Genomic DNA, 72,089 nt, shown 5'->3' on the forward strand with positions numbered 1-72,089 from the left:
CGGCCAGCGATGCAGGTTCAAGAACCACAGTTTTAAGAAACATGGGCCCAAAGGATCTCTGTAAAGGTCTTGACATAAGGAGTCTTGCAGGGTCTTTTCCAGCGCTGACCAAGCAGCTCCCCCAGCAGACAAGGGAGCAGACAAGACACTGGAGCCCCGTTGTCGGGTGGCTGCGGCTGGTGGCGGTGAGCTGCACGGACAGCTGCGCTGTGGGCCAGGAGCCTCTAGATGGCAGTGCTCAGCCAGAAACAGAGCCCCAGGTAGGTCTGGGGCCCTGCCCAGGGGGAAGGCACAGGGCCGCCCCCCACAACCTTCCCCCAACTGGTTCGCAGAGGGTGGGCCAGGCAAGGAGCCTTGGGAACACACACGTGTGCAACTGAGGCAGGAATGAATGCTCATTTGGGGCTTTGACATTATCAATAATGATAGTAGCTCACATCAGCTGCCAGGCAGTGTTCTAGCCAAATTAAGATCATGCTGTGTGTATTTCCCACTATATTATGAGCATTTCCTCATTTCTTAAAATAGTGTTCAAAAGCATGCTTTATAAAGGCTTCATAATTTTCTACCTAATTTAACTAATAAGATGCATTTAATCAGTGACCTATCACTAGGTTTTTAATGTCATTTCTTTGTGTCTTCTATTCCACATAATACTATACTTGATACTGTTGCCTAAGAAGGAGTTGCCACAATTCTGATTATTTCCCTCTTGGGGTAGATGTTTAGAAGTGGAATTACAGGATCAAAATCTAGGGCCATTTGTAAAGATCTTGATATAAACGGCAAATTTATTTTTGGAATATTGGAAGTTTGCCCTCAGGAGCAGCATGTATGAACGTACATCAGCCTGGATGTCCTCAGCACTGAGTAGTATCCACTTATCTTTCCAAAACTGTATCCAAGGGAATTCCCTGGCAGTCCAGTGGTTAGGACACCATGGTCTCACTGCTAAGGGTCTGGGTTTGATCCCTGGTCAGGGAACTAAAATTCTACAAGCCAAACAGCATGGCCAGGGGCAAGGGGGAGAAAACTGTACCCAAAGCACAGTGTTGATTGGTCATTTGTATTTCTGCCTCTGAATTCTCTGTTCATATCTTTTCATTTTTCCTTTCTGGTGTATTACTTGTCCCATTTTCCTTTCAATTTTGTTTATATTGGTGATGAACAAAAGTTTAAATTTATGCTATAATCAGTCTTTTATTTTTAATAAAAATATTGCCCATTTTTATGTTTGTAAGGTTAAATATTCACAAATATTTTCACAAATGTTTTACATTTAACTTTCTAAACTTATTAAATATTAACTATTTATTCAAATATTTTTATTTTTTTAATATTTATTTATTTGACTGTACCAGGTCTTGGTTGCAGCATGTAGTTTCCTGACCAGGGAATGAATGTGGACCCTCTACATTGGGAACATGGAGTCTTAGCCACTGGAGCGCCAAGGAAGTCCCTCAAATGTTTTTAATATTTATTACTTTTTTTTTTTTTGGCTGCACTGGGTCTTAGTTGTGGCATGTGGATCTAGTTCCCTGTTGCTGTGGTCATTCAGTCGCTCAGTCGTGTGTGACATTTTGCAACCAATGGACTGCAGCACGCCAGGCTTCATTGTCCATCACCAACTCCCGGAGCTTGCTCAAACTCAAATCCAATGAGTCGGTGATGCCATCCAACCATCTCATCCTCTGTTGTCCCCTTCTCCTCCTGCCTTCAACTTTCCCAGCATCGGGGTCTTTTCTAATGAGTCAGCTCTTCGCATCAGCTGACCAAAGTATTGGAGCTTCAGCTTCAGCATCAGTCCTTCCAATGAGTATTCAGGATTGACTTCCTTTAGGATTGATTGGTTTGATCTCCTTGCAGTCCAAGGGATTCTCAAGAGTCCTCTCCAACACCACAGTTCACAAGGGTCAATTCTTTGGCATTCAGCTTTATGATTCAACTCTCATATCCATGGGCTTCCCTTGTGGGTCAGCTGATAAAGAATCCACCTGCAATGCCAGAGACCTGGGTTTGATCTCTGGGTTGGGAAGATTCCCTGGAGAAGGGAAAGGCTAGCCACTCTAGTATTCTGGCCTGGAGAATTCCATGGATGATATACTCCATGGGGTCACAAAGAGTCAGACACGACTGAGCAACTTTCACTTTTCTCACATCCATAAATGACTACTGGACTACTAGACCCTGACCAGGGATCAAACTTGGGCCCCTTCATTGGGAGCTCAGAGTCTTAGCCACTGGACCACCAGCAAAGTTTCTCTGTTTAACTTTTTAATGTCTCAATATACCTGGGAGCATGAAATGTTGCGCTAACAATTTTCCCCCCAAATATTCAGCTTTCCCCATACCACTTATTGACTAACCCATCCCTTCCATCATTTGTGCTATTTTCTGATAGAATATCATGTATATTTTCTGGAGTATCTATCCTGTTTCATTGTTCATGCCAACACCTAACTTTTAATTATTACCATTTTATATGTTTTAAAGTCTTTTATTTCCAAATTTCCTTAGCTAATCTCAGCTGGGAATTCTTTCAGCTGAACTAAAATACTTCTGATCCATTCCCAAAAATCCCTTTGGACTTTTAATAAAACTATAAATTCAACTTTGAATGGTAAATTCAAAATTAATTTGGAAGGAGTTCCCTGATGGCCTAATGATTAGGATTTAGGGCATTCACTGCTCTGGCCCAGGTTCAATCCCTGGGTACTGGGATCTCACATGTCAAAAAAAAAGTTAACTTGGAAAGATTCAACACTGAACTGTGAAGACAATATGGGGAAATGGGTGCTTGCAGACACTGCTGGAGGCCGTACAAACTGGTCTTTCAGAAAGAGGATTTGAGTGTCTCCCAAATGGCACCCCACTCCAGTATCCTTGCCTGGAGAATCCCATGGACAGAGGAGCCTGGTGGGCTACAGTCCATGGGGTCGCAAAGAGTCGGACACGACTGAGCGACTTCACTTTCTTTATCAAACTCTTAAAAGTATCTGTGCTTTGACCCAGATCTTCTATGTCTTGGCCTCTAGAAATTTCACACATATGCACAAAACGTTCACTGCAGCACTTTCTGCAATAGACTACAGGAGATAAACTAAATGATATCCTAGAGATTGGTTAATAAATTATGGTTAATAAACTCTGAAATACTACTAGCAGCAGGCTGGTCTGCACATACAGAGAAGGAGGTTCTTGATTTAAAGTGAAGAGAAGAAAAGCAAACTGCTAAACAAATGCCTACAGTAGAATTCCATTTATTATTTTTTATAATAATATAAATATATAAAAATACATAATGATAGGAAATAGTCTAGAGCAGGGGTCAGCCTTCTGTCAAGCACTAGACAGTAAACATTTTGGGCTTTGTGAACCACAAGGTCACAACTATTCAACTCTGCAAATGTAGCCCTAGACTGAATGTATGTATGTAAACAAACAAGTGCAAATAAAACTTTATTCACAAAACCAGGAAGGGGACAGAATTCGGCCCTCAGATTCTAGGCTATGGTTTGCCGACTCGTGGTTCAGAAAGATAGGTACCAAAATGATGTTAAAAATTATTGCTTCTGTGGTAAAAGTGGGAGGAGGTGGAGGGGAATTCTTAGAGGAAAAGAGGATTGTGAGATCTGACCACAGATTCCTCAGGCCCAAATCCTGACTCCAAGGTTGCTGGGCCTATTCATCAGCACCTACTCAGCATCAGGAATCCCCAGGACAAATCCTGCCCTGGGGGTTTGAGGGAGCAAGGAGGCTATTAGCCCTATTATGGGCAAGGACCCTTCCATATTATATTTATCCACTCTACCATATTAAATAAACTAAATGGCAAATGCTATTATAAGAACTTTATGATGTTAACTCATTAATATCTGTATTAATTTTTGCAGAAACTAACACCTGTGGCTGGTGATTTGTTCTGTAAATGATATTGATAATAACATTCAGGTAACAAAAGGAAGGTGGCCCAGTGATAAAATATCCGCCTGCCAGTGCAGAAGACTTGGGTTCCATTCCTGGAAGACCCCCTGAAGGAGGGAAGATCCTCTGGAGTAGGAAATGGCAACCCACTCCAGTATTCTTGCCTGGAGAATTCCATGGGTAGAAGAGCCTGGCAGGCTGCGTCCATGAGGCTGCAAAGAGTCGGACACAATTTAGTGACTGAGCACACACACACACACACACACAACAAAAGACATATTAATACGCCTCTGGTCAATAATGTGTTAAGTCATCAAATTTACTTAAGCTTAGTAACAGCAACTCATCTACGCAGTAGATGAGGAAACTGAGGCATAGAACAGTTAAGTGGGTTTGCTCAAGGTCACACAGCTCATCAGTGATGGAGCCAGGTTATTCAAATCCAAGCAGCCTGTGTCCAGAGATTGCACATCAGCATTTCTTTTTTTTTTTAGTCCTGCTGTGTTGTTCTGTTTCTTTAAATAGTGTGCCAGCCATTCTAATAAAGAATTCCATTTTTATGCTAAAGAAAAGGCATGATTGAGGGGGATAGAATCTATTCTCTCTCTTTATGCTGAGACCATGAAACATCATTTAACTGGAGTGAATAAAAAATTAAACACTTAAAATGATACCAAATGACACATTCCCGACTGGATCACAAGTTTCAGCGAAACGAAATTTGATCCAGTAAAGTCACAGAGAGAGAGAGAGTCTGGATTTTAGAGAGATGAAATTCCAAGTTTGAGTCCCAGCTGGGGATCCTCAGACAAGTCACTCAACCTCTCTGAGCACCAGCTTCTCCACCGATCAACGGGCACACAGGCATGCCTCAGGGGTTGAGTAGACTTACAATGGAATATGCGCATGTAAAGTACCCTAGATGGCATCACTGACTCGATAGACAGGAGTCTGAGCAAGCTCCGGGAGTTGGTGATGGACAGGGAAGCCTGGCATGCTACAATCCATGGGGTCACAAAGAGTCAGACACAACTAAGCTACTGAATTGAACTGAACTGAGAGTACCCAAGAGACAGAGGAGAAACAGGGTTATCAGCACCACTGGCCGTCCATCTCCCTGAGGGCATAGCACAAATTCCTGCAGGATTGGCGGACTTCCTGTTTGTTTTGGCACGTCCTCCCACAGGCCGAGAAGCCCAAGCCTGCTCTGCCCACAGCCACGGGTCTGTCTCCTGCCAAAAGCTAATGGAAGGATTACAGCCACAACTGGAGTCTAGGAAGGACTTCAGAGGAAAAGCCCTGGAGGGCAGACCCGAGGCACCTTCAGTACCCTGGTGCAGCCTGGGGATGGGAAGGAGTTTGGGGGTGTCAGGTGGTCAGGGAACAGTAACTAAACCCTGAGAATAACTAACTGCAAGTTACGGTTCATAGATTTCTGAGTATACCAAGCCAGGATCTCAAATCCTGGGCCAGTGAGAGGGCCCATTTTAGAGGTGGGCAAGGTGAGGCCCAGGCTTCTGATAGCTCAGTTGATAAAGAAGCTGCCTGCAATGCAGGAGACCCCTGTTTGATTCCTGCGTTGGGAAGATCTGCTGGCGAAGAGATGGGCTACCCACTCCAGTATTCTTGGGCTTCCCTTGTGGCTCAGCTGGTAAAGAATCTGCCTGCAATGTGGGAAACCTGGGTTCAATACCTGGGTTGGGAAGATACCCTGGAGAAGGGAAAGGCTACCCATTCCATTATCCTGGACTGGAGAATTCCATGGACTGTATAGTCCATGGGGTTGCAAAAAGTCAGACACGACTGAGTGACTTTCACACACGAGGTGAGGCCCAGTAGGCAGTTCCTGAAGGAGCCCGGAAAGGCATCCATCCGTTCTCCCAGAGGCCCTGACTCAAGGGAGACCACAGCCAGCCCCACCCACAAAAGGTGCTCAGTTGGGCCAACAGTGTGTGTTGAACTTAAGCTTCCTTAACCAGCTGTGCCCTCTACAATTCACCTTCGCCCTGGGGATGTCGGCATCACTCACGGATCTGATCTGAATGGACCACCCCCAACAAACAGGACTTCATGGAACTTTCACAGTCAGTCTAGGCTCCTGTTACCCAGTTTGACAGTGAAGGCCTAGACCAAGCAGCAAATTCAATAGAATTATTTAGGGGGTGAGGTCCGGAATGGTCCAGCAATGGGGTTGGGGCACCGGGAGGTGGTGCAGGGTGGGAGGGCATGGAGAGGTCCTTAGGGGAATGGAAAAGGACGGTGGCATCTGGCGACAGACTCTGCGGACTCAAACCCTGTTGCCAGGATTGCTGGGCCCATTCGTCAAGCACCCACTCAGCACCGGGAATCACCTGGACAAGCCCTGCCCTAGGAGGACTGTCCCTTTAAGGCTCGGGTGGGCTGGCCCAGCCGTCTCCATGGAGCTGAGCCTAGGCTGTTTCTCAATGTCTTCCCCACTCCAGGCCCAGACAGGAAGTGAGTCCCCACAGGAGAATGAGGGGCGATCAGCCTTAGCGGGATACTCAAGGGAGCCGAGGTCCCACCCCACCCCGTGGGGGTGAGGCCTTTGCGGGGTGCCTGGCTTTGCTGGCGCAGGAACACGGTTTCAGCATCTGTTTGCATCAGTGAATGCTGCGTGCTGAGGGCAGTTCTCAAACCCAATCCAAGTTCAGTTAACTGACCAGGTCATTCAGGTCACACTGGCATCTTTCAATCCCCGACCAGGCCCCCAACCCCAGGAGGTAGTTAACCAGTGTCACCCCTACTTTGCATGAGGAAACTGAGGCTCAAGTCAAAAAACCTATCCAAGCTCCCAATTCTCTGGAATTTGAACCCAAGCTCTACCTCGACAGGGAATGCTCACAAGCATATCTTCTAGACAGGGCAGAGGTAGACAGATACGTGTTCAGATCCTGGTTTGGGCACCCCCTTAGCCTTTCAGTGCCTCTGTCTTCTCATCTGTAAAATGGGCATCCCTTCAGCCCATCAGAATGCGTTTACCCGATGTCCACTCAGTGACAGGCCCAAGTAGCGTGAACACAAGTGGCCTCCAGGAAATGCAGGAGTTTCCCACGAAAAAGTAAAGCCATAAATAAAATCAGGATACGATAAGAAACAAGGAGCAAAGAGCATGACTTAGCAAGGGGGAGGTCCATTAGAGGACATGGAAGACGAACCCCAAAAATAACGGGAGGGCTTTCTCAGAGGGGGCGAACCCCTCAGCACTGGCACCTGCTGAGGACCCAGCATGGTGCGGGGGGGCAGGGGGTGGACAACAGACCAGCCCCAGGCCCTGGTCCTCCCCAGCGTGTTAGGACCACCCCCACACACAGGGCCTGGAAGTAACTCTCACGGCCTCCAATCCCCCGACCCCCGCTGGCCGTGAGCCTGTGCCCGCGCTGACCCCGCTGGCCGCCTACTGGAGCCAGGACATCTGGAAGAGAGCCCATGGTGTGGGGTTACTGGCAGCCACCAGGCGAGCCGATTTAAACCGGGTTTCATTGAGCGGCTTCGTCTTCCAACATCAGGGTCCCACGATGAGGGGGGTCTCCGGCGGCCCCACTGGACCCACCAGCCGCGCTCCGCTCCTCGTGGGCTGAAGCCGAGAGAATCAGCCCCCGGGCACAGCTGGCCCTTTCCCTTCCGGGCGGACCCATGGTCCTGGTGCCGCTCGCTGCCGACCGGAGACCCCCTGCTCCCCTAGAGACACCTCCTGCGGCCTGGGGGGCCTCAGTGCCCCGCTTTCACTACTTAACACCCTCAGATCGGCTGCCTCCTCTCCTCTCCTCTGGAGAAATGGATCCAGTCTTTCCTGCAGCCCCAGGGCCAGGATGAACTCAGTGCTCACCCGGAGGCGGGTACCCTTCCGTGTGAGACATCACCTCTCTCATCCTCGCAAACACCCTTCTTTACAGATGGGGAGAGGGAGGCACGGTGGCCAACGCTTGCCGGGTGGATGGTGGACTGTCCCCACAGGGCTCCACACCCTCTGAGCACAGCAGGGCACAGTCACAAAGTCAGACAACCAAGCCTCACTCTCATCCAGAAAACTGACCTGATAGACCCGCCCCACGAGCTCGTAGGCATTCTCTCTTCATGACAATGTTCATTACTAAATACAAGGTACACATCTGGACAGGTTGGCAAAGGAAGAGTTCCATTATTTTATCTGTAAATAGTGCAGTTCAGTGTTTTTTAACTCTTTCTGTATAGTTTTTCAGGAATACATTTATCAAGATCAAACCAGTTCAGTTCTAGAGGAAATCAACCCTGAATATTTATTGGAAGGACTGATGCTGAAGCTGAAGCTCCAATCCTTTGGCCACCTGATTCGAAGAGTTGACTCATTGGAAAAGACCCTGATGCGAGCAAAGACTGAAGGCAGGAGGATAAGGGGGTGACAGAGGATGAGATGGTTGGGTGGCATCACCGACTCAATGGACATGAGTTTTGGACAAACTCCAGGATATAATCAAGGACAGGGAAGCCTGGTGTGCTGCAGTCCATGGGGTCACAGAGCCAGACACTGCTTAGCAATTGAATAAATGTACCTCACCCCAGCCTTATCTTTTGGAGAAGGCAATGGCACCCCACTCCACTACCCTCGCCTGGAAAATCCCATGGACGGAGGAGCCTGGTAGGCTGTAGTCCATGGGATCGCGAAGAGTCAGACATGACTGAGCGACTTCACTTTCACTTTTCACTTTCATGCATTGGAGAAGGCAATGGCAACCCACTCCAGTGTTCTTGCCTGGAGAATCCCAGGACGGGGGAGCCTGGTGGGCTGCCATCTATGGGGTCGCACAGAGTCGAACACAACTGAAGCGATTTAGCAGTCGCAGCAGCCTTATCTTCTGCTCCTTTTAACAGGATTCCAAGCTGAATGATCGCAATGGTTGGTGTGCCCCAGGACCAAGGTCCTTCGGTTCCTGCCATGTCCATCAGCCTGTCTTAGCCCATCTTCCCTCACAGTTCCAAGAAGCCAGAGAACCCCAGGCTCAACTCCATACAGGACATCCAAGAGGAGACAGCTCACGAGGGCTTGTCACCTGAGCCTTTCCATACCATTTTCCCATGTGTATGTATTATCAATGAAAAATTTTAAAAATAAACAGGGGTAATAGGTAGTAGGACTCAGATTTTACCTTTTAAACGTAGAAACTCTGTCCTCTCCCCAGACCTTTGGAATCAATGTATATGGGTGGGGAGTCCAGGAATCTGTATTTTAAACCTCTCCCAAGGTGACACAGCCCTGCCAGGAGGGCTGTCTCCCAGAGTAGGGCTTCTGGTAAGCTCTGATTCACAGGGCCCTGGGACCTTGTGGGTGCAAATTTCCTCCTGCCAAGCCCGGTGAAACAGCCTGCCTCAGAGGAAGGCACTCGTCATGTCCAGACCTCCTGAAAGCTCAAGGGACCGAAGGTGGCTGGGCAAGCAGCCAAGGGGAGGAACAGGGTCATCTGACAGCACCAGCTGACCTCAGCCTCAGGCTGAGAAGCCCCGTGCCACTGGCTCAATTAGCAATCTGGAAAGGGCCCAAGCAACACGCCTCTGCATTCTCCTCAGAACGCACCGGAGGTGCTTCTCACTTGAGGAGCTTCAGAGATGCCCGTGCCTGGGTCCCACCGCAAGGAGTCTCATCTGGTCTGCCTGGGGTACGTCCCAACACGCTGCTTCTATTGTGCAGGCTGGGTGAGAACCACAGGACTGGAGGGAGAAGAAACAGGGAGAGGAGCTGGAACCACTACAGAACCCAGGAAGAGATCCTTCTCCCACGCCGCAAGGGGATTTTTATCCAGCCACGTCGGCTCACACTGAACAGCCCTTGGGTCGCTTCCCGCGTGCCAGCTGTGGTGCAGGCCTCTTCACCTCACCCTGACCAAGGCATCCTCTTAACCACTGCACACTGGTTTCTGTCAGACTATGAAGGCCCATCATGGAAAAGAGGGACTTTTCATGAAAACCTGGAAAACCTCGAGTCACCTTTTATTTACTCATTCATTCAAGAACATGTCCAAGTTCTACACTTTGTGCCAGGCACTGACATGCACATAGCCCGGGTTTTCAAACTGGGTGTGAAATCGTGGTAGTTCACATACAGCATCCTGTTTAGGGAAATACCCATGTGTGTGTGTCTCCACACTAGGTCTTGATGAGAAAGGTTATTTCTTACCGCTGATCACGGTCCAAAATGCTTGAGAAACACTTGAGAAGAAGCCCCAAATAGCCCGAGAACCTCACAGTAGTTACAAATGTCTACAGATTCACCTGGAAACACACACTGCTTTTGTGGCCATGAGGCTCACCACGGAGAGATGGATGAGAAAAGCCATCAACCTCCTCCATGGTTTGGTAAACGTCCCCCCCGCCTCCACCCCAGAAATTTCAGCCCAGCACCACTGCCACCCCTAAACACCAATGGTCCGAGACCCTTTTCTCAAATGCCAAACATACAGAGGCACCTACCTTGGTGGACTTACGGAGGATATCTGGATCCTAAGTCCCTCAGGCCCCAAAAGGGGATGAGAGGAGCCCAGACACAGCAGTGGTGGCAAGCGGCCCCAGCGCCCCCAAACCCCTCTTCCCAGTCCAGCTGCACACCTGCTGAGCCCGCCTCACAGCTGCAGGCAAAGCCCAGGGCTCTCAAGTTTCCCATGGCAGCTCTGAGCACACACCACCACACTGGCAGCAGGACTGTCTCAGTTCTCCCGAGTGCGGCACTGGCACCAGGGCCTGTACCCGAACACGCAGACCTCATGCCCACCAGCACCCCTCCCCCGGGCTCCGAAGGCCTGGCTCCCCAACCCGAGGATTAAGAACTCATAAAGGAAGGTCACTTGGACTTGCTGGCTGTGGCATCCCAGCAGGCATTCTACTTCAGTCTGAAAAGACCCTCACAAACACGTGGACTAGCTTTTGCCCTAAAACTATTACTTTACAGACTGCAGGCTTCACCCTGTTCTGAGTACCTATGCCTCTGGTTTTAGACTAGCCCAGGATCCAGTGAGACCCATCTTCAAGCCTGGAGCTTCCAAGTTCCAGTCTCTCACACCCCTCAAGAGTATGACTCATGTATGGCTCAATACTTACTGCTATACCGCCACCAGTCAAGCAGCATAGTTAGTGGCCACACACACGAAGGGACTCAGAAACCTACAGAAAATCATGTGGCAGGTTACTCTCCAAAACAGCTGTTTTTAACTTTGAAGCGTGAAAGAGAAGTTGAAAGGGCCTTTACGCTGTCATTTTTTCTTTATAAAAATGCACATTTTAAAAATAAAGATACATTCCAGAGTTAAGGACTCCACTCATAGGAGGCAGATTTTAAGTGCAGATGTAAATGGTATCCATGGAATTCAAGTCACTAAGTTTCGCATCATTTTTTTTTCCATCCCATGTCACAAACGATGGAACAGAGCCCAGGCTGGTGAACTTACCCAGGCTCCCACACCTAGTAACTGGCGAAGTTGGCTTTCAAATCCACGTGATTTCAAGCAAAGATTCTTCCTTCATACAAGGGGGCAAAAGGCAAATGAAAATTGTGAGATCATTTCCGTCTGCAAGTAGTACAAATATCCAGCAGCTAAGATGGAAAAGGCACTCTTACAATCATGTTGATGGAAGTTACTAACCATTCCTACTTTGGTAGGACCTATCAACATTTTAAGTATGAATTCCTTTGAACTAGCAATTTTACCTGCAGAAATTTATCCCAGAGGAACCTAAAAAAAAACAAAAAAACTATTCACTGTTAACTATGATAAAACATGGGATCCCCATAAAGCCCCAGATGTGTACAGAATTTAGTCATAAAATATCACCATATATATATAATCTTATGCAGAAAGATCTGCATAGACTATATGCTACTGTATAGCTGGATTTTTGTAGCTTTTTAAAAAAATTAAGCATTAACTCAATACAAATAGAATGAGAGGCCATCAGAAATTTGGAGTAAAATCAGCAAAAAGCCCGTTTTACTGAGGGCCACAAAATTTGTGTTTGACTCTCAAAACCCTCTTGCGTCATGGGCTGGTGTGTGCTGGACTCCACAGAGAACACGCAGGTCCCGTCACAGGAAGTAAAGCCCTGTCAAATGCACTAATACAACACACAGAGCGACCCCTACTAAAACATCACATACCTCACCAACACTCTGGTGCAGGGTTTGGAAGCTAGACTAAAGCAGTGTAAGGCCACCAGAACTGATCAAAGTTGTAGCAGCTTCCAAGGAGAGTGCGGGGACCACAGAAACATCTGCTCAGAATAACCTCCTACATTTAACGAAACATGAAATCTTAAAGTTTCTTTTCACTTTGAAATACACCCAGATAATCTAATGGATGAAGCGGCAGGCTATACAAAATAAAGTGCAGTGAGATTCCTCTGCTAATAGTCACTACACCTCTCAGAACATTCCGGTAGTAAGTAACGGTGCCTTGCACCTCCACCACATCAAGGCTGGCTTGTGGCTCGTCCTCTCGGCTGGGTCTTGGTGACTCCCTTAATATTCAACAAGACAGGCAACTTAGCCCAGCTTTCAGTGTTGCATGGCAATCTTTAAGGCCAAAAGCCAAAGTGACCTAAGTTTAATGAGCTCTGAGAGCCCTTGGGAAAAATATCTCAGCTAGTTATTTTGTAAGCCTGAACTTCCATTTTATGTCAAAGTTACTCAGATGTGATGACCAAAAACAAAACTGCAGACAAGCCCTGGGGTTTTTTGGTTTTTTTAATTATTTATTCATTGAATGATTTAAGGTGTGTACCACTACTCCAGTTGGGTAACCCACATTGAAGAATTTGACTGCAGGTCTTTAGGTACAGCCAAATGCTTTCCATTAACTTTACTCTATAAAATACTAAACATATATAAGTTTTTAATGCTTCAGCCATGCTCAGAACACTGCAGAAGGGTAAACAACCCACTCATGCCAAGTTAACGTGACGGGAGCAGAACTCATGAGCTGTGACGTCTAAAGGAATCCGAGAATCTAGCTTAAGATGAAAAGAGGTTCTGTTCCCCCAACGTAAACTGTTAAGGTTTAAAATTCTGCCTATACTGTTCTCAGAGACTGGAGGAAAAAAAGAAAAAAATTCGTTATTAAAAAAGTATCACACACATATGCAATCTTCCATGATTTGTTTTGCATCTGAAATGGCACAAAGAAAGGCTGCAAAAAATCTAGCAGTCAGAACTAAATTTTCCTAAGAGAAATTACCTCCCTTTTAACCTCCTGGGTCTTCAGCAATGGGGTGGAGATGGGGAAGGAGTTTAACCGGTCCGGCGACAAAGCGCATTTAGAATTGAATGCAATGGAAAAAACTAACAAATGTTAAAGTTTTTCAAAAGTTTAATGGAGCCAATATATAAATTGTGTTCTGGCAGACGTGAAGACCTGCTTTCTCTTACCAAAGAAAATGGCACATGTTTTATCAAAATTTGACAATCCAGAGTAAAGGGTACTGAGATTCAGAGCACCAACTAAAACAAAAACCACCAAAAAAATTTTTTGTCACTAACTTGGAGAGAGGAACTACAACCAAGGCATAAATGGGAGATTAAATATGTGTTCCTCAGCCTCAAAAACCTTTAGGAAGGAGTTCTGACCTCTTGTGAGCAACGCTTCACACCGTCAAACCCAATTCCAGAATCTAAATTTACAAAGATAGAAAACAAAGATAACTCCAAATGCATTTCTTGGTATATTCCAAAAGGAAGTGTAAAGTATTGAGAATACACAGGCTTGTCCATTTCTGGTATAATGATAAACTGTTATAATTCTTCCTATCATATTAAAAAAAAATCCTTTTTTGCAAAAATTTAGAAATGCCTTTCATTCCTAGGTTTAGCATGGAACTGACTTTCTTTAAATAAGGGCTGTATCTATAGTGAATATAGAACTCCAGTTCACACATTTCCATTCACATCCCACCTGTCAATGAATATTATGGTGAACTTAGCAAAATTTCTTCAAAGATTATTAAATGGCTGGAGAAAATTGCAAACGTTAACAAAGTGCTGTGAGTAATTACTGGAAAAACCCTTATACTGATTTGCAATAGTCTTTAAAGGATAAAAAACAGGAAGTAACTGATACTGAACTATAAGTTTGCAAGGAAACATTGTCACTGTCCTACTTGAGATATATATATATATATATTATAATATGGTAGAATAAATTACAGTACCTGGCAGGCTGACATCAGTTCTTCATCTAAAAAAAGACTACCATTCAGTTCAAGATATTAAAAATGAAGATGAAACATGCTCTAGAACACTGTAGCTACAAGAGGTCTTATACTTACTCAAAAGAGGACTCTACTGAGAACTTTTATTTAGGTCTAACCTAACATCTAGAGGACTTCCATGCGATTCCATCTTTTCCCAGAATGAGATTCCAAACTGCACTTTCTAGGAGAGGGATTTGGAGTTGGGTTTTGCTATTTAAATTGGGATCACATTAATTATTAGCAGACAAAAGACCTTTCTCTTTCACCCATTCCAACGGAAACTGCACAAAGCAGAACATTCATGAAAAACGTAAAACAGGATATGAAAGACTACAGTGCCTAGCCTCCCCAACCACCCATCTCCCTCTCACTAATACTGAACCAAAAAGGAAGTCCGTTCTGAAGAATTCGTGACCTCTCTACTTCAGGTCACCATGAATGCAGTCAACATGTTTACATTTACCACTAGGATAGTACCCTGCTTGGGAAGTAGTACTTGTCTTAAAAATGAATTATTTTAAGCCTATAGGGTTAATTGGGGGAGGGGGGCAATTTAATAATATTGCTACTTTTAGAGCACTAACACACACAAAGTGAATCCAATAAAGTTCTGTGTATTGATTCAGTATTAAGTATTAATTGCATGACCATCATAGCACCTCTTTACATCACACAATCACCAGAATTATAGACTGCTTCAAAAACTAAAAAATAGGGCACAGTTCAATAGTAATTCAAAGTTGCACGCTGTTACTAGAGAGAAACCAGGTGCGTGGTACAGTGTTGCTGCAAAAATGGAAGCCTGGAGATCTGACGAGGAAGCCAGATCGTGTGTTTTAGACAATTTTAGAAACCTGGCAATACTGGTGAAGCAAAATTCTCAACACAGCAGGAAATGGACCCTCCCCCCACCCCAAAAAAACCATCCTATAACCAAATAAACATCTGATATTTCCTTTCCCTTTGAGAATAAATACAGTTAAGGTCACTTTTAGCCTTGAAACGGATATATGTTTGCCTATGAGGATCCTACTACACGGTATCTGATGTCCTCTGCTAGGATTATACTTTTAAGAAAGCCATTGTTACAAGAGGCATCTACTATAAATACCTAGAACTTTCTTTTTATGGCAACCACTATAGGATTCACTTGTCTTAAACAGTGAACAATGGAAGATGGCCTCATATGTTTCCTTTGCAATAATAGTAATATGTTGAGGATCAAGTGGCTTTCAAGCAGCATGGTGGGTGTGAAAAATGTTTGCAGTTTAGATCATTCTGTTGCGTTTATGGGTTGGTGAGTCTGTAATGACATCGCCACACTGGGCTGAGGTACGCTTTCTAGTTCCACCATTGTCCAAGTGGAGTGCCATTTCTTCTGATATGAAAGTGTTCAAATCGACATCATGGAGTCCATTTCTCCTTCGACTAGCATTCGATCCACTGCTTACATGTGTAGGAGAGCCTGGGGTACTCGAACGCACGCTTATACTAGCCATTGCACCACTAAGACCTAGGAAGAAGAAAAAAGGTTTTAAGAGTTGCTCGATTATTCCACCCTCTTGAAAGCAACCCACTTTTACTTTCAACGTCGTCATCGCGTCAAAGGAGGTCTGCCTATTTTCCTCACAAAGGGGTTCACCGGGGGAGCGGTTTTTTCCCTGCAGGAACGAATCGTCTGACACAGGAGATGTTCATTGGTAATACTAATCAATATTTACAATCCAGGTAATTACCAATTACTGGAAGCTTATGATACATGGCAGGCACCCTGCTAGGTGTACAAATCCATCAGGAAATCCTGCCATCTACTCTATGAGGTAAGCGCTATCTGTAACGTAAGAGTTGAGGAAGGAGGTGCTGGTTTTAAACACAATGTTTCCCTTGCCCTGTCTCTGAGCCAACAGATCCCTGTGCTGTGTGCACAGGGGAGCCCACAGGCATTTCCAGGCCTGAGTGGACTCAACTCTGACATCTCTATAAAGTGACTTTATAATTTAGCATCTAAAACAATACACTATTGAGCCTTAAAAGCGGTCCCTAACTATTAAGAATAATCCTTGGACATCAGATACAAAGTGATTCTGCCCTGGACAAATCAACCTACATGCTCACCCCAAGGTCTGGACTGTACTCGGGACACCCTAACTCAACATCATCTCTCATCCTTCAGAGAAGGGGGGAGAGCAAGGGTAGTATAAAAATTCCTGCTGCCTTGCATTCAAGATTAAGAGTTACTAAATCCAGAGCATTCCAGCACGCGTGGTTGGACACTCATTCCTTAGACCCCTGAACAGTTAAAGGAGGCAAATGTATGTTCTGCTTCTAAATGCTCGGGACACACCTGTGAAAGGCATGAGAGGGCCAGGAGACACGCCACAGCATTGGATTCAATAACCTGACTTCACTGGATTTTCCTTCTTATGAACAGCCCCCTTGGGCTATCTGAGTCTCATAATGGAGTTCTTCGTTGCTTGACTGAACTGATACGATCTAGTATAATCAACATTCACAAAGAACAGGACTCCTATCTTAACAAGTCAGCTTAGAGGTTGATTTCCTAGGGACCCATTCTAATTTACTCTGTAAATGTACTTTAAATTTGATCATTAGGGAGCAGAGAATCCTTTTTCCACTTACCATACCAAAGCGTTTAAATTCCCTTTGACACCGTTGTCACTCTACAAATAGCCCGTGAACGTCCGCCAATCTTTGGTAGCCCCCACCGCCTCCCAGGTACTCTCTGCAGCCCACACCTCCCTTTCTAAGCTGCTCTTAACTCCTTCCTGCAGGAACTAACCAGTCCTCTCACTGCCCTCCGGGCAGCAGCAGCACCCTCTCGCCTTCCGCTGGTGGCCAGGGGAAATCTGACCTCATCTCTCATGGGCTCTAAGCCTTTCCAAGGCCAGTGCCCATTAAAAATAAATAAATGCACTAATATTGGAGTACTTCCTAGGTCAGGCACTTTTTCGTTTCATCCTTGCAATAACCCTATGAGAACTGTATCCTCTCCCTTTTGCAGATGAAAAACCAAGGTTAAAAGGTTAATAAGTAAGCCACTCAAGGTCACACAGCTAGCAAGCAAAAGCCGGGACCCAAGACTCAAGCAGAATTTAAATTCCTAACTCTATCCACCTCTTCAAGTCTCAATTCTTTCAGCACGGAAGTAGCCTCAGGAACTTAGGGTCTCAGCCTACCTCGTAGCATCTCTGTGGCTCCTCTCCCGTCTGCTCTCTTCAATCCCATCCTAACACTCAATCCTTCACTCCCAGCATTAACTCATCTGCGGTTCCTAAAAACGGCCTGGTCTGCACCTGCCTTCCGACATCTGCTCCCCACTGCGTGAAGCCCAGGTCCCTCCCACCTCTGCCTCCAGTCCTGGGCAACTTGCCCAGTTCTCCTCTCTCTCCTGTGAAACTCCTGTTCTCAGCCTGCCCACTCCTTCCTCAGTGGCCTTCTCTTCTGTCTGTCTGACATCAGCCAGCTACGCGCCTTGGCCCCTGAAGCTTACCTACAGGAGTGATTTTCCACATCATTGCCACAGGAACAGACCTTTTTCCTGAGCTCAAGGGCCCATCCATATTTCTAACTGCCCGTTGGCCCTCCAAACCTAACACCTTTGGGGGAAAAACTCACACTGCTTCTTCCCTAGCTGACACAACTTTATTAAAATAAAGTAAAACAGGAAAGGAACACTCTGGGCTGATGTCACCTAGCACAGTACCACTGCTCATCTCTTCCCATAGACAGTACCTTTTCATCTGCATCTCGTGAACGTAACAGTGTCTGGCACATAACAGAAAGCTTCAAGGCCTTACCCCTCACTCTGAAATCCAAAGCTGTTGATGTTTATTCACCTCTCCAATGTCAGGAAACACACCCACGTGGCTCTCTTATTATGTCTTTGTCATGAAGATAACACTCAATTATTTCCAACTTGCTGGATTTGGTCTTTTGTCTGTTTTTAAGTTCTCCATCAAGACTAAACCCCTTGAGGGGGACAGCTGTGCCTTTTTTCCTAATCTCGCATCCTGTAACGTATTACTGAAAAGTGTCCACATACTTGAGACAACCTTTTCATACCTGTTTCATAACGCAGGAGGTTCTAAGGTAATTATGCTGCAAAATATAGGCCCTCGGCAATAAACTGGGCTATTTCAGTAATTAAACTTGGGATCCCCTGAGCATTTGAGACCCCAGAAAGAACAAACTCTGCTCCAATGACCTTCCTGTTAATGTAGGAGCCACGTGGCTGTATGTTTAACATTCAAGGCTCATAAAACGCTCCATGAGAAGTGAAGAGTCACCTCAAACAAATGCTTCAACTGCTATCCTCCATGAAAAAAGAAGAGAGATTTTAAAACATCAATTCGGTCCTTTTCAAAATTCCCCCAGTAACTTCCAGAAAACCACAATCTTTTTTCTGTTGGGTGTATGACCCTGGGCTTAGTTTGACAGCTAAAGCAGAAGTCACAATGTGCAACATTACCTATTTTATTTTCTACTCTCAGCAGTGAAAATTCTTTTCAAGGTTTAACTTACAAATCTTCCCCAAAAGAAGACTTTTCATCACAAGGGTCAAACAAAAAAATTAAGATTAACAACCAAAAATATATGTATTTTAAACAACCCAAATTTTATTTTATAAACCAATGACAGCTACTAGGAGATGCTTTAGGAAACCTTAGCTAAGCCACATAAACAATCACAGGCCTATACAAGTACAGAGAATCTAAACATGCTTCAGAACTAAAAAAAAACTAAGTTGTATGGCCCAAGGGCATACGACTTAATTTCTACCAAAACACACTTTTTCAAAAGGGCTATGGGAATATCAATTGACAAAAAGCAGTAGAACAAGCAGTATGATTAGACAGAAAAGTCTCCATTGCTTAATACAAGATAAACTTAATCATTTTAAAAACGTGTCTGCATTCCTTTTAAATGATTAGTGCAGGAGTGGGGGTAAAAAAAAAAACAATTAGGAGGATTTAATCATACTCTGAAAGCTCCCATGGGAGCAAAAACAAAAGTTACAGTCCAGGTTATAGGAATCTAGGTTACATGGCAAATTGTTAAAAGCACATAACTATAATTTTCATACCAAGGTCATGCTCAGGGTCATAAGAAAATCCTGTTTTCAGAATTAATTACATGTAATTCCAGTTTACCAGCACATAGTTAGGTCACATAGAGGCACAAAGAGCAAACGCAGAACCCAGCCAGCTTCCCTTCCTCCGACCCGCAGCCCTGGCAGTGGCCTCGAGGCAGCCTCTACCCTTTCCGCTGGCCGCCCAGCCTCCTGCAGCACCTGCGCGCCTCGCCCTGGAGGACAAGGCCGACCGTCCACTGTTTACCGCGGATCCACTCAGCGCAGCTCCAGGACCCTCGGGCAGGTCTGCGCGCCACCAGCTCTCTCATCTCGGGCAGAAGGGGGATGTGAAATCCCCACGACTTGGACCAACTGATTAACATCCTGACTGGAAGCCCTAAGAAGCTGGCATTTTTGCATTTGAAATGACTTGCACTATTCAAATGGAAACACTTCCTTTGCACAAAGTGTATTCTGAGGTTTTAGGTAAGCAATGTGTGTAAATGTCATGTTTTAAGTGCACAGGGGGGAGAAGTTCAAGCATGAAAAAGTGCATTCTACTAGGAAGACTTAGGTAATTTGAAGTAGATACCACTCCCCACCCCAATCTGTGAATTGTAATTCTGAACTTTTATTGAAGTAAAGCACACTAAATCAAACCAATTACAAAGATACATGTGTCACACCAAGAAAACATTTTCAGTTATGCTGACAGCCCAAAATGCTTTCAATTTTTCAGACAGTTTTAATGCCATGGGAAAAATGCTCACGTCGTTAAAATGAAAAAAGCAAGATACAGTACCATATATGCAGTATGAGCTCAGCTATGAAATAATTTTAATATTTATACATTGAAAAAAAAAGACTGGAAGAAAATGCACCAAACATTTAACTGCAGTTATCTCTGTAAAGTGGGACAGCAAGATACTGAGTTTTTCACTTTTTGGAAATTTTCAAATCTTCCAAGAAATCAGTATTATTAAATCAGAAAACTAGTGAAAAAAATTAAATGTTAAAACTGTTTCACAACTACCAATGGATTATTAAGGAAGTACTAGGTGAGTAAACTGGCTTTAAGGCCTGGCTACATGGACTCCTTTTTCACCTCAATGAAAAAAGTGTCCAAGAAAATTTTACTGCAAAGTCTTAAGTTTTGTATCATTAATGCCAGCAGCTTTAGTTAAGCCCCATCTCCAAGAAACTTCAGTAGCTAATATCTAAATCTTAATAAACAGAAAATGCCAACTTTTCATCAAAAATTTAATGCTATCTTAATTGCCTTGATTGTTTTTCTTCTCAGAGGCTGGTCTGAACAAAGGCTATAATTAAAAAAATTCCAGCCTTCGGAAGAGTTTCAATTAAAGAAGATTATTTTAAATAATCAATTTAAAGCAATTAAGAGATGAGATTTGCTTTTGGTGCATTAATCTCTTACATCTTAATTCCCAAGTAAGTTTTGCAAACATTTACTGTGAAGTAACTATTGACAGTTCTCTGTTATTTCAGGAAGATGCAGAATGTAACATTCAACAAGCATTTATTAGGAATCTACTGTGTTCCACACATTGTGCTAGGTGTGTGGGCAAGACGTGGAAAAGGGATTCTCAAAGACTGGATATAAATCCCCCCACAAGCCAGTTCTAATCTATTCTCTGCAACTGAAACTGCCAAGAAGCTTCTTTCATACTGTACCATCTGTTTAAAAGAACTTAACCTAAGTATTTGTGTGACTGTCAACGTTTGTTTCTATGTATTTAACTTTATCAGTGGAAGAAATAAAAAGTGATAGAAAAGGAGAGACAGGAACCAAGCATCAATACTCAAATTTCTTCTTAAATGTACAGATCTCAAGGTTACCAGGAAGACACAGGCCAATGTTGTGACAAAAATAACAAAAGCAACAGAACCTGTGCTCAAAGGAGAAAGAAAATCCAACTGGTCTATACTGCCTAAAATCACAGCTTTCCAAAATACCAGAGGAAGCAGGGAACCATTTTATGACAAATTAGGAATCTGCCTTACTTTTTTTTTTCTAGGTAACGATGTCTACGTAACCTTATATCCCTGAATACGATTTCAAATGAATGTCTTTTTCTTCTAAGGCCCTACATACACTCAGTCTCTCCAGATCCAAGAATCCAGTCAAGCACCTTAATGATTTAAGAGACTAAGGATCACCATATACGCCAGAAAGACTTTGTTAGACATGAGAGAAGCCAGATATGGAGCCTATTAACTCCTCAAGTGACGGAACTGTGCCTCAATCTGATTGCCTGGGATTACATGCCTCAAACTGACTAATAATACAATTCTATTAGGCTAGAAACTCCTTGAGATATTATGTGATTCATCTTTGTATCATCTGCTCCTATCACTAGCTTCTGAAAATCAGAATGCCTGGCTATTTACTGTGCTCAGTAAATGCTGGGCAATAGGAAAGACTACAGAATGACAATATACATTTTTAAATGACCACACCTTTCACAAAAGGATTTTAATTGCATAACACCACAGTCAGCCAGCCAAACACACACACGCACAGGGGTTTCCAGACTAAAACTGCTTGACTTCAACCCTCACTGAATACTATGTCTTCTTCTTAAACGCACGACACATTATCTCAAAACAAAACAAAACACATCAAATTAAAAAACTCCTTTCCCTTTTGGCAAGGGGAGAATTCTCCAGTATCATATCAAAGGCCAGATTGCCTGCACTTGCTAAGGCCCTTTCAGTAAACATAGTAGCCCACTGTCTTTTTTAAACTGATGTTGAAACAACATGGAAGGAACTTGAACTTGAGCAAGGAGGCATCTTAAAGCCAAATGTCAGTGACAGCAATGGTTCACCCACCAGTTACCCACTCTTTAACACCACACCCTGTGTGAACTGAATAACTTTACACAGAGTCAAATCCAGGCCCAATGGGATTAGTTCCCTGTACTGCAGTTAGTCATCAAAATGATTTCTGGAACTAAACCCAAGTGTCTCCGATTTCTATGGAACAGTCTGAACCAGGGCTAGAAACGTACAAAGACCACCTCTGAGATGATCTGAGCGAGAGCAAGGTTTTTAATAGAGTTAGCAAATGAGTGAGGTCTGACTTGCACCATAGCATCCTCTCCCATCCAGGTCTCTTCCACACCTGGGCCCCATTCTAACTCTGGATCTTTTTCATCTAATCCCCATGACGACAAACAGAACTCCTGATGACAAACAGACTATCCTTCAATCTCCATGATGACAAACAGACTATCCTTCAATCTAAGGCTTTCTAGACTCAACAGTAGCTTGGGCAAGTCAAGTCAGCTCAGAATCTTTCCACCACCAAGCTCCCAGCTTGAAACATGAAACAAGCTCAAGATTTTAGTAAGTAATAATATAAATAGGTAGTTAACACTAAACTTTAAATCATTCCTTCCTTTTGAGTAACTGCACATTTAAAAGGCCACCCTTACTAAAAGGAGAGGCAAAGTACCCTCTAAGGCCACCTGAGCTCCAGGCCTGTTTTTGGAGTACCGCCATCAGGGCGCTCACAGGACTTGGAACTAACCGGAAGTCCTCTCCTCTGGAGGCAAAGAACATTTTACCTGTGTAAAGGCTAGGTGCTGTGCTTGGCTTCTCATTCTATATATCGCCTTACAAACAAAACACGTCACCTTTTCAGAAGTGACTGCCCTGGAGAGGTTGGCCACCCTGCCCAAGGTCATCCTGGGAATGCAGCCTAGGTACAAAGCCTGACTACTCTTCCTGCTAAAACCAACCAGAAATATAGGTCACAAGCCATTCATCTTCAAGCCTATGTACCCAGATTCACTTATGGGGAAAATCCCCAGGAAGAAATACCAAACTTATGTATGTTCTAATGTGTTTAGGGAAGAAAAGTAAGCTTAGAGACCTGCCGGGGGGCAGGGGTATGAGGAACCCTAAATGTACAAATAGAGGTAACTGAATTTGGGAGCCAGACAGATCTGGAATACCTATTCAAACATTTACTGACCTGGTCTATTTTAGTCAAATAAGACTTTCATCATCAATAAGATGGCAATAACCCTGGGCAAATGTGGACAGTGCTCCCCTAGCAGGACGCTGACATGACCTAACACTCAAAGGACTGCTCTAACGGTGCCTCATCACCCTCAGCCCTGCTTCAAGTCTCAGCTGTTTGGGGTGAAGAGGTGACTGTGCAACAGTCCTGAGATACACCTGCTCTGTTCTCCATTCTCCTCACCCTCATACTGCAGTCACCCAGGAAATCTGTGAGCCTCAACTCTCTGTAAAAGTTCTCTGCTCTGTTGACTTAACAGACCTCTGAACCCTGTGTTAGGCTCAGGGCACATCTAGGCCAGGTTCTGTCACAGCCAGCAGCTCTGAGACACAGCCCTGCCCCACCACACCCCTAGTCTATGGACAAGGAGAACAGATGCCCCACTCAGGCAAGACCAGAGAACAGGGAGACTGAAGACAAGCTTCGTAGCGGAGGAGACGTTCCATCAGTCTGAAGGGGTAAACAGGCAGAAGAGAAAAAAGCTTAGAAAAAACCATGAAGGTATTCAGATGATGACACAATACGGCTAAGAAACCTGACCCAAGGTCAGATCAACTGACAAGGGCCTTACAATGTCACACTGAGTTCTAACTTCATCCTACAGACCACAGGGAAACGAACGTTATTTTTCAATGAAGCAACAGGATAGAGATCACTCCAGTGGTCCCAGGAAAGATGGACTGGAGAATGGGTCAACTCAGGACTGGGAAGCAAGAACAGGCAGGAGATGATTCCAAGAGCCCAGGGCTCCCCTCCTCCAGAAAAGCCTTCTCTGAACTTATCGCTACAGCACACTGTGGAACATTCTTTTCTGACCCCAGAACACCTTACATATGACATTAAAATGAATTATCCAAGTGTGCACTGGCCTCAACAGAAAAGGAAGCACCCTATTCAATCGTATTTTCCCTAGAGACTATACAGTATCTGCCACATACCCATTTGCTGAGTGCAGAAATGAGGGAAAAAACATGGTTTTGCTTTAGTTGGGGATACCCTGGTGGAGATGTAGGCCAGGGCATAACAGGGTATACATGTTTAAGCAGTCTGGAGAAAGAATCTAAACTGTAAGGACAAATTTTAGAAATTAAGACTAAAAATCCCTTAAAGGGATTGCAGGAGGTAGCTAACAGCTAAATCCAGGGGAATGTAACCTATTCCCCTAAGTCACTGAAAGGTCAGAGATCAAAGAAGCCTAAGGAGAAGACCAGAAAAGGAAAATTTCTAGAAGAGAAAGGATGGCTAAGAGAGAGCTAATCAGAAGACAGGCAGGGAACCACAAAATGGTCCAGATGATCTTTGGTCTATCTGCAATCTGTTTACATAAAAACAAGGTGCCAGCTATGAATCCAGTTCCCAGTAAATTTTAGATAATATTTTTTTTAAGACAAGCATGATTAAGAAAAGGAGAAATCAACATAGAAAACGCATATGCATTTCTCTGATTTCCATGAGTTTAGCATCCAGATGAGGACATATCATGTACACAGAAAATGAACATCACATGCTGCAAACAAGTGCCAAAATAAAGCACTAGATTATATTCCTTAAATTTCAGCAACCATTAGCTGACAGTTTTGATTGAAATTGTTTGATAACTATTAATGTATTGAGTTGGCCAAAAGGTTCATTTAAAGAACCTATGGCCAACCCAATGTTTTTAATTGCAACTGCATATTTAAGTCTAAGGTTATGAGGGGTATTTATCAAAGGACCTTATCATTGGACCCTGTCTAACATGATATACTCTACAATTATGTCTCGGCCATTTTTATTCAAATAAAAAACATATTTTAAGCATATACGGGAGCATTGGTGGAAATAAGAATTTAGAAGCTAATTTGAAAAAAAATACAAGAGTAACTGTCCTCTCTTGTGAGGACATGAGGTCGTCTGTGGATAAGAATAAACAAACATTACCTCCTACACGAATGTTTGCTTTGATTAGAAACTTAAAGTCGGACTCAATTCTTTTCCTACTTCCCCCGGGACCCCAAAACTTCATAAATGTAGCCTCTCCCTCCAAAGAACCCCAAGAACTTCAATCTGACCTCATACTTCATAGATCTGGCAATGAAAATTATGTGCAAAACCAAATTCTGACAAGCATGCACCCTAATTAGGATATTTCCAAATATATTTCAAAATATATGAATAGTTTTGACTTCAATTTACAAACTATTCAATAAATCAGATCATCAGGACACCAGGTTACAAAGTTAGCCACTAAGTCAATTTACAATTTAGTTAATAATGCCCTATTATTAGAAATCATTTAAATTACTCAAAATACTCAATTCAGACTAGCATTCTCAATTCATGGATGTCCTTTAAAACCAACAGAGCACAAAACTCCTTGTTTCTGTATACTCTACAAGCTGCTCTATTACTGCACTGCAACTTCACATTTTAACTACGTGAGTTCAGCGCATGAGCCCTAGGAATCCAATATATTCCGTATTGGCACTACTTCATAAGTCTATCAAAGTGGAAGGTTATTTTTTTAAATAGCTTTAAAATTAAACTTTCTAAAACCCTCACAATTCAAACACAAATCAAAATTATAAATAGTACCTTCCTAAAATTACAACATCACTAAAACTCCCAAAGTTCAGTAAAATAATAAATCACAAATTTGAACAAACTCAATTTAAGAAAACGTAATGGGAGTTGGAGAATATAGTAGTTGTGGGGGGTGGGCTCCTGGCTTGTCCTTACAATGTGTACAACTGCAGTAAAGGTTTTATAGCAAGAGTGGCATTTATGTTTCTCAAAACTGTTTCCTGTAAGAGCATAATTCAGGGAAAAAAAAAGACTCTTAAAAGAAAAATATGGAATGAATCATAAATCCACTGGATGACAAAGAAAATCAAAATGTTTAAGGAAACACAACTACATCAAATACTAACATGCACTACAATTAATCTAACAAACTGTACATGTCTAGTAATTTTTTTCCAAACTTAATGGTAGAAGATGTGAAACTCTTAATTCAAGAGAACAGATCAATCTCTATTTTGCCTGAGTTTCAAAAATTCCACTATGTTAGGAACAGCAAGCAGTCTTAAGTACTGCAACCATACATCATGGACTTTCTTGCAATAAAACGTTTTTGTGTTTTTAACTGATCATAAAGTCACAATCAGGACAGGGAAAAATAACACCACTTTTCCCAAGTCCATGTTCTGAATGGGGTTTTAGGTATAAAGAAGCAATGCTTGCCAAAAAGAAAAAGAATCTCTGTAAGCATTAAAGCTTCGATGATATAGAAGCTCTCTGTATATATCCCACTTCTTATTACCAGGTTACTTTATTTCAGATGACTTCCACTGTGGCCCAGAAATGTTAACTTTTAACAAGGCCCATGACCTAACTCACTAATGACTGCTATCTGCATAGTCACTTGCACAATCCATGTTTTCATCTTGGCTTCAACACCAAGTCTTGTTATTCTGTGGTTGTATTTTTACAGCAGTATTGAATGACCTATAGAATACCTCTCCCACTTCTATCTGGAAGCCTGTATTAGATAACAAGCAACAACAGACCTACTGACTACATTTCCCAGGCTTCTCCAGTAGGACTTAAACCCTTCAGCCAAGAAGGCCATCTGACTGCAGGTCTGGCCTGGGGAGATGGAGATGGACTTGGCCTCTGACAGTCCTTACTATCAAGCAAGGCCCTCTGGACAACAGGTGTAAGGAAAGCCAACCTAACTATTCTCACATCTGTCCTCTCCTCCTCGGGCCCATCAACACTCACCCTCTGCAGGCACACTCAATAACCTAAGCTAACGAAGGGAGTTCCCAAGAGAACTCCCCCAACAGTTACCTGCCTTACTTGCCTGTCACTGACTAGGCTCTCCAGGCAATTATAAATGCGACAGAATTCTTAAGACACAGAACTTCCTCTTTGACTCAGAAGAGTAAGAGAGTATGTACAACAGAAGTGTAAAGCAATCAATTCTAATTAATGTTGCAAAAGATGCAGTTATTATAATACCAATCAGCTCAAACTAACTTCCAAAAACAGTTTTTAGGATAGGCTGGCTAACATTCAAAAACTGCCCATGTAAGTTCTTAGCTTACATTCTATTTAAACATTTCTAGAGCAAGTAGGTACTATTATAGACAAAAAACAGTATATCTGGATCTAAACCTAAATGTGAAATTGGATCCACACACTCTTAACCATTTTTCCAAAGAAATATGTTTAAACGGCTTTACCATGCAGAGCTATGGCTTCCCGGAAGGGTTGCAAATCAGTCTCTACAGATGAGCTAGTTTCCGTTGAAGTAGCTCGGTTAGGGGACACTACAGTCAGTCTTGGGGGAGCTCTAGAATTTCGTGGCGGAGGAACCTTTCCACACAGGAAGCTGATCAAATCTTCTCTACGAATAGTTCTTCTGCGCTTTTTAACCCAAGCCAACACATCCTTATTGCGTCGTTGATAGCCAATCTGAATTCCAATATCAAAACTTCTCTGATGAGTATCCACGCTTTCTGTTAGAAAAAAAGAAAAAGATACATCATCATCAGTAGAGCCAAGGCGCCTTCCCTCCTACAGAAAACCATTTTATAAATTCACCAAAATGAGTATCATTAAGTAGGGGGCTCTGTAAGTCTATCAGTAATCTATCCCACTGAACTTCATTCATGTTTAAAATACTATACATGACATCTAATCACAACTGCCTAAATTCAGTAAACATATCACACAATCTTGGAACTTCTGTCTTGTTCTTTAAAAAAAAAAAAAAATCAGATAAAAAGAGGGACTAATTATTAGCCAAATTATTACCATTTTAATAATGCTTCCTTAAAAAGGTAACTTAATCTAAGCAACCTAGCTTATTTAACAACGCTGCTGCTGCTGCTAAGTCACTTCAGTCGCGTCTGACTCTGTGCAACCCCATAGACGGCAGCCCACCAGGTTCCTGTCCCTCAGATTCTCCCGGCAAGAACGCTGGAGTGGGCTGCCATTTCCTTCTCCAATGCATGAAAGTGAAAAGTGAAAGTGAAGTCACTCAGTCGTGTCTGACTCCTAGTGACCCCATGGACTGCAGCCTACCAGGCTCCTCCGTCCATGGATTTTCCAGGCAAGAGTACTGGAGTGGGGTGCCATTGCCTTCTCTGGTATTTAACAATGCTAACAATGGGTCAATCACTAAACGTTTATTGTAACATGTAATATAACAAACATAACAAATATAACAAAAATACATAACAAAATGTACATGAATACCTTGCACCACCGTCCCCTCAGTGCAACTGAGGAAACAGGCACTGGGTGACTACCACAGGATTCAAGAGCTGGATTTTTGGTCCAGAGTCTGTGGGTCTTAACCACTAAGCTATACTGTCTCTCAGAAAAATGAACTCTCAGGAGTTCTATCACATCCTTCAACAGATGACTGAACACTGCCACAAATCACTCAGGCTGTGCTCTCCTTGCAAGTACTGTGTCACTTCAGATATGTACTCCTACTGACAGGTTCAGCATCAAGAACTGGAAACACTAAAAGCAGGAGCAGGGCTTCCAGGTGGCACAGTGGTCAAGAATCCACCTGCCAATGCAGGAGATGCAGAAGACGTGGGTTCAGTGCCTGAGTTAGAAGATCCCCTAGAGGAGGAAATGGTAACCTGCTCCAGCATTCTTGCCTGGGAAATCCCATGGATAGAGCCAGAGGAAATTCCACGAGACAGAGGACAGGGGCCACAAAGAGCCGGACATGACTGAACACACACACACACACACACACACACACACACACAGACACACACACAGACACACAGACACATAGACACACACACACACGCCGTAGCAAATATTTTAAAAATTTAACGGAAAACTAACACTGACTGACTAGTCACCAAAACCAAGAAGCACTGTGGGAACAAAAAGCCACACTCACTTCCCTAGGGATGTTTTCATTCTGCTTACAGTTTCCAACAGTTTTCTGTAACTTCTAACCATTCCCAAAAGACCCCATCCTAAAACCCCTCAGACTGGTCTCCTTACCTCCCAGTAGATACTGCCCCCTGTACACACTAAACCCAAATTTTCAGTAACATGAGGCCTGTCCCTAGACCAAAAAAAAAAAAAAAAAACCATGATGCCTGCCCTTTAGTGGCTTTACAGCTGAAAGAAAAATACCTGGTAACTTAAGTTACTGCAATTTATTTTTAGTTGAGCTGTTATGTTAGCAGGAAAATCACTAATACATCTTTAACGACATTAGAGAAGATGGTTCCTTTCCCCAAGTACGAATTCTCATTTAACACACAGAACCATTCATTTTCCTGGCTTTGATTTTAATTCTATCTGCTACATCTAAAGTAGATGCTGAAGGATAAGCAAACCAGTGAATGAAGAGCTGTGTCCCAGAAAGTTAACAATCCAAACATCACAGAGGCTCCCAAGCTGCTTGAATTTGCATTATTAAAAAAGATGGGGACTTCCCTGGTGGTCCAGGGGGTCAATCCTCTGGGTTCCCAATGCAAGGGGCCTGGAATTCAATCCCTGGTTGGAGAACTAGACAGATCCCACATGCCACAACTAAGACCCTACACAGCCAAATAATATTAAAAATAAATAAATAAATAGCAACAGGGTAGCACAAACAGAATTTTATAATAAGGTCTATTCTTTAGCAGATGATCAGTTTTTGTTGCTAAAAAGAAAAGCGCAACAAGTTGGTCATGCGAGTACTCTGGAAAATAACAGATTCCATCACAGCTTTCTAATTTTACAGATGTAAACGCTACTCCTGAATGATTTCTCCAGTGTCTCACTACTAGTATGCCCAAGTTACAGTGTGAATCAATGTGTTCTGATTTCTCATTTTATCGTCAACAAAACAAAGCATGAACCCCATTTAAAAAGTGAATAGCATTTAAGAGGATAAATGCCTTCCCATCTCTTAATCTTAAAAAGACTTAGATGAAGCCAACCTTAGATAAAGGGTGGATAATCTCTAAGATGACCTTGTAAGGCTGCATGTAGACCCTAAGTGATTCTGAAAGAGCTGGAAGCACTTTTAAGAGAAATTAAGTTATGGAGTAAACTAACCCCACCCCATGCAACCACAAAAATGAGGGTAGCTGTCCAGTGTGATGCATCTACAAGAAACCAGGTTTCTACAAACCTGCCCTACCTAAGAGCATCGTTGTAATCAAGCTCTTAACCAGAGAAGTTTGTTTCCACAAAGAATGACCCAAGAAATTTTAATTTTTAGAGAACCAAATGGGGGTAAGCCCAGAACTGGAAGTACATAGGGAAAAAGTTGAAAGCATGAAAGGGGTACAAGAAACAAGTGTGAAGCAAGCACAGACAGTACAAAGTAAGATGAACCAGGCATGTAAATGTACACCTGACAAAACAGACAGCAAGGCTGAACTTGATACAAAACTCAAGAGCCAAAGGAAGGAACCACGTGAGGCGGCTTTAAAAAAAAGAGAACAAAAACCTGACAATCCTGGGAATACAGAGCTGTGATTTGTTTTGATTTGAACACATGAGGAAATCCCAAAAGTCAGATCTGCAAAGGGCTGATGCTTTAATCAGAGCTGAACAAAGCTGGAAAACTCAATATTCATAGTTTTAAAAGCAGTTATGCAACAAGCTGTGAACCTCTTAAAATACTGACCAATCATTTCCTCTTCAAAAGTTCGACACAAATCTCAACATCAGAACCAACCAAGAACACACTAAGCACTTTGTAAACAGACTCTTACAGACTAAGAGGTACAGGAGGAGAAAAGCAGACTGAACATGAATGTCTTCAGGTGCATGCTTTTGCTCTGTCTGGGCATAAATTTGGTCTTATACCATTACAGCATATCCTGAAAGCCAAAGCCAAACACTGCCACATAAATTAACCCAATCTCAGTCATTTCCTTAAACCAAGAATATCATGCTGACACTATAGTTCTTTAATACCATAAAAAAGGCTAAGTACTAAAGAATTCGAACTGTTGTGCTGGAGAAGACACTTTAGAGTCCCGTGGACTGCAAGAAGATCAAACCAGTCAATACTAAAGGAAATCAACCCTGAATATTCATTGGAAGGACTGATGTTGAAGCTACAAACTTGGGTCACCTAATGCAAAGAGCCGACTCACTGGAAAAGACCCCGATGCTGGGAAAGATTGAAGGCAAAAGGTGAGAAGAGGACAGCAGAGATGAGATGGTTGGATGGCATCACTGACTCAATGGACATGAATCTGCACAAACTTCAAGAATAGTGGCAGGAGAAATGAGCCTGGATTGTTGCAGTCCATGAAAGAGTCAGACATGACTTAGCAACTGAACAAATGTTAAAGAATTTTGAAGAGTTACTTGGTTGAAAATGAAACCTTCCTATCACATTCTGAACTAAGCAGAAGAGATAAAATGCTTATTGGAGAATCTTAGGAGTAACTAGACTAGATTTTTAATCACAGGTTACTTTAGGATCTAGTAAGATAATAAACACTCAAAGATGGCCTCCAGAGAGCTCTCGGCCAAAGACTGCTTTGAATACATCTGAACTTTGTCAACTAGACCACCAAGTTCTAGAAGTGCGGAGCACAGAAAGCTCTGCAACAGTCTTGTGTCCAACAGTATTTTACTGATGCCAAAGCCACTGTAGAAAACAGCCATAAGCATGAAGGTTAGGAAAAGCCCGAGGGCATCAAAATGTCAATCTAACCTTTCATCACAACACATTCATTTCCTTTCTCAAGAAACAAACTGATTCATACAAGAAACAGTAGACATCTTTGCTTCGTACTGAAAAAAAAAAAGTTTTTATATTAAGTAGCTGAAGTAATAGCTAAAGTGACAGTGGAAGAGAGGGAAGCCTGGCATGCTACGGTCCATGGGGTTGGAAAGAGTCGGACACAACTTACTGACTGAACAACAACGTAAGTAGCGAACATTGAACTCAAAGAATTTTTATCAGTCTCATTTTTCCACCACTGGCAAGGGATAGCAGGCAAAGGATCCATGATTTCTGAGACCAAGACCAAATGCAAAACTTTGTTACATGAAACAGACATAATCAGATTTCATGTATGAATTAACCAAAGCAGATATCCCAATTTCATAAACAAGGAGTTGGAACTGAGGCTCAAAGGGTCTTGCCCAAAGTTAGACAGCGAAAGCTCTTTCTACAGTAGATTTCTTCCTCAACAACAGAGAAGCCATCTTCCATTTCTTTAGGGGACCTACAAACCAGAAAATCACAGACAGAGCAAAGCGCATTTCCAAGGAATACTAACTACGAAACATTTGAACTTAGAATTAAATCTGCACTAACTAATTACTCTGCTCTAGGGGAAAAAAAAAATATATATATATATGTTTCATTAGAAATAATTTATGAGTCATGTCAAAAAAAGTTTTTCAATTGTTTTAAGGAAATAGTTTCTGTACATTCTGTAACATAGTATCCAAAATAAACAGCAACCTCTCTGTAACTTATATACTGACTTAAATCCTCGCCAACATGAATGGCAGGACTCAGGGAGGATGCAAGCAGCCCCCCACCTGCATCCAGTCTGTGTCCTCCCTCTCCTAAAGGTATTCCAAGTCTCTGGCTAGCTCTGGGGGAAGCTTCCTCCACATCTGCTCAAATGATGATACGTTTGGTTTAGTCTCAAATCTGTACAACCCCAAAACTGTGGCTATTCTACCATGTGATTTTTCAGGCCAGGATACTGGAGTGGGCTGCCGTTTCCTTCTCCAGGAGCTAACATACTGAAACTCACCTACTGACAAAGCCCAAAGGGGCAGGCCCACACATGGGAGGAGAGCGCTGCAGAGGAGGAAGGCCTGAGCCACTGGGTCCAGTCAATCCCACCCTCAGGCTTCAAGCTAGAGAGCAGCCAATCCGTGTCCAGCCTGACTTTTATCTTCTGGTCTCTGCAGCCAAAATCTTCTTTTACAGAGAAGTTACACATAAGAAACCGACTTGTCTTCTGTAAAACTTCACAGGTAAACACTAAGGGTAATGACTGAGGCTGCTTCTTAACAAGACTCTGGGTATTCAACCTTAATCCATACTAGAACGTTTTGAACACTCTCAAAGTAAAAGGAAAGTCACTCAGTCCTGTCAGATTCTTTGCAATCCCATGGACTGTCGTCTGGCAGGCTCCTCCATCAATGGGATTTTCCAGGCCAGAATACTGGAGTGGGTTGCCATTTCCTTCTCCAGGGGAGCTTCCTGACCCAGGGATCGAACCCAGGTCTCCCGCATTGCAGGCACTCTTTACCATCTGAGCCACCAGGGAAGCCCCAACAGTCTCAAAACTCAATGGTTTTCTGTAGCAGGAGAGTTACAAACCAACTCCAAGGTCAAAACAAAAGCTCAAACTTCAATATCTGCCTGCAGGTAGATTATACTTTCTCTGACCAGCTATTTAAACACCCCTCATCCACAAATTTTTAGTACGTTCTGTTCACTTTAGTTCACATACAAACCCAAGAGGGTCACACTGAAGTGAGAACAACATACTGTAGAGGATCTGGCATCAAGATGTCTGAAAACTAAGGACTTTAAAGGGCATCCTACCATTTTTCTCCCCTGTCGATCCTATTTACATTTAGCCCTTTTAGGGAAAGATGAAGACACGCCACAGAAGTTATTCCAACAGAAGGAAATTTCTTCCCTTCATGTTAAGCACAGCCCACAGCCAGAAACATTATCTGAAAAACAGGACCAACACATAGTCCGTGACCACCAACACAGTCCTCGCTTGAAGACTCACTACATGCCATACTAAGAGCTTGGTTACTAAGCTGTGGGTACTTAAACCTATTTCCAGTTGAGAAAATGAAGGCACATTATAGTGAAATAGTTTTTGTTCCATTATCTATCTCCAGGGTCATACAACCAAGTAGAAAGAACAGTCTGAACTAGAGGCATCATGGGGAAGACTCCATGATAATGATGCTCCTGGCCTTCTGCAAGTGCTGCTAGATTCACACCTTGAGGACAAACGCTGAGCAAAGAGAAAACCACAAACATCTTTAATATAAACAATATCATAAGATCTCAACATATATGGTAAAAGTCGATATGCAACTCAAGTTTCAGACAGTTTTAAAATGTGGACAGCTTAACATAAGACAAAAATCAGAAAAAACATATTGACAGCAATAACAGAGAGAGAAGGGTGAGAAGCGGTGCCGGCAAGCACTGGCTCGCAGGCGGCTGCTGCAGAGCCAGCGGAGTGCAGTGCCCACCTCCGATGACCAGGAGGCTCCACAGGACAGCTCTGTCCTTCAGATGGCCACTAGCGTCAGCCTCTACTGACATTAGAAGCAATTTCGAATTAATGAGTCAGGAGAGAGATCAAAACCAGTCAGCCAAGGAAACAGGAGGTGGATTTAAGAGGCAAACAGGCTTGACCAAGCAGTTCTCAAGTAAGCATCAACCTGGACTAAGTTAAAAACCTTAGTAACTTCACTCCCTTTTAGTTGTAGACATCAAAAATGTACTAAGCCAGGGATACAACCACACTGAATGTTTAACAAACAGCACTTCCTTTAAATGTACCAAGTCAAAGTAAAAACAACCACCAGTCATCAGAATGTTCTTCCCCAAAGACGCCCATGTCTGACCCAACTTAATATGTGAAGTGGAAGGAAGCATGCACTCCATTTCGCTGAGTTCCGTCCACACTGAGGACGCCCCAACTCTCCTCCAAGTCTCCAGTCACATGTAACCAAACCAACTGAACATTCCATGTTTCAAAACCCCACAGGCAATCAAAGGGGGCCCTCTGCTAGACTTTTACCTCATTCTGACTTCCCTAAGCACTCACTGTAGCTGTTATCAAGAAGCTAGTAAAAGTGCCAACCTCTCCCCAGGCTGGGTGAGGCAAAATGAGCCATTTTTAGCTTGTAAGATAAGTGCTTAATCATACAAAGTACAAGAGCACTGTCCATTTACAGGGATCCCTCAAAACCATCTCCCCACCTACCCCCCTCCTGGAAATTACATTTAGATATTGAATCAGAACTGTGACTAAATTTACCACTACTTACAGCTGCATGTACTGTGACACTACCTTGCTAATTTTATTGATTCTATTTAAAGTGCTCAATTATTAATACAGCTGCATTCTTTTCTCTGAAGACCACACCCTGAAAAGAAGGAAGAATGTGAGGATCTGCAGAGCTCATCCACACTTTCCTTGAATCAGCTAAACAAAGAATAATGCTGCTACACAACCAAATTCCACAAACCACAATTAACCACTCCTCAGGTAAAAGAGGATGGTAAAAGGGGATGTATTTCATTTTACAGAAATAGGATAAAAAATAAAACTAAGGCTGGACTGACAATCTAACATTTGCAATAATGCAAGAATTTCATGTTTGTTTAAAAAGGAACTCAATGTCTTTCATCAAGTTTTCTGAACAAAGAAAAACTAGTACACTGTTAAAACATTTTCAAATCAAGTAAATTAGGGATTATTTCAGAGTTCAGCTTCTGAGTCCATTCTTTTCTAAGAATTAACACTAAAGAAAACTGCCAGCTATAGTCCTAAGAAGATATATTCCAGGAGCACACCAACAGCACCAAAATCATAGAACATTCATATCTGTGTATGCCCTAGTCAAAGAGCCTGGCACATAAAAAGGACTTAAACTAAAAAGTAACTGCTAAAACTGAGTGGATACACTGTGACACCTCCACACAACAGAACACTAGTCAGGAAGGAGTGGGGAGGAGGGAGCACTGCACTGTTTGTTAATATCAACAATGTGAACTCAAAGAAGCATCTCAGAAACATTATGGCAAGTGGAAGAAGCCAGTCACAGAGGGCTCCACGCTATACAGTTCTATTTGCTAAATTAAAGAAAGGTAAAAACCATACCTACAACAATCAAATCAGTACTTGCCAGGGGCAAGGGTGAGGGGATAGATATATCCTGTTTACTAACAAAGTGGTTGTCAAATTCAACTTATACATTTTAAAAGAATGATCTTTATGTAAATTATACTCCCAGAAACTGGAATTTTCCAAGTATTATTTCAAAATTTCCTGTTTGGGTGAAACCTAGAGTAATTCCAGAGAACGTTCAAAACCCTCAAATAATAATGGATGCTAAAAGTCAAAATTTAAGCAAATCAGTTACATAAAATCAAAGTTGACCACTGGGACACCATTTAATCATTTCCCTTTTTTCAGTAAGCCTGGACTATTAGTTCATCATTCCCTGAAACTAACACTCCATTCATCACTTTATTCTTACATTCTCTAATTACCATCCCCCAAAACTGCAAGATCAACCCAGGAAATCCAAAATAAAGGACATTTTCCCCTAAAGACTACTATCTTAATTTGCTCATTCTTACACAAGAATAAAAATCTGAAAATCAAGTCTGCTCCACAGCCAGTTTCAACCTATTTTGATAATTTTGAAATGCACAAAGTTTTATTGCAATTATCAGTTTTTAGCCGTTTAAAAGCATTTAATTACATTTTTACTAAGATTAACAGTCAAATTCAGTTTCTTTTTCCACAGAAACCTTGCCAAAAATCAAAACCAAATTTCCAAATCTTCAAAAATCGAGTAATACACAAAATCTAAACCCACTGTTACTGAGAGTGCAATGGGCAAGAATATTCAGGCACGTATGGGGGAGGGGGGGCGGGATTAACTGCATAAAGGCACTACCAAAAAACACAAATCAACTCAAACTGATCAGATTTCCTACCTACAGTGAGATGTCAAATAGAAGGTAGACCTGAAAACAAATATTTGATGCAGTTGCCAGGGAATAACACCATGTTCACGTGAGCACAGATTATTCCAACTAGTTTCCAATGCACTTAAATGCAGGGCCTACAGGAAACTGCCTTCCACGAGATCCTTTTCCAAAAACAAGTGTCCCTCCCACCTCTGTCCTTGAGACAAACTCTTCTTCCCCAGATGCCCAAACAGCACGTCTGGCCGGCTGGAGTGCTGGGCCTCTCAACTTGGGCACTACTGCCATCTGGGACCTGGAATAGGGATTGGTAGGCGGTCTCACGCGCAGCAAGCCTATCAGTGATGACATTAGCGTGTCCCTTGCAGGCGTGCTCAGTCGTGTCCGACTCTCTGCGGCTCTATGGCTCCTGCCAGGGTCTTCTGTGCATGAGGATTTTCCAGGCAAGAATACTGGAGTGACTTGCCATTTCCTTCTCCAGATCTTCCTGACCCAGGAATTGAAGCCGAGTCTCCTACATCTAACCACTGAGCCATCGGGGAAGCCCCCTAAAGTACCCCAAACACCGACAAATGCGGGCGAGGGGGCCAAACGACCCCAGATGAGACCCCGTTATCTGGAGGTGACATCACACCAGCGGAATCCTCCAGTTGCAAGCTACTGACACTTAAGTGGCTGGATTCCGGGGCAGGAAACACTTCGGCGATCGAGATCGAGGCGGCCCTTGCACTCAGAGCACCCGACAGAAACCCGGACGCAGGCTACCCTCCTCCCGCCCCCAGCCAGCGGCGTGGCCGCAGGTTCTCTTTACCTTTGTAGAGGTTCGTGACGGCGGTGGCTGCGTTTTGGAAGGGAACCCACAGAGAAAGTCCTGGTTGCTGACACACCCGGTCTGAAAAACGACGAAAGGAAGAGGGAAGACAAAAAAAATAGAAACACACACAGAGAAACACACAAAGACAGAGAGAAAGAGAACAAGCGATGAAACTTGGGCGTCGATCATTCGGGAACGGCCATATTAGATTTCGCCATTTTGTTCAAGTTTCGTGATCCCGCGCGGGGTGGTGGACCCGAACAGAAGGGGGGTCGGCGGCGGGGCGGCCGGGGAAGCCGCCGGAGCTCGGGGCGGAGGGCAAGGGGGGCGCAGCCAGGGGCCGAGTCGCGGCGGAGGGAGGCGGCCCCTCAGAGTCCCCGCCCCGAGGCCGGCTGCGGCACAATAGGGCCCCGGGGCCTCCTCCCTTCGCCATTTTGTGACCGGGGGCTCCTCCCTCGCCCTCCCAGGCCCCGGGGAGGCGCCGGCGTCCCGGCCTCAGAAAGGAGCAGGGGACCCCCTAACCCGAGCCCCGCCGGGGGAGCGGCCCCTAAGCCGGGGCGCCCCCTCAACCCCGCCCCGAGCCGGGCCCCGGCCCCCCGCCCCAACCCCGAGCCCCTCCCGAGGGCCCGCCTCCCGCGGCGCCATCTTGCGGGGAGGGGGCGGCGGGGACGCGGCACGACGGCCGGAGCCCCAGACCCCAGGGCTGTCCCCTCGCCGACGGCCGGCCAGCCCCGCGGGGACGGGGGCGCAAGATGGCGGCGGCGGCGGCCCTCACCTTTGTAGAGCTGGGCCACGGCGGTGGCCGAGTTCTGGAAGAGGTGCCACAGCTTCTGTTGCTTGTGCTCGGGCTGCGCGGCGGCCGCCGCCTCCTCCTGCAGCTCCGGGGGCAGCTGCTCGTCCTGCTCGGCCTCGGCCAGGCACTGCCGCTCCCACTTGGAGAACCAGTGCTCGGGCCCGTGTTCCTGGATCTCGGCCTCGCCCTCCTCCTTCCGCTCCTCCATCCTCCGCGGCCTCCCGCGGCCTCGCCGCCGCCGCGGCCGCGTCCTCCTCAGGCGGGACCCCCGCGGGAGCGTCGTCGTCGAGCGGCCCGGCGACGGGGCCCAGCGACCGGCGGCGGCGACGGCTCCTCGCGGCGGCCCAGGCCTCCTGCACCCCTACGGCCTACGAGCCCCGCCCCGCGGCCCCGCGCTGCCCGGGACGACCCCCGCCCCGGGCCTCCCCACCCCCGGGCCCTGCCGAAGGTCGCCGCGGACCGGATCAACGCCGCTTCCCCTTGCCTCGCCGGCCCGAGCCCGTCTACCGCCCAGCCATGGCGCCGCGGCCTCCCTAGGGCCGCTGCCGCCGCAAACCGCCTAGCCCTGCGCGCAGACCGGCTTGCGCCGCCGAGCCCACCCCGAAGACTGAGGAACGTCGTCGTCGCAGCCGCCGTCGACGCCTCTGCGGCTGCTGGTCTCCGCCCTCCCCCGCCCACTTGCTGACTGGGGGAAGCACCGCCCACTCGGCCCCCGGCTTCCCCGCCCGGTTGGGGCGCGCCCGCTCTAAGGGTCTCCATTGGTCCGATCCGACCGGGTCCGCGTGCCAGCCTATGATTGCAGGGCCGTGATTGGCTAGTCGGCCTGTCTGCTTGACGTAACCAAAGGGCGGGGGGAAGGGAGTGAATGTCAGGACGGATGAAGGAGGGGGAGGAGCTGACAGTGGTTGCGTCCGAGCCTACCAAAAAAAAAAAAAAAGGGGGGGGAATAAGTGCGCATGCGCAGAGGCCTGCTGCCAGGAGCCAGCGGACAGGAGTCACGTGACCCGGCTCCACGACCGCACCCCGCGGGGGCTTTTCCGGCGCTTCCAGGCCCCAGGGGACGCAAAGTCAATTCTAGAGGTCGCGCCGCGGGGACTGAGGGGTGTGGTGGGGTGGTGGCCCGCTACTCCAGCCCCTTGGGCTTCCAGACGGAGGAGGGAAATGAAAGTGAATTAGACTCCCAGCTCGAGGCCAGATTTGCAAGTGTTTTGCCAGCTGTTTATTTCAAACACCCATTTCTTAGATAGACAAGCTGAGCCTCAGCGTCCAAAAAAAGAAAAAAAAAAACTTCGCGAGTCGCGAGGCCGACGGGCCCTCCCACCACCCTGCCGGGCGCCCAGGAGGCCTGCGGCTCGCTCTGCGTAGCGCCTGGGAGACCCTCCGGGCCGCCCCCAACCAAGGTGGGCCCCCCTCCCCGAAGGCGCCAGCCCCCATCCCAACCCCAGGGACACTGTCCCAAGACCAGACCGCAGCGGCCGGGAAGCCGAGAAGAACCCCGGGCGGGAGCCTGGGTGCCGAGCTGGCGGCCCCCGCACCTGTCCCGAGCGGCACACTCCTAGGCCACGTGTGGCCGCCTGCGTCACGCGACGGTCCCTCCGCCACACCCGGCCGGAATCCGCGTAGTCGAGCCGAGTGGGAGGCCCCGCTTCCAGGGGCAAAGTTCTGCGCAGACTTCTGGTTCAGCCGTGTGCCATCGCCCCAGGCACTCTCCGCCGAGCCAGGCTGCGCGCGCCACCTGCGAGGCTGCGCGCTGCGGTCACCGGGCCGGGGTGGGGAGTGTCCCCGGGGGGCTCAGGATTGAGGGGAGAAGCAACGCTATCAAAGGGCGATGACGGCACAGAGGCAAAGCTGGCCATTACAGGCTGGCGGCGCGGGAGCATGAGCCACTGGGGCTTGGAGAAGTCCCACGAGCTGCCAGAGCGCCCTTCTACAAAGCAAATTTGGCTGTAAACCCGTCACCTTGGGAATAAAATCTGACCTCCTCACTGTGGGCTACAGGTCCCTGCAGGATCGGGCCCCACCTTCTCTGTGTTCATCTCCGCGCTCTTCGCTTGGCTTGGGCCGCCCAGCCACAATGACCTTTCCGTTTCCTCGGAAACTGCCTTTGCCCTCGCAGTTTCCTGTCTCTCTGGATTTTCTTCCTCGTCGTCATTCCTCAAGGCTCCTCTCAAATGGCCTTTGGAAGCAGAGAGCCCTCGACAGACCAGCCTCGTTAAAGTACCATCCTCTTCACTCTCCTGTTGCCTGGTTTTGTTTTTTCATAGCCTGAGTCAGTATCTGAAATGACTTATTTATGTGTCTCTTTTTACCGAAAAGTAAGTTCTTAGAGGGCAGGGATCTTAGCAGTCTTGTTCCTGATTCAATCTTAAAAGATAAGTAGAGTTCAGAAAGAGGGAGGGCTGGAGGTCAGGGCGGAAAAGACTTGCCCTGCAAAAGTAAGGATTATAGAGGAATCCCAGGTTTCTTTAGGTCAACCAGAAGGGGAGGGAGCAGCAGCTAGGGCACTTTGTCCGCTCAGTATTAGAGGCATACAGCCTAGGGTCTGTTTTATACAAGCACTACAAAAACAATGTGTTGATTCTATAGTATTAAAAAAAATTTTAATGCAATAGGAAGAATTTTCAGTTATATCTACAGCAAATCATCATTGTCTTTATCATCTGAACGCACTGTAGTGTTTACTGTGATGATTGAGATTTTTCTGGGACCTACCAAGATCTTAGGTGTATCTATCTAACTCTGGAGACCAGGCTACTGACAAATGATTCTTTTCAGTCTAAACTGTCTTTGTAAAAACCTAAGCAACATAATTAATGCATCAATACCTGGTGACATACGTGCTTCCCAGGTGGCTCAGGGGTAAAGAATCTGCCTTCGGATGCAGGAGACGAGGGTTCAATCCCTGGGTGGGGAAGTACGCTGGAGAAGGAAATGGCAGCTCACTCCAGTACTCTTGCCTGGAGAATTCCTTGGACAGAGGAGCCTGGCGGGCTATACAGTCACTGGAATCCCAAAGAGTTGGACACGACTGTGTGACTAACTTTTCCAGTATTCTTGCCTGGATAATCACATGGACAGAGGAGTCTGGCAGGCTACATGTTCCATGGAGTTGAAGAGTCAGACCCAACTGAGCATGTTCACACTACTTGGTGGGCGCTCCTAGTCAATCTGCAAAAAGCTGTAGGGCGAGGATGTGCCAAATGCTGTTTGCCAATGATGAGAATCAGGGAGGGCTTCCTGGGGGTGGGGGAAGGGGTGGAGCATTTTAATCTAAGCCATGTACCACAGGCAAGGCTTGGAAGGGAGAGGGCCCTCAGAGTGGGATGGGGCGGGGGTGGCCGTGAGGGGTGACCCATAGCTTCAGAGGCGCAGAGGTGGAAAGGGCTCCAGGAAGAGGGAATGATCTGGTTTAACTTGAATCACTTTCTCTGTCTGTTGATGGTGAGCTGGTGCCATCTCATTTGGCTTTCTAAATAATTGCACAGGCACTTCCTAGCTGAGTATCCTTGGGAGAATTAAGTCTCTGTGAGCATGATAAATGGCGATGATCTCAGAAAGTCATAGGGTTAAGAAAAAAGGGTTAGGTAAGAAAGTCTCAGGATTAAAGGATAATAAGTGGAGAAAGTACTGAGTCCATGATCCCAACACACGAAATTACTCAATAAAAACTAGCACTCAAGGGGCCTGGAAGAATGCTCCTGGATTAGCCTCAATCCTTGGTATTAGGAGGCTGTGTGAGCCACAAAGAATGTGACATCTTTCAACTAAGATCCAGTAACTTCACATAAATTTAATGAACTAATACCTACAAGGAATTCCCTGGTGGTTCAGTAGTTAAGACTTGGCGCTTTCACTGCCAGGGCCCTGGGTTCCACCCCTCCTTGGGGAACTAAGATCCACCCAAGGCACATGGCAAGGACAAAAAAAAAAAGTAGTATTTAGAACTGAATGGCTCAAGAAAATGTGGATTAATGTATACTTTCATTTTTAACACCCAGACTTTGAAGTATGTATATAGAAACTTTTTGATATAAAAGTTATATTTTGCAACTTGTGAAGTCTGTCTTCTGTTTCCCATTTTGTATCTTGGACCTCTGCTCTCAATACAGTCACCTCATTCTTCTTATTGACATTCCCATAGCATCACATGGTGATACATGTAACAGTTCTCTGCAAAGGACATCTAAGTTTTTGGTGTTTTCAAACAGTAACATTTACTCAGCACACTCATTCAATTACTCCCTTTGTATAAATTTTCTAAAATAAAATCACTTGGTGAAAGCAGTGTATTTTTCTGTGTTCACTGGTTTTGTTACAATTACAATTTTTAAGAGGTTTCCTAATGTTGGAGATTGAGATTGTGACAGTCTTTAGCTATGGTAAACAATGCTGCAGGAAACACCCTTCCATGTGTGTATACATATGTCTGTGTAAATATATATCTTCAGAAATATCATTTTGGGGTCAAAGGTGTATGAATTAAAAACTTTATAAGAAACTTCAAAAATGCCCTTTGAAAAAGTACAGTAATTGACACTGCCTTCCATAGTATATGTGTGCTGTGTTTCTAGAGTACTGTCTATAGGATTATAGATAGTACTATCTATAGCATTATAAAAAACGTTTCACTTTGCTCATCAAATAAGTGAAAAAAGAGTGTTCCTTTGTAGTTGTACTTTGATTAGCCCAATTTCCCAGTTAGTGGCTTTTTTTATTTTGTCTATGCTTTTCTACTTTTCATGTGTTGCACGTATTTTTAAATAGGCAAATCTTTTAAATCTTCTGAGTTTTGGGAATTCCGTGGCAGTCCAGCGGTTAGGACTCCGTGCTTTCGCCGCTAAGGACTTGGGTTCAATCCCTGGTTGGGAAACCAAGATCCCAAAACCTCACTGCATGGCCAAAAAAATTAAAAATAGAATAAAATGTCTGTGTTTTGCATAAGGCTTTCTACGTTCCAAGATTGTTAACACGGTTAAACTAAAACTGCAGCAGCAGTCCATCTTTTTCCTCACGTGTTTTGACTACCGAACAATCAGAAATGTCAAGAGAATAGGATACTAATAGCTTCTTACACTATATAATGCCTGCATTGACCACAGTGAGCACCAAAAGTGGTTTCATGGATTAATTACTGCCAGAAAGGTCAAAGTTAGACTCAAGGACATGAGTCAAAAGACATAAGAAAAGTCAAATAATATTCTAAGCACAAAAAGGGAATACTAATAGCAAGATAAAATAAAGTATCTTTTATTTAACATTTAACAGTATACAAATCAGCAAGCACATTTAAATAAAAGCAATTATTATGTGTCTTTTAATACAGAATAAAGTTTAGGACCATTGTCAGACCCCATGGGCGAACTGATGGGTTTTACTAAGGATCTCTCAAAACTGAATATAGAATGGGATAATGCATACATAACAGAGTCTGCTAGCTCTCTGCCCAATTACCATTTCACAGTTATTCTTTCCTGCCGCCACTGCTGCTAAGTTGCTTCAGTCGTGTCCGACTCTGTGCGACCCCATAGACGGCAGCCCACCAGGCTCCCCCATCTCTGGGATTCTCCGGGCAAGAGCACTGGAGTGGGTTGCCATTGCCTTCTCCAATGCATGAAAGTGAAAGTGAAAGTGAAGTCGCTCAGTCGTGTCGGGCTCTTAGTGACCCCATAGATGGCAGCCTACCAGGATCCTCTGCCCATGGGATTTTCTAGGCAAGAGTACTGGAGTGGGTTGCCATTGCCTAAATTTTATTCAAGTGGGCAAGGTGCCCTTGTTTTTTCCCTTAGATATGAACACACATTTTATTGGGATAATGGTTCAAATTGCTTCTTTTGAGGCACAACAATGTTGAAGGCCATTTTATTTTGGAGGAGAGCTTTTTTAATCAGAGACATATCGTGTTCAAGAAGAACAGGCTTTATTGGCCATCACTGAAGCCTTTTTGGGTGGATTTAGCAAGGACTAGATGTTCAAGCTGGTTTTAGAAAAGGCAGAGGAACCAGAGATCAAAATGCCAACATCCGCTGGGTCATGGAAAAAGCAAGAGAGTTCCAGAAAAACATCTATTTCTGCTTTATTGACTACTCCAAAGCCTTTGACTGTGTGCATCACAATAAACTGTGGAAAATTCTTCAAGAGATGGGAATACCAGACCACCTGATCTGCCTCTTGAGAAATTTGTATGCAGGTCAGGAAGCAACAGTTAGAACTGGACATGGAACAACAGACTGGTTCCAAATAGGAAAAGGAGTACGTCAAGGCTGTATATTGTCACCCTGTTTATTTAACTTATATGCAGAGTACATCATGAGAAACGCTGGACTGGAAGAAGCACAAGCTGGAATCAAGATTGCCAGGAGAAATATCAATAACCTCAGATATGCAGATGACACCACCCTTATGGCAGAAAGTGAAGAGGAACTAAAAAGCCTCTTGATGAAGGTAAAAGTGGAGAGTGAAAAAGTTGGCTTAAAGCTCAACATTCAGAAAACAAAGATCATGGCATCCGGTCCCATCACTTCATGGGAAATAGATGGGGAAACAGAGGAAACAGTGTCAGACTGTATTTTTCTGGGCTCCAAAATCACTGCAGATGGTGACTGCAGCCATGAAATTAAAAGACGCTTACTCCTTGGAAGGAAAGTTATGACCAACCTAGATAGCATATTCAAAAGCAGAGACATTACTTTGCCAACAAAGGTTCGTCTAGTCAAGGCTATGGTTTTTCCTGTGGTCATGTATTGATGTGAGAGTTGGACTGTGAAGAAGGCTGAGAAGAATTGATGCTTTTGAACTGTGGTGTTGGAGAAGACTCTTGAGAGTCCCCTGGACTGCAAGGAGATCCAACCAGTCCATTCTGAAGGAGATCAGCCCTGGGATTTCTTTGGAAGGAATGATGCTAAAGCTGAAACTCCAGTACTTTGGCCACCTCATGTGAAGAGCTGACTCATTGGAAAAGACTCTGATGCTGGGAGGGATTGGGGGCAAGAGGAGAAGGGGACGCCAGAGGATGAGATGGCTGGATGGCATCACTGACTCGATGGACGTGAGTCTTGGTGGGCTCCGGGAGTTGGTGATGGACAGGGAGGCCTGGCGTGCTGCAATTCATGGGGTCTCAAAGAGTCGAACACAACTGAGCAACTGATCTGATCTGATCATGTCCTCCAGGCCAATGGAGGAAAAAAAGATGGCAGCCAAATGATCATACCAGTAGGAAACAGAAGGTGCCCACTTGGCCTTGAGGAAAAGAAAGGTTGGCAGCTTTGGGAACTCAATGTGCCCATCTTAAGAACTACATTTCCCAGCATCCCTTGCAACTAAGAGGATGATGAAATAAGAGGAAGTCATTGGGTGGGGCTTCCAGGAAAGCTATTTAGAGGGCACTGACTTAGCTTGCCCTCTTGCCACTTCCTCCTTCCTTCTATCTGGAATACAAACAAGATTGCAAGAGTAGCAGCAGCCATCTTTGACCATGAGGTAATCTTAAGGAAGGAAGCTATATGCCAAGGATGATAGAGCAGAAAGGAGGAAGTCACTGATTAATTTGTGGATGTCCCTGGGCTACCACTAGACTTTTTATCTAAGTAAAAAAACAAAACAAAAACAAAAACACTGTAGTTGGTATAAGCAACTGTAGTCAGGGTCTCTGTACTAACAGCTAAACAGAATCCATAACTCATTACAGTATGTGAAGCTCATGGCAATTTGCACAGTGCTAAATAAATGATATTTGAGGATGTTTTTGCTTTGCTTTCCTCTTAGCCACTGTTTATGCCACTCTTCCCCATTACAGGAGCATGTTCCTTCTATGGCTGTTGCAGGAAGGGGGACCTCTTCCAGGGCCGGAAACTGGGCTCTTGTCGAACACTCAGAAATGAATTGTCCTTGAAGACACATGTGCTGACAAAGCAAGAGACTTTCCTGGAAATGGGGTGCCCTGGGTGGAGAGCAGGAGGGTCAGGGAACCCAGGAGGACTCCTCTGCCATGTGGCTCACAGTCTTGGGTTTTATGGTGATGGGATTATCTTCTGGGTTGTCTTTAGCCAATTATTCTGACTCAGAGTCCCTCCTGGTGGTGCATCCCTTGTTCAGCCAAGATGGATGCCAGAAAGGATTCTGGGAGGTGGTCGGACATGTGATGTTTCCTTTTGACCTTTCCTGAACTCTTCCGGTTGGTGGTGGCTTATTAGTTCCGTGTTCCTTACCAGGACCTCCTGTCGTGAAACCACTCATGCAAATAGTTACTATGGTGCCTGGCCAGGGTGGGCGGTTTCAATCAGCATGCTTCCCCTAACATGGCTAGTCCGCAGTCTAGATTCCCTGGTGGCTCAAATGGTAAATTGTCTGCCCAAAATGCGGGAGACCCAGGTTCGATCCCTGGGTTGGGAAGATCCCCTGGAGAAGGAAATGGCAACACACTCCAGTACTCTTGCCTAGAAAATCCCACGGATGGAGGAGCCTGGTGGGCTACAGTCCGTGGGGTTGCAGAGAGTCGGACACGACTGAGCAACTTCACTTTTCAGCCTAGATGTGTAGCTGCAAGTTGTTGCCAGTTATGAGATAGTAAGTCGTCAGGTTAAGAATGAGATCCCTCATTCTGACTGCTATCCGAGGGGAGCATCACAGGCAATTAAACGAATTTTCAGAAAGTCAGCCTGTGGCCTTCCCAACTAGCCATAACTTTGCAGGCAGTACCCTGCTAAATGATTCCTTGATTGTCCTGAAAACTGTGACACTGTTTTCTAAAAACAGAAACAAAGGCTTCGGTCCCTTTGCCAATGTGGGTCTCACCAGAGAAGCAGCTTCTCCCTGAGACAAGATGTTTACACATCAGGCGCGCTGTCTGACCTCAGTTTGCATCCTCAAACGTCCTCTTATGAAATCGACCACTCCACACACATCACCTGGCAATCGCATTCAAATGCAGTGTTCGGTTCTGGGCAGCTGGGCTGCGGGGGTTGGGGAGTGGGGGGTGGGGGGCACTGAGAATCTGCATCGTTTCTTTCTTTTCTCCTTTTTTAATGTATTTTTATTTTTGGTTGCGCTGGGTCTTTGTTGCTGCCCTCAGGCCTTCTCTAGTTGGAGCGAGCAGGGGCTACTCTTCATTTCGGTGGATGAGCTTCTCATTGCAGTGGCTTCTCGTCTCGTGGAACACGGACTCTAGGGTGCAAGGGCTTCAGTAGTTGTGGCTGCTGCTGCTGCTAAGTCGCATCAGTCGTGTCCGACGCTGTGCGACCCCACAGACGGCAGCCCACCAGGCTCCCCCGTCCCTGGGATTCTCCAGGCAAGAACAGTGGAGTGGGTTGCCGTTTCCTTCTCCAATGCATGAAAGTGAAAAGTGAAAGTGAAGTTGCTCCGTCATGTCTGACTCTTAGTGACCCATTGGACTGCACACCCACCAGGCTCCGTAGTGGTGGCGCCAGGCTTAATTGTTCCTCGGCAAGTGGGGTCTTCCTGGACCAGGGAATGAACCTGTGTCCTCTACGCTGGCAGGCGGATTCTCATCCACTGTACCACAAGGGAAGTCCAAGTCTGCATTTCTAACAAGCTCCCAGGTGATGCTGCTGATGATTTTAAAATATGCTTTACTTATTGAACATTAATTTTAAAATGCTTATTATTTTTTTTCTGATGAGGAAAATATTGTCTTCTAGAAAAATATTTTTTAAAATAAAAGAGAAGAGAATTACTCCGTTGGGTTCTCCCAGAAGCAGAAACTGACGTGAGGATGAGAGAGCAAAAGCTGTTGATCTGGGAGGTGAACCCACAATAGGAAGGAAGGCAGAGATACGGAGGAGCCAACTTGGGGTGCATTAATGAATGGGTTACTGCTGTGAGTCCCTTGGGGACCTCCGGGAGTGAGGAAGCTGGGGTCCCTGACGTTGGTTGAAGTTGAGTGGGTATCAGTCATATCATCCACTGGGTCAAACCCACTTCCACAAGAACAAGGGCTCACCAGAGAATCACAGGTCCTAGCAGAGAGATGATGTCATGGGCAAAGTGTAAATCAAGGAGATAGAGGCAGGTGCCAGTGGGGTCTGGAGAAGGCAGTGGCACCCCACTCCAGTACTCTTGCCTGGAAAATCCCATGGACAGAGGAGCCTGGTGCACTACAGTCCATGGAGTCGCTAGGAGTCGGACACGACTGAGCGACTTCACTTTCACTTTTCACTTTCATGCATTGGAGAAGGAAATGGCAACCCACTCCAGTGTTCTTGCCTGGAGAATCCCAGGGTTGGGGAGCTTGGTGGGCTGCCGTTTATGGGGTCACACAGAGTCCGACACGACTGAAGCGACTTAGCAGCAGCAGCCAGTGGGGTCTGCCACTCTGAGTGTGTATCCTGTATAGAAACTTCTGGTCTTTTCCGGGAACCACCTGCCTCCCACCCCAACACCAGGTCACCAAAATGAAACCCTACAAGCCTTGTTTTGCAGACCTCAGCCAGCCCATACATTTCCAGCCTATAGGCACACTAGGACAAAAGGCACCTTCTGAAAATTAATTTTTTATTGAGATCTAAGTCACAGACCATTAAATCCACCATTTTAAAGTGTACAGTTCAGTGGTTCTATATTCACGATATTGTACAACCATCACCATCATCTAATTCCAGAACATATTCATGACCTTTATAAGAAACCCAATGCTCGTGAGCACTCACTTCCAGTTCACTCCCTCCCCCCTCCCCAAGCCGATGGCAACCACCAGTCTACTTTCTGTCTCTGGATTTGCCTATTCTGGACATCTCATAGAAAAAGGCTCATCATACAATATATGACCTTTTGTGTCTGATTTCTTTCTTTACCTTAATGTTTCCAGTGGCTCCCCAGGTGGCACTCATGGTAAAGAACCCGCCTGCCAATGCAGGAGACACGAGAGACTGGGGCTTGATCCTTGGGTCGGAAAGATGCCCTGGAGGAGGGCATGGCAACCCACTCCAGTATTCTTGCCTGAAGAATCTCATGGACAGAGGAGCCTGGCGAGCTGCAGTGCATGGGGTCACAAAGAGTCACACGACAATCGACTTAGCACACAATGTTCATCCGTGTTATAACATGTATCACTACTTCAAGTTTTTATGGCTGAATAATATTCCATTGTCTGGAGAGACCACATTTTATTTATCCCTTCATCCATTGGTAGACATTTGGATTGTTTCCACTTTTTGGTTATTATGAATAAGGCTGCTGCTATGAATATTTGCGTACAAGTTTTTGTGTGAACATAGATTTCAATTCTATTGAGTGTCTCAATTCTATTGAGTGTCTCATGTTAAATTATTTAGGCGGGGTGCGCCTGTGTGGCCACCATGTGGCATGTGGGGTCTTAGTTCCCTGACTAGGGAGTGGACCCACACCCCCTGAAATGGAAGCATGGAATCTTAACCACTGGACTGCTGGGGGTGCCCTCATGACTTTTTTTAGCAGCTGTAAGTAAGTATTCATGAGGTCGCAAAGAGTCGGACACAACTGAGCGACTGAACTGAACTCAACTGACTGAAGTAAGTTCGATGGCTGGGTTGGTAAGTTCCCCTGGAGGAGGGCATGACAATTCACTCCTGGAGAATCTGTCCAGAGGAGCCCATGGAGTTGCAGAGTCGGACACGATTGAGCAACCAAGCACACAAGTAAGTACATTCCGTAGTTGTGGTGCTCGGGGGCTTAGTAGAAGGATTCCTAATGGCTGCATAATATTTATCCCTTGTGGGTATTTTCTAATTTATTTGAGCATTCTCCTATACAGTTCAGGGTTTCTCAGACTTGGCAATATTAACATCGGGGGTCAAATCATTATTTGTAATTGATTTCTAATAATTTAGGGCTGTGCAATGCATTATAGGATATTCAGCTTCCCTGGCTTCTACCCACTAGACGTCAAGCAGTGCCACCCCCAGCCCAGCCCCCGCACCCCAGTTAGTTACGACAACCAAAAATCTCTCTGGATTTTGTCTCCTGGGGGAGGGGGAAATCACTTTGGTTGAAAATCACTGCCATGGCTGGACTTCCCATTGACAAAAAAGAGTTTCAGTCTGGAGGTGGGTCTCAGAGTGTGACCCCTGCAGCGGCAGCAGCAGCACTACCTGGGAACTTGTCAGAAATGAAAACTCTCAGCACCTCTTCAGACCTAAGAAATCAGACCTGCAAGGGGTGGGACCAGGCCAATCTATGCCTTAACGAGCCTTCAGGGGATTCTGAGGCCCTCTCCAGTGTGGTAGGGGGGCTGGAGGTGAAGGTTTCGGAAAGGAAAATAGAGTCTGAGGTGGGAGCAATACGTGTTTGTGGTTGCATCATCTGATGTTTTTCCCCGCTGGCTGATTCGTGGCTGGTGTAGGCGATTAGTACAAATTAGCTGAGTTCTGGTGTGCTTTTGACTTAAATACCACCTTTCAGCTCAGGATTACCAAACACCATTTATTTTTACCCCAGGGAGGCTCTGAGAGGCTCCAGGACCAAAGACAAAAATTAAGAATAGAAAACAAATGGGTCAGCGACTTTAGGCTCTAATCACCACTTGGGCTTCTCCACTGCGTGTCAACCTTAGTTCTTTAAACAAAGAGCATCTGGGTCTTTTCAGATACTTAAGAACCACAGAAGGTGAGGCCAAGCCAAGATGTGTTGCTGGCAATTACCTCTCCCTCTTGTTATCATCTTGGACCTCAGCTACCATGAGTGCAGCTCAGAAGTATGGGGGTTCACGACTTTCCTGGCTCCTAAATGGCGGCAGATCCTTGCCTTCCCCTAGAACCAAAGAGCCTCTGGTCCAGTGGGTCTCAACGGTGACAGCACTGCCCCATCCCAGGGGGCATTTGTAAAGGGGGCTGGTGGCTGCGTTATCACAATGATAGGGACCTTTGGCATTGAGTGTATTCATGTGTGCTGGTTGTTAACCATCCTGTTAGAGTGCTCAAGGGGCTCTAAACCGAGGAGGGCATGGTGACCCAGTCCAGTATTCTTGCCTGGGAAATCCCATGGATAGAGGAGCCGGGAGGGCTACAGCCCGTGGGGTGGCAAAGAGTCTGACACGACTGAAGCGACTTGGCATGCATGGAAATGTAAACAGGTGCAATCCCATTAAAAAACAATTCAAGAGTTTCCTCTAAAATTCAGGATACGCTTAGGATTAAGACTCAGCCACTGTACTCCCAGATATTTATCAGAAAAGAAAGCCTGTGTGCACATTTATACACGAAAGTTCATACCAGGTCTATGGATAACAGACAAAAATTGGAGGCAACCTGAATGTCCATCAACAGGTGAAAGATACACGGACTGGGATACATTGATACCGTGGACCCAGTGGTCCACTGAGATAAGGGTGGACTATTGTTGCACAATATGACGCAGATGAATCTCAGAATACTCGTGTTCAGTGAAAGAAACCAGACACAAGGAGTACGTGTTTTATGATTCATTTCCTTGACATAAAGTTATAAAAAAAAAAAATGCCAGCTAATCTATAGTCATAGAAAACAGATCACAGGTTGCTGGGAATGTGGGGGAGGGTGGGGAGAGATATGAAGGGAGGAATTACCAAGAGTATCCCACTGTAATCCCCTTTGGGAAAGGAAGCAGTTTGGGTGATAATTATGTTAATTAACTTCCCCCGCACCCCGTGGGGTGGCGCGCATCCTGACAGCTGGTTTCTTTCAGCGGAGGGAGGGAAAGAGGGTACCATTCAAGACTTTTGATAAAGTCTTCAGTCCCCTCCCCCAACCCCTTTTTAGAGGTCACTGGTTGAAGCTGAGTGCTAACCCTGCTGTCACGTGATCTTCTGGTGACCAGCCCTATACCGAGGCTGTCCAGGGGGGCCCCACACTAAAGCAACGCTTTATACTGCTCATCAACATAAACTCACGCGTGACTGAAAGGGGCTTCTTGTGAATTCCCTGGCTCAGACGGTAAAGAATCTGTCTGCAATACAGGAGAGGTAGGTTCAATCCCTGGGTGGAGAAGATCCCCTGAAGGAGGGGATGACAACCCACTTCAGTATTCTTGCCTGGAAAATCCCATGGACAGAGGAGGCTGAAGGGCTATACAGTGCATAGGGTCGCAAAGAGTTGGACGCAACTGAGCAACTAACATTTTCTTGTGAATAGCAGAAGACTGCCCCCTCTGCCCCTTCACTCAGGAAATTCCAAGGGTTTTAGAAGCTCTGTGCTTGGAAGCAGGGATGAAGACCTGAGAGGTCACCTGTCTGGTGCAGGGACCCTGGCTGATACAGAAAATAAGCAGTAGCCTGGGATTGGTCTGGTGTGATGATACAATTATGTATCAGATGTCTTTCTAAAGTTCACTTGAATGGCTCTCTCGTGCCCATGCTTAATTGCTCAGTCTTGTCTGACTCTTTGCAACCCTATAAATCCTAGCCTGCCAGGTTCCTTCTGTCCATGGAATTTCTCACGCAAGAATACTGGAACAGGTTGCTGTTTCCTTCGCCAGGGTATCTTCCCAACCCAGGGATTGAACCCACGTCTTCTGTGTCTCCTGCATTGCAGGTAGATTCTTTACCACTGAGCTATGAAGGAAGCCATGCTTTAATGACTAAATACACAGAAATTACATCATTTAATGGAGTAAATAAAAAATAACTTTTAAAATTAAACTAATTTTTCTTATCAAAAAATAAAACATATTCATTGTAGGGAGATATAAAAATACAAATAAATGGAAAGAAATCATACTCTTGACCCACAACTCAAAAAACAAATGTAACATCTTCATATATATCCTTCCATCATTTTTTCTATGTATAGACATATATACATTGGTTTTACAAAATTAGAATTTTCCTGTTTTCATCCACTCAACATAAAAATTGTGATTAACTTCTCACACTCATCCTTTTTAAAAATTTTAAGTACATATGTATTTACTTATTTTAGCCACACTATTTGGTGTGTGGGATCTTAGTTTCCTGACCAGGGATTGAACCTGTGTCCCTTGCAGTGGAAGCTTAGAGTTTTAACCACTGGACCACCAGAGAAGTCCCTATATCCTTTTAAATGTTTGGTTGGTGTTGGATTGTGGCATTACATCTGTGGTTTTAAAGCTAATTTCCAGAATCTGCCTGCAATTCAGGAGACCCTGGTTCAATTCCTGGGTCAGGAAGATCCACTGGAGAAGGGATAGGCTACCCACTCCAATGTTCTTGGGCTTCCCTGGTGGCTCAGCTGGTAAAGAATCCACCTGCAATGCAAGAGACCTGGGTTTGATCCCTGGGTTGGAAAGATCCCCTGGAGAAGGGAAGGGCTACCCACTCCAGTGTTCTGGCCTGGGAAATCCCCTGGACTATTCAGGGGTCGCAGAGAGCAGCTTTCACTTTCCTATTTGGGGCACTTAGGTCGTTTTCAATTTTTGGTTCCTCCAAGTAATACCATACTGAGTTGAGTTGAGTTTTTTGTTTGTTTTTTTATGCTAGTCAAATTTTTGCACACATGTTTACTTTCTTCATGTAAATTTCTAAACATAGAACTGATGTATTCAGGAGGCACATTTTAATTCTTTGGGTATGAAATGCCAAATTTCTTCCCCATTTCTGCTCTTACTCTGGACAGCCTATGAAATGTCTACTTCTCTATATCCCCTGCAACACTAGATATTAAATATTTGCTTGAAAATCACTGCAAATCACTTCAATATGATCTATATTTTTCCAGTGTAATCTTTTAATGTAATTCAGTGTCTTCAATCTGAAAAATAAAACATCTGTCTTTAAAGCATGAATTTAAATCAAATAAATTAAAGCTAGCCTTTCTTTGAATAGATCTAGGAAGCAAAAATTAATGTTAGAATTATAACCACACAGCCAGAGTGAAGAGGAAATCAATGCAATAGTCAATTAAAATTAGAGCACTTAACAGTGTGGAAATCTGACAGTCACCATCACCAGGTGAGCAAGTTCACATCAAGAGTGAAAAATCATAGGGACTTCCCTGGCAGTCTAGTGGTTAAGACTCTGAGATTCCACTGCAGGGGACATGGGTTTGATCCCTGGTCAGGAAACTACCACTCACATGCTGAGCTGGGCAACCAAAACATTTTTAAAAAATTTTTTTAATGAGTGAAAAATCCTACTGGTAGCATATATCTTCAATGTGGGCCTTGAGAAGGTAGTTTTCCTTCATGATTTTCCTCCTCATAACTGTAGCATCCTCATGAGAAACACATGGACATTCTACAAAATACCTAAGCAGTACTCCTTAACATGATTAAGGGAAGTCATAGTAGCCATAGGTGAGTATGTCCATCACTGATAAATGGATAAACAAAATAAGCTATATCCACTCAGTGGAATAATATTCAGTCATGAAAAAGGAACAAAGGGCTGATGCCTGCTACAACATGGATAAACCTTGGAGACACTGTGCTTAGTGAAAGAAGTTAGACACAAAAGGCCACCTGTTGTATGATTCCATTTATTTCCAGAATAGGCAAAACCATAAAGACAGAAAGTAGATTAGCAGTTGCTGGGAGCTGGGGGTTGTGGTTGTGGGGAGTGAGTGCTACGTGGGTGTGTAGTTTCTTTTTTAAATATAGTACCTTTTTTTCTTTACAATTTTTTTTTTTTTCACAAATACAGCCTCATTTACTCATTACGTTTTTTTTTTTGGCCATGCAGTGCAGCTTGTAGGATCTTAGTTCCGTGACCAGGGATCTAACCTGCACCCTCTGTGGTGGAAATGAGGAGTCTTAACCACTGGGTCATCAGGGAAGTCTCCTGAGTGTGTGGTTTCTTCTAGAGGTGAAGAAAACATTCAGGAATTAGTAGGGATGACTGCCCTATTTTTGAATGTTAAAACTGAAGTGTACACTTTGAAAGAATGGATATTGTAGTATGTGAATTGCAACTCAATTGGGAAAAAAAAAAAAAAACACACAAGAAAGTCTGAGAAACTGTCACAACCAAGAGGTGTCTAGGGAGTCACGGTGAGTTCATGCGATCATGTGGTGTCCTGGATGGGATTCTGGGCCAGGAAAAGTACATTTGGTAAAAACTAAGGAAATCTGAACCCAGTACAGCGGTTAGTGAAAAATGTGTCCCTGTTGGTTTATTCATTGTAACATATATATGGGAACACTGTGAGATGTTTATAATGCAGGAAAACCATGGGGGGGAAGGGGGGGCGCAGATGGGGAGTCTATACTATCTTTGCAACTTTGCTGTAAATCTAAGAGTTGCAAAATTAAAAGTTGGAGAGTTTGGGAATGGACATGTACACACTGCTGTTTTTAAAATGCATAACCAACAAAGACCTGCTGTATAGCGTGAGAGACTCTGCTCAATGTTATGTGGCAGCCTGGATGAGAGGGGAGAATGGATACATGTATATATATGGCTGAATCCCTTCACTGTTCACCCGAAACTATACAACATCATTAACTGGCTATACCCCAATACAAAATAAAACGTTTTAAAAAAATTATTAAGAACAAAACGATCAAGGCATACCCAATGGTGATAATTTGAGCCACTTTAAGAAAACACAAGTGTTCTTGCCTCTGGCTTTAAGGACTCAGTGCATTCTGGTTTTGTCTTTAGGAAAACTGCCCACTTGGTAACTGAACCTACCATTGGCACATCAGGTCACCAGGGAAGCTGTTGGCTGAGCTCAGGATAAACACCCGCGATTCTATTCTCAGTAAGTGGTTTTCACCACTAACCCTCCTTCCTTCCCCTTTGGTTTGTCTGTATCATGTCCGGGCCTGAATTATCCTTTCGGGGTAAGATCTGATTCTGGGCAATTTTTGGCTTGAAAAATATTGGGAAACTTCAGTAGATTTGCCTAAAAAGAAAACTCTGACTTTTTTGTGTGTGCGTGTAAACGTATGACTAACTTCAACATTAATGCCAATGCTGATGACCAAGTAAATCAGATGGCACAAAGCTAAGCAGAATTTTCAAAAGACAAGGGATGCTAGATGATATCCAGAACACTGGTTTTCGAGGGGGCACTGGTGCAGTCCTGAGAAGCAAGCTTGTCTTGCTGAAACACCCAGGATATTGACGTATTAAAGAGAAAATGACCACCCCAAGCTTGGAAGTTAGGGTCTTGTGAAAGTTTTTAGTAGGAGACATGGTACTTGAAGAGCTTAACTATTTGGAAAAACAGGGTAATGGGCCTCACATCTGTGAGTATTCTGAGAAATCATTTAAATTCACTGAAATCGTTATTTTAACGACAATAAAAATAGCCCTGGGTAACATTTTCTGCACAGACAGCAATGCTGTGTTTGTTCCCTTTTTAAAAGCAATCCTGTGACTCTCCACAAAACCAAGTATTGAGGCTGAGTCCTGAATCATCCTGGATACATTCCTTAGAGAAGAAGCTTGACCCAAACCAATTTTTTAAAAAAAGAAAGCTCCAAAGAGCCAAATTCTTGGCTTTTATGAGTTCCTAAGCAGGCTTTGAAACTCATGGTGGAGACAATAATCTTGAAAGCCAAGTATTTTGATTTGCAGGAGAGAAAATTTTTTTAAAAAAAGATCTCTAAACTTTGGTGTTGAGTATGAAAACTTTGGATTCAAAAGCAAATCCCTGAAGAAATTTTGGAATAAAGCTGATGCCATAATAAGCAATACATTTGCAGGGGAACTAATGAAAACTCACGTTTTCCTTTCCTTGAGGCTGAAATTAAAAAAAAAAAAAATCCTGGGGAGGAGAAATTAAAAATCCCAGAGGTCTGGGGAGTGGATGAAACTGGATTGGTCATGAACTGATGAGCCAATTGTTGTTGAAATTGTGTTCATTTTTTTCCCTCTACTTTTGCCTATTTAAAAAAATTTTTTTGTAGTAAAAATTTTGCTCTTGTGACTTTTTAGTGTGGAAGTAGGGAGACCAGTAAGAAGTTTATTGAAACACTTGAATCTAACACAACACTGTCCATCAACTGTACTCCAAAATAAAATGTAAAAAATTTTAAGACAAAAAATAATTAATTAAAAATGAAAAAGAGGAAAGACTTCCCTGGCAGTCCAGCAGTTAAGACTGGGTGCTTCCACTGCATGGAGAAGGCAATGTCAACCCACGCCAGTACTCTTGCCTGGAAAATCTCATGGACGGAGGAGCCTAGTAGGCTGCAGTCCATGGGGTCGCTAAGAGTCAGACATGACTGAGCGACTTCCCTTTCACTTTTCACTTTCATGGATTGGAGAAGGAAATGGCAACCCACTCCAGTATTCTTGCCTGGAGAATCCCAGGGACGGGGGAGCCTGGTGGGGTGCCATCTATGGGATCGCACAGAACTGGACACGACTGAAGCAACTTAGCAGCAGCAGCAGCAGCTTCCACTGCAGAGGGCATGGGTTTTGTTTTTTTTTTTTTTCCTAAAGAGGGCATGGGTTTGATCCCTGGTTTGGGAACTAAGATCCCATATGCTGTGTGGCGCAGCCAAAATAAAATTTTTTTTAATTAAATTAAAAATTTTTTAAAAAGTTTATTTAGATTATTCAGGGAAGAGGTGGTGGTCCTTGGACTAGGGGAGCCATTATGGAGAGGAGGGAAGAGGCTGGAGAGAGGCATTTGGATTCAAAATATATCTGGCGGGATTGCACTGGATTACTGCAACATCTCATACCCTAAACCCCATGCATTTTCCCTCCTCCTTCACATCAAGAGCTTACTGTCCTGGCCACTAGACTTTGGGAAGAGAAGATGGGTTTCAAGAAAAATGATATGGATGGGGTTAGTCTCTAGGGTGGGTTCCTGAGAAGGGTCTTTGCTCTGAACACTACAGCCTGAAGGACTTTAGAAACATCCAGATGCCTGTGGGCTTTAGTCTAGGCGCCATGGGAACCTCAAAGGGTCTTCAGTAGGCCTTGGCCTGGGCTGATTTTAAAAGTCCTTTGACCCAAGCTACTGCATGGAGCAGTTTGGAGTGGGCTCTCTGTGAAAATGGACCAGTTATGAGAAGCTGAAGCACTGTGCATACTGTATATAAACATGTGCTTTTACTCCTCCAAGCCCATTTTACTATGTGAAATGGGGATCAGTATTTTCATTTTGAACACAGGCAGTCTGAGATCAGAGAGGCTGAGTCATGTACCCACCGTCACACAGCAATCACCCGTAAGGTTGCCAAATAAAATATAACAAAAGCTGGCATGTAACATAGTGACACTAAAATTATTCACTGTTTATCTGAAATTTAACTGGGTGACCTATATTTTTATTTGCTAAATCTGGCAACCTTAATTACTGACCAAGCCAGAATTCGAGTCCAGGATCTTGCTCCAAAATCCTGATCCTTCCCCCAGACTGCTCTGCTTCTAGGGCAAGAATTTGCCCTGGTTCATCTTGACACCCTGCTCATCGCCTCCGTCGGACCTTGCCGACAGAGAGTCACTGGCGAATGTTTATTGAGTGAATATGCAGAACATGCAATGTCAGAGAACTTGAAAGTTTTTCTGGACAATGGAAAATTCTAGTACACTGAGTCTGGTGGTGGCTTAAGAGCACAGGTTCTGATATCAGCTCCCTGGGTTCGGATCTGGCAACCATCATTTACCCACCAGCACTGTGACATAGGACCAGTTACTGAAGCCCTGTGCCTCAGTTTCCTCATCTGTAAAGTGGGGATGATAAAAATAGCACTACTGGTAACTTTCCTCCGAAGTCTGTTTTGAGGATTAACTGAGCAATGCCAAGGCTGTACGTCACAGAGAATAAGACCTCAGGAAATGTTGGCTATGAGAACAGGTCAAGAGGAAGATAAAGTAATAAGTTAAATGCTGCAATTCCTCCTCACACTGACAGAAATATGAAGGCTTTTCTTTTGGGGTGAGAACTGTATTTCCCAATCATCCCAGGTGTGGTCACAGAGCCCTGCTCCTGGCAGTGCTAAGTCGTTTCAAAGTGTCTGACTCTTTGCGACCCCATAGACTGTAGCCCACCAGACTCCTCTGTCCATGGGATTCTCCAGGCTAGAATACTGGAGTGAGTTGCTATGCCCTCCTCCAGGGGATCTTCCCCAGCCAGGGATGGAACCTGTGTCTCTTGTCTCCTACCTTGGCAGACCGTTTCTTTACCACTAGCGCCACCTGGGAAGCTCCTAGTAGGGGGCACCATAGATACTGATTCAATCAATAAATGAGCCAGGAGAAGAGTTTGTACGGAGATCAGAATTGACCTCTAAAAATAACCTCCCCAAAATGGCACTATATTCAATATCTTGTAATAACTTATAATGAAGAATAATCTGAAAAAATATATGTGTGTTTAATTGAATCTCTTTACTGTACACCTGAAACATGACAAATAGACTATATTTTAATTAAAAAAATTTTTTTTAGGATTTCCCTGGTGGTCCAGCGGTTAAGAATCTGCCTTCCATTGCAGGGGAGATAGGTTCGATCCCTAGTCTGGGAAGATTTCGTTTGTTGTGGGGCGAGTAAGCCCAAGAGCCACAACTACTGAGCCTCTCACTCTAAAGCCCATGCTCTGCAGCAAGAGAAGCCACTGAAACGAGCTCTTACCCCGCAACTAGAGAAAGCCCTCAGCAACGAAGATCCAGCACAGCCATAAATAAAAATATTGAAAAGTTCATAAGAAAAAAATTTCAAACCCCAACACCAAAAATAAAAAGAAACCCAGAGAAACAAAAACTGTATCAGAGGGAAATAATTAGAGGGACGATCCCAGAATGTGACAGTGAGTGAGTCAAAGCATCTATTCTTGAAAAGATTGTATTTTGAGAGTAACATTTTGATCGCCCAGAAAAAAGCAAAACTAGTTTGGGGGATGGTAAACGACAACAGATACTCTCGTTAGAGCAGAATTAGTGCAGGTTTTACATTCAAGAGGTCACAAAACAGCCTGGCTGGTGACACTCGGGCCTAATTATCGTGCCTAATAATTACCTTGACTAACTAGAGCAAAGGTTTTGGAGTATGTTTCTATTCCCAGACATTGAGTCATCAATGACCCAGAAGAAATCATTTCGCTCTATTTGCATCTTGGATCATCCACTTGGAAACACCCTTGGCCAACCCCTCAGGGAAATTCCAAAGGCTTTGTTAATTAATATTTGGAAACAGTGTAATTTGTATACGTTGGGACTGTAGAAATATGACATCAGTATGTTTTGTATCGGAGAAGGCAATGGCAAGCCACTCCAGTACTGTTGCCTAGAAAATCCCATGGATGGAGGAGCCTGGTGGGCTGCAGTTCATGGGGTCGCTACGAGTCGGACACGACAGAGCGACTTCACTTTCACTTTTCACTTTCACACAATGGAGAAGGAAATGGCAACCCACTCCAGTGTTCTTGCCTGGAGAATCCCAGGGACGGAGCCTGGTGGGCTGCTTGCTGCCTATGGAATCGCAGAGTCGGACACGACTGAAGCGACGTAGCAACAGTGTGTTTTGTATGGTGGGTTCATTTATTTTATTACTCAGCTATGCTCCAGGGGTACTTAATATTTATTAAGCTCCTATTCTGAGCCAGGCCCTGAAGTAGGAACTAGGAGTGCAGTAGTGAACAAGAGGAACCCCTGTCCTCATGCAGCTGAGAGTCTAGTGGTCAAGACAGACGATACATCAGTGAAGCAATAAATAAAATAATCACAAACTGTTAAGCGCTATGAAGAAAGCTAATAGAATTCTGCCAGATAGCAGCAGGAGGCACCCACTTGTTTTAAGCTTTATGTGTTTATTTTATTTTTTGACTGCTCTGGGTCTTAGTTGCTGCACGAAGGCTTTCTCTTGCTGCAGTGACCAGGGGCCGCTCTTAACTGCAGTGCATGGTGGCTTCACTGTTGCAGCCTCTATGGTGCACAGGCTCAGTAGCTGTGGCGATCAGGCTTGGTTGCCCACCCCATACAGTCCCTCAGGGGAGCCCAAGGGAAAGAGTCCCCAAAGTCCATCATGGTACCCTGCCCATTAATGCACCCTGTACTCATTCTTCTCCCTTCCTCGTCTCACTTCGCTCCCTCTTAGAACTTGGTGGAATCAGCTCTCAGGGCTGGGATGGGGCACACGACGTGTCTAGAGTATAAAACGTAAGGATGCACTTAAACTGATTGAGGGATAAACACGTATGGTCTGTCCCTGTGATGGAGTAATGTGCTGTGCTGTACTTAGTTGCTCTGTTGTGTCTGATTCTTCGTGACCCCATGAACTGTAGCCTACCAGGCTCCTCTGTCCATGGGATTCTCCAGGCAAGAACACTGGAGTGGGTTGCCGTTTCCTCCTCCAGGGGATCTTTCCAACCCAGGGATCGAATCCAGGCCACCCTCACTGCAGGGGTTTCTTTACCATCTGAGCCATATCCTGCCATAAAAAGCAATGAAGTTCTGGTACATGCCACAATGTGGATGGACCTCAGAAACATCCCAAGTGAAAAAAAACCAGACACGAAAGGTCACATATGGTAAGCTTCCATTTACGTGAAGTGTCCTGAAGTGGTAAGTCTAGTGGTTTGTAGGAGTTTGGGAGGAGGAGGAATGGAGGGTGAATGCTTAGTGGATACAAGGTTTCTTTGGGGTGCTGAAAAATGTCTTGGAACTAAATAGAGATGATGACTGTACTGTGAATATATTAAAAGTCACTGAATTGTTCACTTTTAAATGGTTAATGTTAATTTTATGTTGTATGAACTTCACCTCAATTAAAAAAAACACATTAGGGGCTTCTCTTGTGGTCCAGTGGCTAAGACTCTGTGCTCCCAGTACAGGGGTCTGGGGTTCAATCCCTAGTCAGGTAACTAGATCCCACAGGCCCCAGCTGAAAGTCCTGCATGCTGAAACTAAGACTCCATGCAGCCAAATAAATAAATATTTAAAAAAATACATTACATGCATACACACACACACACACACACACAGGCATACACTGAGTGGGGGCTGGGAACCCTCAGCCCAGTCCTGGGACCCTGCTTGGGAATTGTCACCTGGCATCACCCCAAGGGAGGGAAGCCCCTTCTGTGCTGAAAACCATGTGGGCCTTCCTTCCTGAAGCTACAAGAGGGAGAATTCATAGTTCTTCACTGAGGCCCTAATATGTGGAGGCCCATGCTGAACACTAGAAACTGTCTTCTTCAACCCTCTTGCCCCTCTCTTGCCTCATCCATTTGCTTTTTCTTCACTGTATTCATAAGCAACTGATATTACATTACACATACATAATTTCTTATTTTTTTCCCAGTAAGCTTCACCAGGGCAGGAAGTCTGTCTGTTTTGTTTATTACCATATCCCCCATGCCTGGCACATAGTAGGTGCTCAAGAAATACCAACCAGGTAAAGGAGCCTAGCGAGACAGACATTATCACCTCCAGTTTACAGATGGGAAAATGTGAGCTCAGTGATTTGTCAAAGTTCCTTTGACCTGGGTTTTGATCCTTGGATAGGGAAGCTCCCCTGGAGGAGGAGATGGCAACCGACTCCAGTATTTTTACCTGGAGAATCCCATAGACAGAGGAGCCTGGCAGGATACAGTCCCTGGGGTCGAAAAGAGTCGGACACAATTGAGCGAGAGATGCTTAACTGACAAATAGCAGAGCCTGAATTTCGTTTTGTTTTGCTTTTGTTTTGACTGCGCTGGGTCTTCGTTTCTGAGCACAGGCTTTCCCTAGTTGCGGTTTGCAGGCTTCTCTCGTGGAGCAGGGGCCCTAGGGCCTTCGGGCTTCAGTAGCTGTGGCACATTGACTTAGTTGCCCCGAGGTCTGTGGACATGAACTTGGGCAAACTCCGGGAGTTGGTGAGGGACAGGGAAAGCTGGTGTGCTGCAGTCCACGGGGTCCCGAAGAGTCAGACACGACTTGGTGACTGAAGAACAACGATGTGGAACCTTAGTTCCCCGACCAGGGATTGAAACCGTGTCCCCTGAGTTGGCAGATGGATTAACCACTGGACCACAGGGAAGTCCTTTCAAAGTCCCTTGACTGGTAAGTAGCAAAGACTGAATTTGAACTCAAGGTCATCTGGGGCACAGCCCGGGGGGCAGGGAGCTTTCCTTCGTCATCATCCTAGGCGAGGCAGGGAGAGTTAGAAGTGTGAAAATTGAAGGCGTCAAGGTAATGACTCATCCCTCAGGCCGAGGAGCTGGGAATCCTGACCGGGGGCTGAGTCACCGTTTCCGCCCCACTCTGCTGACTTGCTCATACCTCCAGTTCTTGGCCTCCCTGAGCTCTTTGAGGGGAGGAGGCCAGGGGGTCCACACAGTTTGGGCTGGCATTCTCATCCTGCCTCTGCCTTCTTGGCCGGGACTGTCTGACCCAGGTGAAGCCACAGACGTGGGCCCAGACCAGCAGTCCCCATACAGCTGTGCATGCGTGCTAAGTCACTTCAGCCATGTCCGACTGTGTGATCCTATGGACTGTATCCTGCCAGGCTCCTCTGTCCATGGGATTCTCCAGGCAAGAATACTGGAGTGGGTTGCCATTTCCTCCTCCAGGGGATCTTCCGGACTCAGGGATCAAACCCGTGTCTCTTGTGTCTCCTGCATTGGCAGGCGGGTTCTTTACCACTAGCTGGGAAGCCCAGCACATACCTGCGGCAAGCTGTAAATGCTGGCCGTGGTGAGACCTTGAAGACATTCCTGCGCTGAGGTTTTCTTGAATGGGACAGCAGCTACAACCCCATCCATACCTGACTTACCTAAAACACTCCTTTAGTCTAATGTTTCAAAGAGGAAAAAGAAGCCTTAACCTCAGAGAGAGATGGGCTTGAAGGCCCAGATCGGCTTTTTATTAACTGTGTGACCTAGGGTTCCTTACTTGACCACTCAGTTCTTCTATTTTCTCATCTGGAAAGCGAGATAATAACATTATCTGTTTCCAAGTGTGGGCAAGAGGATGGAACAGGACTTTGAAAAAAAATTGTTTATTTATTTATGGCTGTGCTGGGTTTTCCTTCTGCGAGAGGGCTTTTTCTAGTTCCGGCGAGTGGGGGCTGCTCTCTAGTTGCGGGGCTTCTCATTGCAGTGGCTTCTCTTGTTGCCAGGGTGCTCGGGCTTCAGTAGATGCAGCTGAAGGGCTCCAGAGAAAGGACTCAGTGGTTGTGGCGCCTGGGCTTAGTAGTTCCGAGGCATGTGGAGTCTTCCTGGGCCAGGGTTCAAATCCACGTCCCCTGCATTGGCAGGTGGACTCTTATCCACTGAGCCACCAGGAAAGTCCTTTCTTTCCTTTTTTTTCTTGATCGAAGTATAGTTGACTTACAGTGTTGTGCTAATTTCTGCTGTACAGCAAAGTGACTCAGTTACACACATATATACATTCTATTTTGATATATATGTGGGCTTCCCGGGTGGCGCTACTGGTAAAGGACCTGCCTCCCAGTGCAGGAGACATAAGAGATACAGGTTGGATCCCTGGGATGGGAAAATCCCCTGGAGGAGGGAATGGCAACCCACTCCAGCTTCTTGCCTGGAGAATCCCATGGATAGAGGAGCCTGGTGGGCTACAGTCCACAGGGTCGCAAAGAGTCAGACACAACTGAAGTGACTTGGCACACATTCAACATACATGCTTTTCCATGTGGTTTATCCCAGAGGACTGGGTATAGTTCCCTGTGCTATATAGTAGGACCTTGTTTTCAGCATCTTTTCAAAGGTGTATAATGACCGTTTCTGTATTACCTCCTGTGAATGCCCTGAGAGTGTTGATAGCACTGTGGATATTTCACGCTGCTTTCTCAGCACACTTCAACTCTGCCCTGCAGTGGCTGTATATGTCCTGGCCGTCCAAATCCTCTCTTTTCCCTGTGGTAACAGTCCCTGTGGTCCCCTTCTCCCCAACCTCCTGCGTGGGCAAATTCACAGCCTTTGACTCAAGGGAAACTAACAGGTCCATCCCCAGGTCGTGGTGATTGGTTCATGGCAGAGCCCATGACCCCAGAAGGGCCAGCCAGAGAAACCAAGGCTCCAACCTTCCTTCTTTTCCAGCTCTTGGACAGAGAAACTCTGTCTCCCTCTGCATTTGGTCTGGCAATATGGGGAATATGAAGTTGCCAGGGAACCCCAAGACAAGCTGGAAACTGACGTGGCCACAGAGAAGGCAAAACCAAGGATGGCAGAGATTCCGGGTCTGGATGCTATTGTTACCTGAGTCTCTGGATCCAGTCTCACCCAAAGTCAAGCCATGCCTGAAATTCCCCATGACGGAAGGAAATGAATTTCTTCTTCTTTTTCTTAGTAGTAGTAAAGTCACTCAGTCGTGTCTGACTCTTTGCCACCCCATGGACTGTAGCCCGAAAGGCTCCTCTGTCCATGGGAGTCTCCAGGCAAGAATACTGGAGTGAGTTGCCATTCCGTTCTCCAGAGGGGGGGATCTTCCAGACCCAGGGATCGAACCCACGTCTCCTGCATTGCAAGCAGCTTCTTTACCATGGGAGCCACCAGGGAAGCCCACTATTATTATATAATATTATTATTTTAATGATTATTTATTTTTTAACAACTTAGGTTGAGATTGTTGGGTTTTTGCTTTTGAGTTTTTTCATTTGTCCCCTTGTAGTGAGTCTTAATTGACTCATGCCCAGAAGGAAGAAAATACAGGACTATATTCAGCCCAACTTGGCTCTCCAGCCTGAAGGCTCACAGATACGCTGCCCAGAAGGAGTTAAGTACATCTTTTTTTTTTTCTAATGCTAAATGATGTGGAAAGCATGAGCCTCCCTGTTTTGGAGGGAAGCAGGTAGGCACAGAAAAGACAATGCCTGGCCGTCAGATCCTTGGAGACTTTATTTAAAAAAAAAAGAAGAAGAGAAGGAGGAAGAGCTTTTGTGATCTGAGCAAAAGCCTGGGCGGCAGGAGTGAACAGACGGACTCATTACTTTATGTTTGGCTCTGTGGTTTTCTTGCATGGGCTGGGGGCTGGGGGCTCTCCTTTACGGAAAGAACCACAGCTGTTACCGAGAGCGGCTTTCACACATTTGGTGAACAATTGTCTTTGAATTCTAATTTTTTATTTTCCAAACAAATGGACTGCTCTTGAGATTAGCCAGAGGTCCCCAGGCTGGGAGAGAGGAGGCTGCTGGCTGCTGATAACGCAGGCGGATCACCAGATAGTGAGAGGGGGAGAAGCAGGGAGGGAGAGAAAAGAAGGCGTGGGACTCCCAAGGTCAGACTCTGACTCCCTCTCTTACCAGCTGCTCCAGTTGCTATGACAGCAACACTAAGTACTCGCCCCAAACTCAGTGCCATGAAGCAACCATCTATTTGGCTTACAGATGCCTGGCAGAACACATCAGCTAGGGGCTTCCCTGGTGGCTCCCCGGTGAAGAATCTGCCTGCCAATGCGGGAGACACGGGAAATGAGGGTTTGATCCCTGGGTCAGGAAGATCCCCTGCAGGAGGGCATGGCAGCCCACTCCAGTATCCTTGCCTGGAGAATCCCATGGACAGAGGAGACCGGCAGGCTATAGTCCATGGGGTCGCAGAGTCGGACACGACTGAAGTGATTTATCACGCACGTTCTTTTTCACATTCTTTCTCGTACAGGTTACCACAGAATATTGAGCAGATCCCTGTGCTATACAGTAGGTCCTTGTTGGTTATCTATCTTACATGTGGTAGTGTGTGTATGTTCATCCCATGCTCCTGATTTATCCCTCTCCATGTTTCCCTTTGATAACCATGATTTCGTTTCCCATAACTTTACGTCTGAAAAATATGGAATGCTTCATGAATTTAATGACAGCTCGTGCAGGAGCCATGTTATTCTTCTCTGTATAGTTCTAATTTTAGTATATGTGCTGAAGCAAGCACCTAACCGTGTTTTTTGGTTAAACATTATTTTCAGATGTATTTGACAGAAATAAAGTATGGGTTATTGTTAAAACAAACAAAAATACAAAAGAGCATAAGTTAAAAAAGAGCAATCCCCTTGCAGTGACCAGTCTCAATGTAAGATGATAAAGACCATCAATAGTTTGGTATATATCCTTCTACATACTGAGAAGTCCCTTGGATTGCAAGGAGATCAAACCAGTCCATCCTAAAGTAAATCAGTCCTGAATATTCACTGGAAGGACTGATGCTGAAGCTGAAGCTCCAATACTTTGGCCACCTGATACAAAGAACTGACTCATTGGAAAAGACCCCAATGCCAGGAAAGATTAAAGGCAGGAGGAGAAGGGGATGGCAGAGGATGAGATGGTTGGATGGCATCACTGATTCGATGGACATGAATTTGAGCAAACTTGGGGAGATAGTGAAGGACAGGTTAGCCTGACATGCTGCAGTCCACCGGGTCACGACCGAGCGACTGAACACCACCACTACAATATATGTTCTACAAAAATGAATGCATGCGTGTACAGGGTGTGTTTTTCAGCAGTGAGTTCATGTGATAGGATCCCTTTTACTACCTGCTGTATTCAGCTAATGTATCTGGGCGATCAGATAAGGGCTGATGTCAGAGCAACTCCAGAGGGCATCTCTTTAGAGGGTAGTGTGAATGGGCTGGAGAGGAAGCATCACAAGGAATACCCAGCCTGTGCAACTTCAGCACTGTGGACAGGGACACAGCTCGCCCCTCCAACCCTGAATGGTCAAGGCAAAATGACTAGGACAGAGACATTGTCCTCAGGGAAGTCACAGTCTTGTGGGAGGGTCAGCTTTGTGGTGGAATGTGAATAGTGTTAGTTGCTCAGTCATGCCGACTTTTTGCAACCGCATGGACTGTAGGCCGCCAGGCTCCTCTGTCTGTGGAATTCTCCAGACAAGAATACTGGAGTGGGTTGCCATTCCCTTATCCAGGGGATCTTCCTGACCCAGGGATGGAACCCGGGTCTCCTGCACTGCAGGCAGATTCTTTACCATCAGTCAGTCAGTCAGTTCAGTCGCTCAGTCGTGTCCAACTCTTTGTGACCCCATGAACCGCAGCACGCCAGGCCTCCCTGTCCATCATCAGCTCCCGGAGTTTACCCAAACCCATGTCCATTGAGTTGGTGATGCCATCCAGCCATCTCATCCTCTGTCGTCCCCTTATCCTCCTGCCCTCATTACCATCAGAGACACCATAATAGCTTAATAATGACATTACAAGAAAATACAGATGTAATTCCCCAAACTCTGCCCACAAGACTTGAGTAGGATCTTACTGTAAGTTGAAGGGACTTTTGTCCTGACACATGGTTTGTGAAAGAATGAATTGCTGTTGGGTTTGACTGATTGTAGATGAGTTGTGATGTGGTTTATCTAAAGGCTATTGAATGCATCTTATAATACTCAATAAAAATCTTTATTCTTTTAGTATATAGTCCAAGGTGTAGTTTTTCAGTAGTCATGTACAAATGTGACAGTTGGGCCATAAAGAAGGCTAAGTGCCGAAGAATTGATGCTTTCGAATTTTGGTGCTGGAGAAGACTCTTGAGAGTCTCTTGGACTGCAAGGAGATCCAACCAGTCAATCCTAAAGTAAATAAGTCCTGAATATTCATTGGAAGGACTGATGCTGAAGCTGACGCTCCACTACTTTGGCCACCTGATGCAAAGAGCTGATTCAATGGAAAACACCCTGATGCTGGGAAAGATTGAGGGCAGAAAGAGAAGCGGGCAGCAGAGGAAAGACAGTTACATAGCATCACTGACTCAATGAACATGCATCTGAGCAAACTCCGGGAGATAGTAAAGGACAGAGGAGCCTGGTGTGCTGCAGTCCACTGGGTCACAAAGAGTCGGACACTTGGTGACTGAACAACAACAGTGATCGTGAACATCCACTGAGCACCCTGTGCTAAGCATGTTGCTTGCATTATCTCAGTTAATCCTCTTCACCACACTCTGATGGAGATAATCTTAAGGATCCTGTTTTACAGATGAAGAAACTGAAGCTCAGAAAGATGAATTGACAGGAGTAAATAGTGATGATCTTACAAATGCACAGGAAAAACCTCTAGATGTGGTATTTGGGTGGCTCAAGCCTGTGGCCCAGTATGACACTCAGCTAACTGGCCTTGGGGGTTAAAGTACATGCTGAGAGAGGGAGTGTCTTGCAGTTGGGCTCTTTATTTACTCATGCTGTAGTAAGGAGCTGCCCTGGCGGCTCAACTAGTGAAGAATCCGCCTGTAATGCAGGAGACCTGGGTTCGATCCCTGGGTTGGGAAGGTCTCCTGGAGAAGGGAACAGCTACCCACTCCAGTATTCTGGCCTGGAGAATTCCATGGACTGTATAGTCCATGGGGTTGCAAAGAGTCCGACACGACTGAGCGACTTTCACTTCACAAGGAGCTGCTGCTAATACTCACCTCCTTACAGCCACGCAGCAACAGTAAACTTCTATCTCCTGGCCGGCGGGATGTGACTGTAATGTCCCAGACCACCACAGCCACATCTTGTACTGTCTTTGTATCCATGAAGCATCCAGAGCAGGCACTTGTCCAGGGGTCCCCCAGCCTTGCCGGTTTACTTCCCAGTCAGGGCCTCGGGCGTCTCTCTCTCGCCCCCTGCTGTCTGCTTTCCATACTGCAGCCAGCCTCCTCTGATAAGTGAGTACGGGAACTATTAATATTTTGCTCCGTTGTAACTTTGTTTCCCTGTATTCCTTTTTCCTTATTATAGGCACTTTATTTATTTTTTTATTTTTAACTTAATTTATTTATTTGGCTGCACCGGGTCTTTGTTGTGGCATGAAGGATCTTTAATTGCTGCAGGTGCAATCTAGTTCCTAGATCAGGGATCGAACCCTGTCCCCCTGCATCGGGGAGCGTGGAGCCATAGACACCAGACCACCAGGGAGGTCCTTAGAATTTATTTTATTAATCTTGAAATTAAAATAATTCAGTAAGAAATGTTTCATAGACGCCTCGACTATTGAGTTCGGCTCATAGAAATTATGTGGGGTTTTTTTTCAGATAAGAAAAATGATTCCCCAATTATTGCTAAAAATATTTGTCTCCTTATCTGTTCTTTGTTTCTCAAATGTGTAATATTTATTTATGGAATTTCTTGGCTCTTTATTTCTATTTAATACTTCATATGCAGTCCTTTAGTCTCTGAGTTTAATTTTTTTTTCTATAATAAATTATACACCACTCCAAGAAAATGCGTATCTGACCCCTCCTCGGATGCCCCCTCATAGCAACCCATCGGCTCTTGGGGTGCCCGTGAATGCCCTTTAACCTGCACACCTCATTCCCACCCCCCAACCCCCGCCTGACTTTCAGACCCTTCTTTCATACACAGGCGCTGTTCACCACCCCAGCTCCTTGTTTGGCTCTGATAACATGTACTTTACAGCACGGCCACGCCAAGGAATTGTGGGCACCCCCGCCCTCCTCGGGTCAGTCTGTCTGGGGAGAGGAAGGCCGTCTCCACAGGAAGTAGGTCCGATCTCTGCGGCTCCCCGCAGGCCTCTCGGCTAAACACACCAAGGATTTTTTTGTCATCATCACCATTCCCATCAATGGTGGTAGGACATTACTCTGCAATGCCTTTCCAGAGCCACAAATTGTTCCCAAGGAGGCTCTGAAACAAGCCTTATTTCCTCTGCTGAATCAGTTCCCTGGAGGAACTGGCGGGCGGGGTCGGGGTCGGGGGCGGGGAGGAGGGGAGGGAGAGACTCTAGAAACCCGTCTCCCATCAATTCTTCCTTCCTTTTTTTTTTTTTTTTAAATAATTTATTTATTTGGCTTCCATGGGTCTTAGTTGTGGCATGAAAACTCTTAGTTGCAGCATGTGGAATCTAGTTCCTTGACCAGGATTGAACCCGGGCCCTCTGCATTTGGGAGCAAGAAGTCTTAACCACTGCACCGCCAGGGAGGTCTCCCCACCCATATTTTTAAAAAGTAAGAAAAAAAAAAAAAAAAGAGGTGAAATTAGCATTTATATTTTATCTAAGTCAGTATATCAAAAACTGTATCATATCAACATATACTCCAGGTTTTCTTAGTTTTTAATGAGATATTTTAAAGTATCTGGAATACAAAAGTAGGAAGTCAAGAGATACCTGGAGTAACAGGCAAGTCTGGCCTTGGAGTACAAAGTGAAGCAGGGCAAAGGCTAACAGAGTTTTGCCAAGAGAACAGACTGTTCATAGCAAACACCCTCTTCCAACAACACAGGAGACGACTCTACACATGGACATCACCAGATGGTCAATACCCAAATCAGATTGATTATATTCTTTGCAGCCAAAGATGGAGAGGCTCTGTAAATCAGCAAAAACAAGACCAGGAGCTGACTGTGCCTCGGATCATGAACTCCTTATTTCCAAATTCAGACTTAAAGAAAGTAAGGAAAACCACTAGACCGTTCAGATATGACCTAAATCAAATCCCTTACCATTATACAGTGGAAGTGAGAAATAGATTCAAGGGATTAGATCTGATAGACAGAGTGCCTGATGAACTATGGACGGAGGTTCCTGACATTGTACAGGAGGCAGTGATCAAAACCACCCCAAGAAAAAGAAATGCAAAAAGGCAAAATGATTGTTTAAGGAGGACTTACAAATAGCTGAGAAAAGAAGAGAAGCAAAAGGCAAAGGAGAAAGGGAATGATATACCCATCTGAATGCAGAGTTCCAAAGAATAGCAAGGAGAGATAAGAA

General features: G+C 45.0%; 1 protein-coding gene and 1 non-coding gene across 2 annotated transcripts; both read right to left on the reverse strand.

Moving 5' to 3' along the window:
* Positions 1 to 13,253: 13,253 nt before the first annotated feature.
* C25H16orf72 (chromosome 25 C16orf72 homolog) lies at positions 13,254 to 39,231 on the reverse strand. The gene is made up of 4 exons (XM_027526934.1): positions 38,586 to 39,231; positions 37,808 to 37,888; positions 27,518 to 27,793; positions 13,254 to 15,664 (listed from the first exon to the last, which is right to left on the reverse strand). The coding sequence occupies exons 1-4, from the start codon at positions 38,809 to 38,811 to the stop codon at positions 15,420 to 15,422; spliced, it is 828 nt and encodes a 275-aa protein (XP_027382735.1). The 5' UTR covers positions 38,812 to 39,231; the 3' UTR covers positions 13,254 to 15,419.
* Positions 39,232 to 67,201: 27,970 nt separating this feature from the next.
* On the reverse strand, positions 67,202 to 67,303 carry LOC113884042. Its single transcript, XR_003508795.1, has one exon. It is a non-coding gene; the product is annotated as a U6 spliceosomal RNA (small nuclear RNA).
* Between the last annotated feature and the right edge of the window lie 4,786 nt (positions 67,304 to 72,089).

This window comes from Bos indicus x Bos taurus, chromosome 25 (genome assembly GCF_003369695.1).
Source record: "Bos indicus x Bos taurus breed Angus x Brahman F1 hybrid chromosome 25, Bos_hybrid_MaternalHap_v2.0, whole genome shotgun sequence".
Classification (NCBI taxonomy): Eukaryota; Metazoa; Chordata; class Mammalia; order Artiodactyla; family Bovidae; genus Bos; species Bos indicus x Bos taurus.

What these genes read in the sequence shown, in the direction of transcription:
- C25H16orf72 (XM_027526934.1), bottom strand. Translation starts at nt 38,811, where the DNA reads ATGGAGGAGCGGAAGGAGGAGGGCGAGGCCGAGATCCAGGAACACGGG. An exon ending in CGTGGCCCAGCTCTACAAAG is followed by an intron (nt 37,889 to 38,585) that starts GTGAGGGCCGCC and finishes GTCGTTTTTCAG; the next exon opens with ACCGGGTGTGTCAGCAACCA. An exon ending in GGAAGCCATAGCTCTGCATG is followed by an intron (nt 15,665 to 27,517) that starts GTAAAGCCGTTT and finishes TCTTCTTCCTAG; the next exon opens with GTCTTAGTGGTGCAATGGCT.